Source organism: Electrophorus electricus, chromosome 3 (assembly GCF_041902795.1).
Source record: "Electrophorus electricus isolate QZ-2024a chromosome 3, ASM4190279v1, whole genome shotgun sequence".
In the NCBI taxonomy this organism is placed as follows: Eukaryota; Metazoa; Chordata; class Actinopteri; order Gymnotiformes; family Gymnotidae; genus Electrophorus; species Electrophorus electricus.
Window position 1 is genome coordinate 16,603,364 of NC_137499.1, and position 72,089 is coordinate 16,675,452.

Genomic DNA, 72,089 nt, shown 5'->3' on the forward strand with positions numbered 1-72,089 from the left:
ACAGAGTTTCAAAGTAAAGATTCTTCTTATAATGCATTCCCTTTTAGTCTAAAACACAATCTCTTGCCCTGAAACAGTGTTTAAGGTGAATACAAAGCTGTTTCATAGTGTGAAAAAGGTAAAGAACAGAGTTTCAAAGTAAAGATTCTTCTTATAATGCATTCCCTTTTAGTCTAAAACACAATCTCTTGCCCTGAAACAGTGTTTAAGGTGAATACAAAGCTGTTTCATAGTGTGAAAAAGGTAAAGAACAGAGTTTCAAAGTAAAGATTCTTCTTATAATGCATTCCCTTTTAGTCTAAAACACAATGTCTTGCCCTGAAACAGTGTTTAAGGTGAATACAAAGCTGTTTCATAGTGTGAAAAAGGTAAAGAACAGAGTTTCAAAGTAAAGATTCTTCTTATAATGCATTCCCTTTTAGTCTAAAACACAATCTCTTGCCCTGAAACAGTGTTTAAGGTGAATACAAAGCTGTTTCATAGTGTGAAAAAGGTAAAGAACAGAGTTTCAAAGTAAAGATTCTTCTTATAATGCATTCCCTTTTAGTCTAAAACACAATCTCTTGCCCTGAAACAGTGTTTAAGCTATTCAATTTGGTTAAAAACAAGATGTCTTGCTCTGAAACAGTGTATAAGCTGATTACAATGCATAGAAGCCCTGTTTCTTTGTGGTTAGAGGTGTAGAAACAGAGTTGCAATTGCTTTAAATTGTCATATAACAAACAACTTGTTTCACCCCTGTATAAACTCGTGTCACTTGAAATATGTGTTTTCTTAGGATATTGTAAGTTATTCAGTTTGGTTAAAACCAATATTTCTTGCTCTGAAACTATGTATGAGCCAATTATAATGCGTGGAAACGTTGCCTCCTTGTGGTTAGAGGTGTAAAAACAGAGTTGCAATTACTTTCAAGGGTCAAACTAGAACCATGTTGAAACAACTTGTTTCTCCCCTGTATAAACTCTTTTCACTTGAAATATGTGTTTTCTAAGGATATTGTAAGTTGTTCAGTTTGGTTAAAAACAATATTTCTTGCTCTGAAACAGTGTTTAAGGTGAATACAAAGCTGTTTCATAGTGTGAAAAAGGTAAAGAACAGAGTTTCAAAGTAAAGATTCTTCTTATAATGCATTCCCTTTTAGTCTAAAACACAATCCCTTGACCTGAAACAGTGTTTAAGGTGAATACAAAGCTGTTTCATAGTGTGAAAAAGGTAAAGAACAGAGTTTCAAAGTAAAGATTCTTCTTATAATGCATTCCCTTTTAGTCTAAAACACAATGTCTTGCCCTGAAACAGTGTTTAAGGTGAATACAAAGCTGTTTCATAGTGTGAAAACGGTAAAGAACAGAGTTTCAAAGTAAAGATTCTTCTTATAATGCATTCCCTTTTAGTCTAAAACACAATCTCTTGCCCTGAAACAGTGTTTAAGGTGAATACAAAGCTGTTTCATAGTGTGAAAAAGGTAAAGAACAGAGTTTCAAAGTAAAGATTCTTCTTATAATGCATTCCCTTTTAGTCTAAAACACAATCTCTTGCCCTGAAACAGTGTTTAAGGTGAATACAAAGCTGTTTCATAGTGTGAAAAAGGTAAAGAACAGAGTTTCAAAGTAAAGATTCTTCTTATAATGCATTCCCTTTTAGTCTAAAACACAATGTCTTGCCCTGAAACAGTGTTTAAGGTGAATACAAAGCTGTTTCATAGTGTGAAAAAGGTAAAGAACAGAGTTTCAAAGTAAAGATTCTTCTTATAATGCATTCCCTTTTAGTCTAAAACACAATCTCTTGCCCTGAAACAGTGTTTAAGGTGAATACAAAGCTGTTTCATAGTGTGAAAAAGGTAAAGAACAGAGTTTCAAAGTAAAGATTCTTCTTATAATGCATTCCCTTTTAGTCTAAAACACAATGTCTTGCCCTGAAACAGTGTTTAAGGTGAATACAAAGCTGTTTCATAGTGTGAAAAAGGTAAAGAACAGAGTTTCAAAGTAAAGATTCTTCTTATAATGCATTCCCTTTTAGTCTAAAACACAATCTCTTGCCCTGAAACAGTGTTTAAGGTGAATACAAAGCTGTTTCATAGTGTGAAAAAGGTAAAGAACAGAGTTTCAAAGTAAAGATTCTTCTTATAATGCATTCCCTTTTAGTCTAAAACACAATCTCTTGCCCTGAAACAGTGTTTAAGCTATTCAATTTGGTTAAAAACAAGATGTCTTGCTCTGAAACAGTGTATAAGCTGATTACAATGCATAGAAGCCCTGTTTCTTTGTGGTTAGAGGTGTAGAAACAGAGTTGCAATTGCTTTAAATTGTCATATAACAAACAACTTGTTTCACCCCTGTATAAACTCGTGTCACTTGAAATATGTGTTTTCTTAGGATATTGTAAGTTATTCAGTTTGGTTAAAACCAATATTTCTTGCTCTGAAACTATGTATGAGCCAATTATAATGCGTGGAAACGTTGCCTCCTTGTGGTTAGAGGTGTAAAAACAGAGTTGCAATTACTTTCAAGGGTCAAACTAGAACCATGTTGAAACAACTTGTTTCTCCCCTGTATAAACTCTTTTCACTTGAAATATGTGTTTTCTAAGGATATTGTAAGTTGTTCAGTTTGGTTAAAAACAATATTTCTTGCTCTGAAACAGTGTTTAAGGTGAATACAAAGCTGTTTCATAGTGTGAAAAAGGTAAAGAACAGAGTTTCAAAGTAAAGATTCTTCTTATAATGCATTCCCTTTTAGTCTAAAACACAATCTCTTGCCCTGAAACAGTGTTTAAGGTGAATACAAAGCTGTTTCATAGTGTGAAAAAGGTAAAGAACAGAGTTTCAAAGTAAAGATTCTTCTTATAATGCATTCCCTTTTAGTCTAAAACACAATCTCTTGCCCTGAAACAGTGTTTAAGGTGAATACAAAGCTGTTTCATAGTGTGAAAAAGGTAAAGAACAGAGTTTCAAAGTAAAGATTCTTCTTATAATGCATTCCCTTTTAGTCTAAAACACAATGTCTTGCCCTGAAACAGTGTTTAAGGTGAATACAAAGCTGTTTCATAGTGTGAAAAAGGTAAAGAACAGAGTTTCAAAGTAAAGATTCTTCTTATAATGCATTCCCTTTTAGTCTAAAACACAATGTCTTGCCCTGAAACAGTGTTTAAGGTGAATACAAAGCTGTTTCATAGTGTGAAAAAGGTAAAGAACAGAGTTTCAAAGTAAAGATTCTTCTTATAATGCATTCCCTTTTAGTCTAAAACACAATCTCTTGCCCTGAAACAGTGTTTAAGCTATTCAATTTGGTTAAAAACAAGATGTCTTGCTCTGAAACAGTGTATAAGCTGATTACAATGCATAGAAGCCCTGTTTCTTTGTGGTTAGAGGTGTAGAAACAGAGTTGCAATTGCTTTAAATTGTCATATAACAAACAACTTGTTTCACCCCTGTATAAACTCGTGTCACTTGAAATATGTGTTTTCTTAGGATATTGTAAGTTATTCAGTTTGGTTAAAACCAATATTTCTTGCTCTGAAACTATGTATGAGCCAATTATAATGCGTGGAAACGTTGCCTCCTTGTGGTTAGAGGTGTAAAAACAGAGTTGCAATTACTTTCAAGGGTCAAACTAGAACCATGTTGAAACAACTTGTTTCTCCCCTGTATAAACTCTTTTCACTTGAAATATGTGTTTTCTAAGGATATTGTAAGTTGTTCAGTTTGGTTAAAAACAATATTTCTTGCTCTGAAACAGTGTTTAAGGTGAATACAAAGCTGTTTCATAGTGTGAAAAAGGTAAAGAACAGAGTTTCAAAGTAAAGATTCTTCTTATAATGCATTCCCTTTTAGTCTAAAACACAATCTCTTGCCCTGAAACAGTGTTTAAGGTGAATACAAAGCTGTTTCATAGTGTGAAAAAGGTAAAGAACAGAGTTTCAAAGTAAAGATTCTTCTTATAATGCATTCCCTTTTAGTCTAAAACACAATCTCTTGCCCTGAAACAGTGTTTAAGGTGAATACAAAGCTGTTTCATAGTGTGAAAAAGGTAAAGAACAGAGTTTCAAAGTAAAGATTCTTCTTATAATGCATTCCCTTTTAGTCTAAAACACAATGTCTTGCCCTGAAACAGTGTTTAAGGTGAATACAAAGCTGTTTCATAGTGTGAAAAAGGTAAAGAACAGAGTTTCAAAGTAAAGATTCTTCTTATAATGCATTCCCTTTTAGTCTAAAACACAATCTCTTGCCCTGAAACAGTGTTTAAGGTGAATACAAAGCTGTTTCATAGTGTGAAAAAGGTAAAGAACAGAGTTTCAAAGTAAAGATTCTTCTTATAATGCATTCCCTTTTAGTCTAAAACACAATCTCTTGCCCTGAAACAGTGTTTAAGCTATTCAATTTGGTTAAAAACAAGATGTCTTGCTCTGAAACAGTGTATAAGCTGATTACAATGCATAGAAGCCCTGTTTCTTTGTGGTTAGAGGTGTAGAAACAGAGTTGCAATTGCTTTAAATTGTCATATAACAAACAACTTGTTTCACCCCTGTATAAACTCGTGTCACTTGAAATATGTGTTTTCTTAGGATATTGTAAGTTATTCAGTTTGGTTAAAACCAATATTTCTTGCTCTGAAACTATGTATGAGCCAATTATAATGCGTGGAAACGTTGCCTCCTTGTGGTTAGAGGTGTAAAAACAGAGTTGCAATTACTTTCAAGGGTCAAACTAGAACCATGTTGAAACAACTTGTTTCTCCCCTGTATAAACTCTTTTCACTTGAAATATGTGTTTTCTAAGGATATTGTAAGTTGTTCAGTTTGGTTAAAAACAATATTTCTTGCTCTGAAACAGTGTTTAAGGTGAATACAAAGCTGTTTCATAGTGTGAAAAAGGTAAAGAACAGAGTTTCAAAGTAAAGATTCTTCTTATAATGCATTCCCTTTTAGTCTAAAACACAATCCCTTGACCTGAAACAGTGTTTAAGGTGAATACAAAGCTGTTTCATAGTGTGAAAAAGGTAAAGAACAGAGTTTCAAAGTAAAGATTCTTCTTATAATGCATTCCCTTTTAGTCTAAAACACAATGTCTTGCCCTGAAACAGTGTTTAAGGTGAATACAAAGCTGTTTCATAGTGTGAAAACGGTAAAGAACAGAGTTTCAAAGTAAAGATTCTTCTTATAATGCATTCCCTTTTAGTCTAAAACACAATGTCTTGCCCTGAAACAGTGTTTAAGGTGAATACAAAGCTGTTTCATAGTGTGAAAAAGGTAAAGAACAGAGTTTCAAAGTAAAGATTCTTCTTATAATGCATTCCCTTTTAGTCTAAAACACAATCTCTTGCCCTGAAACAGTGTTTAAGGTGAATACAAAGCTGTTTCATAGTGTGAAAAAGGTAAAGAACAGAGTTTCAAAGTAAAGATTCTTCTTATAATGCATTCCCTTTTAGTCTAAAACACAATGTCTTGCCCTGAAACAGTGTTTAAGGTGAATACAAAGCTGTTTCATAGTGTGAAAAAGGTAAAGAACAGAGTTTCAAAGTAAAGATTCTTCTTATAATGCATTCCCTTTTAGTCTAAAACACAATCTCTTGCCCTGAAACAGTGTTTAAGGTGAATACAAAGCTGTTTCATAGTGTGAAAAAGGTAAAGAACAGAGTTTCAAAGTAAAGATTCTTCTTATAATGCATTCCCTTTTAGTCTAAAACACAATCTCTTGCCCTGAAACAGTGTTTAAGCTATTCAATTTGGTTAAAAACAAGATGTCTTGCTCTGAAACAGTGTATAAGCTGATTACAATGCATAGAAGCCCTGTTTCTTTGTGGTTAGAGGTGTAGAAACAGAGTTGCAATTGCTTTAAATTGTCATATAACAAACAACTTGTTTCACCCCTGTATAAACTCGTGTCACTTGAAATATGTGTTTTCTTAGGATATTGTAAGTTATTCAGTTTGGTTAAAACCAATATTTCTTGCTCTGAAACTATGTATGAGCCAATTATAATGCGTGGAAACGTTGCCTCCTTGTGGTTAGAGGTGTAAAAACAGAGTTGCAATTACTTTCAAGGGTCAAACTAGAACCATGTTGAAACAACTTGTTTCTCCCCTGTATAAACTCTTTTCACTTGAAATATGTGTTTTCTAAGGATATTGTAAGTTGTTCAGTTTGGTTAAAAACAATATTTCTTGCTCTGAAACAGTGTTTAAGGTGAATACAAAGCTGTTTCATAGTGTGAAAAAGGTAAAGAACAGAGTTTCAAAGTAAAGATTCTTCTTATAATGCATTCCCTTTTAGTCTAAAACACAATCCCTTGACCTGAAACAGTGTTTAAGGTGAATACAAAGCTGTTTCATAGTGTGAAAAAGGTAAAGAACAGAGTTTCAAAGTAAAGATTCTTCTTATAATGCATTCCCTTTTAGTCTAAAACACAATGTCTTGCCCTGAAACAGTGTTTAAGGTGAATACAAAGCTGTTTCATAGTGTGAAAACGGTAAAGAACAGAGTTTCAAAGTAAAGATTCTTCTTATAATGCATTCCCTTTTAGTCTAAAACACAATGTCTTGCCCTGAAACAGTGTTTAAGGTGAATACAAAGCTGTTTCATAGTGTGAAAAAGGTAAAGAACAGAGTTTCAAAGTAAAGATTCTTCTTATAATGCATTCCCTTTTAGTCTAAAACACAATCTCTTGCCCTGAAACAGTGTTTAAGGTGAATACAAAGCTGTTTCATAGTGTGAAAAAGGTAAAGAACAGTTTCAAAGTAAAGATTCTTCTTATAATGCATTCCCTTTTAGTCTAAAACACAATGTCTTGCCCTGAAACAGTGTTTAAGGTGAATACAAAGCTGTTTCATAGTGTGAAAAAGGTAAAGAACAGAGTTTCAAAGTAAAGATTCTTCTTATAATGCATTCCCTTTTAGTCTAAAACACAATCTCTTGCCCTGAAACAGTGTTTAAGGTGAATACAAAGCTGTTTCATAGTGTGAAAAAGGTAAAGAACAGAGTTTCAAAGTAAAGATTCTTCTTATAATGCATTCCCTTTTAGTCTAAAACACAATCTCTTGCCCTGAAACAGTGTTTAAGCTATTCAATTTGGTTAAAAACAAGATGTCTTGCTCTGAAACAGTGTATAAGCTGATTACAATGCATAGAAGCCCTGTTTCTTTGTGGTTAGAGGTGTAGAAACAGAGTTGCAATTGCTTTAAATTGTCATATAACAAACAACTTGTTTCACCCCTGTATAAACTCGTGTCACTTGAAATATGTGTTTTCTTAGGATATTGTAAGTTATTCAGTTTGGTTAAAACCAATATTTCTTGCTCTGAAACTATGTATGAGCCAATTATAATGCGTGGAAACGTTGCCTCCTTGTGGTTAGAGGTGTAAAAACAGAGTTGCAATTACTTTCAAGGGTCAAACTAGAACCATATTGAAACAACTTGTTTCTCCCCTGTATAAACTCTTTTCACTTGAAATATGTGTTTTCTAAGGATATTGTAAGTTGTTCAGTTTGGTTAAAAACAATATTTCTTGCTCTGAAACAGTGTTTAAGGTGAATACAAAGCTGTTTCATAGTGTGAAAAAGGTAAAGAACAGAGTTTCAAAGTAAAGATTCTTCTTATAATGCATTCCCTTTTAGTCTAAAACACAATCTCTTGCCCTGAAACAGTGTTTAAGGTGAATACAAAGCTGTTTCATAGTGTGAAAAAGGTAAAGAACAGAGTTTCAAAGTAAAGATTCTTCTTATAATGCATTCCCTTTTAGTCTAAAACACAATCTCTTGCCCTGAAACAGTGTTTAAGGTGAATACAAAGCTGTTTCATAGTGTGAAAAAGGTAAAGAACAGAGTTTCAAAGTAAAGATTCTTCTTATAATGCATTCCCTTTTAGTCTAAAACACAATGTCTTGCCTTGAAACAGTGTTTAAGGTGAATACAAAGCTGTTTCATAGTGTGAAAAAGGTAAAGAACAGAGTTTCAAAGTAAAGATTCTTCTTATAATGCATTCCCTTTTAGTCTAAAACACAATCTCTTGCCCTGAAACAGTGTTTAAGGTGAATACAAAGCTGTTTCATAGTGTGAAAAAGGTAAAGAACAGAGTTTCAAAGTAAAGATTCTTCTTATAATGCATTCCCTTTTAGTCTAAAACACAATCTCTTGCCCTGAAACAGTGTTTAAGCTATTCAATTTGGTTAAAAACAAGATGTCTTGCTCTGAAACAGTGTATAAGCTGATTACAATGCATAGAAGCCCTGTTTCTTTGTGGTTAGAGGTGTAGAAACAGAGTTGCAATTGCTTTAAATTGTCATATAACAAACAACTTGTTTCACCCCTGTATAAACTCGTGTCACTTGAAATATGTGTTTTCTTAGGATATTGTAAGTTATTCAGTTTGGTTAAAACCAATATTTCTTGCTCTGAAACTATGTATGAGCCAATTATAATGCGTGGAAACGTTGCCTCCTTGTGGTTAGAGGTGTAAAAACAGAGTTGCAATTACTTTCAAGGGTCAAACTAGAACCATGTTGAAACAACTTGTTTCTCCCCTGTATAAACTCTTTTCACTTGAAATATGTGTTTTCTAAGGATATTGTAAGTTGTTCAGTTTGGTTAAAAACAATATTTCTTGCTCTGAAACAGTGTTTAAGGTGAATACAAAGCTGTTTCATAGTGTGAAAAAGGTAAAGAACAGAGTTTCAAAGTAAAGATTCTTCTTATAATGCATTCCCTTTTAGTCTAAAACACAATCCCTTGACCTGAAACAGTGTTTAAGGTGAATACAAAGCTGTTTCATAGTGTGAAAAAGGTAAAGAACAGAGTTTCAAAGTAAAGATTCTTCTTATAATGCATTCCCTTTTAGTCTAAAACACAATGTCTTGCCCTGAAACAGTGTTTAAGGTGAATACAAAGCTGTTTCATAGTGTGAAAACGGTAAAGAACAGAGTTTCAAAGTAAAGATTCTTCTTATAATGCATTCCCTTTTAGTCTAAAACACAATGTCTTGCCCTGAAACAGTGTTTAAGGTGAATACAAAGCTGTTTCATAGTGTGAAAAAGGTAAAGAACAGAGTTTCAAAGTAAAGATTCTTCTTATAATGCATTCCCTTTTAGTCTAAAACACAATCTCTTGCCCTGAAACAGTGTTTAAGGTGAATACAAAGCTGTTTCATAGTGTGAAAAAGGTAAAGAACAGAGTTTCAAAGTAAAGATTCTTCTTATAATGCATTCCCTTTTAGTCTAAAACACAATCTCTTGCCCTGAAACAGTGTTTAAGGTGAATACAAAGCTGTTTCATAGTGTGAAAAAGGTAAAGAACAGAGTTTCAAAGTAAAGATTCTTCTTATAATGCATTCCCTTTTAGTCTAAAACACAATGTCTTGCCCTGAAACAGTGTTTAAGGTGAATACAAAGCTGTTTCATAGTGTGAAAAAGGTAAAGAACAGAGTTTCAAAGTAAAGATTCTTCTTATAATGCATTCCCTTTTAGTCTAAAACACAATCTCTTGCCCTGAAACAGTGTTTAAGGTGAATACAAAGCTGTTTCATAGTGTGAAAAAGGTAAAGAACAGAGTTTCAAAGTAAAGATTCTTCTTATAATGCATTCCCTTTTAGTCTAAAACACAATCTCTTGCCCTGAAACAGTGTTTAAGCTATTCAATTTGGTTAAAAACAAGATGTCTTGCTCTGAAACAGTGTATAAGCTGATTACAATGCATAGAAGCCCTGTTTCTTTGTGGTTAGAGGTGTAGAAACAGAGTTGCAATTGCTTTAAATTGTCATATAACAAACAACTTGTTTCACCCCTGTATAAACTCGTGTCACTTGAAATATGTGTTTTCTTAGGATATTGTAAGTTATTCAGTTTGGTTAAAACCAATATTTCTTGCTCTGAAACTATGTATGAGCCAATTATAATGCGTGGAAACGTTGCCTCCTTGTGGTTAGAGGTGTAAAAACAGAGTTGCAATTACTTTCAAGGGTCAAACTAGAACCATGTTGAAACAACTTGTTTCTCCCCTGTATAAACTCTTTTCACTTGAAATATGTGTTTTCTTAGGATATTGTAAGTTGTTCAGTTTGGTTAAAAACAATATTTCTTGCTCTGAAACAGTGTTTAAGGTGAATAGTGTGAATAGCTGTTTCATAGTGTGAAAAAGGTAAAGAACAGAGTTTCAAAGTAAAGATTCTTCTTATAATGCATTCCCTTTTAGTCTAAAACACAATGTCTTGCCCTGAAACAGTGTTTAAGGTGAATACAAAGCTGTTTCATAGTGTGAAAAAGGTAAAGAACAGAGTTTCAAAGTAAAGATTCTTCTTATAATGCATTCCCTTTTAGTCTAAAACACAATCTCTTGCCCTGAAACAGTGTTTAAGGTGAATACAAAGCTGTTTCATAGTGTGAAAAAGGTAAAGAACAGAGTTTCAAAGTAAAGATTCTTCTTATAATGCATTCCCTTTTAGTCTAAAACACAATCTCTTGCCCTGAAACAGTGTTTAAGGTGAATACAAAGCTGTTTCATAGTGTGAAAAAGGTAAAGAACAGAGTTTCAAAGTAAAGATTCTTCTTATAATGCATTCCCTTTTAGTCTAAAACACAATGTCTTGCCCTGAAACAGTGTTTAAGGTGAATACAAAGCTGTTTCATAGTGTGAAAAAGGTAAAGAACAGAGTTTCAAAGTAAAGATTCTTCTTATAATGCATTCCCTTTTAGTCTAAAACACAATCCCTTGACCTGAAACAGTGTTTAAGGTGAATACAAAGCTGTTTCATAGTGTGAAAAAGGTAAAGAACAGAGTTTCAAAGTAAAGATTCTTCTTATAATGCATTCCCTTTTAGTCTAAAACACAATCCCTTGACCTGAAACAGTGTTTAAGGTGAATACAAAGCTGTTTCATAGTGTGAAAAAGGTAAAGAACAGAGTTTCAAAGTAAAGATTCTTCTTATAATGCATTCCCTTTTAGTCTAAAACACAATGTCTTGCCCTGAAACAGTGTTTAAGGTGAATACAAAGCTGTTTCATAGTGTGAAAACGGTAAAGAACAGAGTTTCAAAGTAAAGATTCTTCTTATAATGCATTCCCTTTTAGTCTAAAACACAATGTCTTGCCCTGAAACAGTGTTTAAGGTGAATACAAAGCTGTTTCATAGTGTGAAAAAGGTAAAGAACAGAGTTTCAAAGTAAAGATTCTTCTTATAATGCATTCCCTTTTAGTCTAAAACACAATCTCTTGCCCTGAAACAGTGTTTAAGGTGAATACAAAGCTGTTTCATAGTGTGAAAAAGGTAAAGAACAGAGTTTCAAAGTAAAGATTCTTCTTATAATGCATTCCCTTTTAGTCTAAAACACAATGTCTTGCCCTGAAACAGTGTTTAAGGTGAATACAAAGCTGTTTCATAGTGTGAAAAAGGTAAAGAACAGAGTTTCAAAGTAAAGATTCTTCTTATAATGCATTCCCTTTTAGTCTAAAACACAATCTCTTGCCCTGAAACAGTGTTTAAGGTGAATACAAAGCTGTTTCATAGTGTGAAAAAGGTAAAGAACAGAGTTTCAAAGTAAAGATTCTTCTTATAATGCATTCCCTTTTAGTCTAAAACACAATCTCTTGCCCTGAAACAGTGTTTAAGCTATTCAATTTGGTTAAAAACAAGATGTCTTGCTCTGAAACAGTGTATAAGCTGATTACAATGCATAGAAGCCCTGTTTCTTTGTGGTTAGAGGTGTAGAAACAGAGTTGCAATTGCTTTAAATTGTCATATAACAAACAACTTGTTTCACCCCTGTATAAACTCGTGTCACTTGAAATATGTGTTTTCTTAGGATATTGTAAGTTATTCAGTTTGGTTAAAACCAATATTTCTTGCTCTGAAACTATGTATGAGCCAATTATAATGCGTGGAAACGTTGCCTCCTTGTGGTTAGAGGTGTAAAAACAGAGTTGCAATTACTTTCAAGGGTCAAACTAGAACCATGTTGAAACAACTTGTTTCTCCCCTGTATAAACTCTTTTCACTTGAAATATGTGTTTTCTAAGGATATTGTAAGTTGTTCAGTTTGGTTAAAAACAATATTTCTTGCTCTGAAACAGTGTTTAAGGTGAATACAAAGCTGTTTCATAGTGTGAAAAAGGTAAAGAACAGAGTTTCAAAGTAAAGATTCTTCTTATAATGCATTCCCTTTTAGTCTAAAACACAATCCCTTGACCTGAAACAGTGTTTAAGGTGAATACAAAGCTGTTTCATAGTGTGAAAAAGGTAAAGAACAGAGTTTCAAAGTAAAGATTCTTCTTATAATGCATTCCCTTTTAGTCTAAAACACAATGTCTTGCCCTGAAACAGTGTTTAAGGTGAATACAAAGCTGTTTCATAGTGTGAAAACGGTAAAGAACAGAGTTTCAAAGTAAAGATTCTTCTTATAATGCATTCCCTTTTAGTCTAAAACACAATGTCTTGCCCTGAAACAGTGTTTAAGGTGAATACAAAGCTGTTTCATAGTGTGAAAAAGGTAAAGAACAGAGTTTCAAAGTAAAGATTCTTCTTATAATGCATTCCCTTTTAGTCTAAAACACAATCTCTTGCCCTGAAACAGTGTTTAAGGTGAATACAAAGCTGTTTCATAGTGTGAAAAAGGTAAAGAACAGAGTTTCAAAGTAAAGATTCTTCTTATAATGCATTCCCTTTTAGTCTAAAACACAATGTCTTGCCCTGAAACAGTGTTTAAGGTGAATACAAAGCTGTTTCATAGTGTGAAAAAGGTAAAGAACAGAGTTTCAAAGTAAAGATTCTTCTTATAATGCATTCCCTTTTAGTCTAAAACACAATCTCTTGCCCTGAAACAGTGTTTAAGGTGAATACAAAGCTGTTTCATAGTGTGAAAAAGGTAAAGAACAGAGTTTCAAAGTAAAGATTCTTCTTATAATGCATTCCCTTTTAGTCTAAAACACAATCTCTTGCCCTGAAACAGTGTTTAAGCTATTCAATTTGGTTAAAAACAAGATGTCTTGCTCTGAAACAGTGTATAAGCTGATTACAATGCATAGAAGCCCTGTTTCTTTGTGGTTAGAGGTGTAGAAACAGAGTTGCAATTGCTTTAAATTGTCATATAACAAACAACTTGTTTCACCCCTGTATAAACTCGTGTCACTTGAAATATGTGTTTTCTTAGGATATTGTAAGTTATTCAGTTTGGTTAAAACCAATATTTCTTGCTCTGAAACTATGTATGAGCCAATTATAATGCGTGGAAACGTTGCCTCCTTGTGGTTAGAGGTGTAAAAACAGAGTTGCAATTACTTTCAAGGGTCAAACTAGAACCATATTGAAACAACTTGTTTCTCCCCTGTATAAACTCTTTTCACTTGAAATATGTGTTTTCTAAGGATATTGTAAGTTGTTCAGTTTGGTTAAAAACAATATTTCTTGCTCTGAAACAGTGTTTAAGGTGAATACAAAGCTGTTTCATAGTGTGAAAAAGGTAAAGAACAGAGTTTCAAAGTAAAGATTCTTCTTATAATGCATTCCCTTTTAGTCTAAAACACAATCTCTTGCCCTGAAACAGTGTTTAAGGTGAATACAAAGCTGTTTCATAGTGTGAAAAAGGTAAAGAACAGAGTTTCAAAGTAAAGATTCTTCTTATAATGCATTCCCTTTTAGTCTAAAACACAATCTCTTGCCCTGAAACAGTGTTTAAGGTGAATACAAAGCTGTTTCATAGTGTGAAAAAGGTAAAGAACAGAGTTTCAAAGTAAAGATTCTTCTTATAATGCATTCCCTTTTAGTCTAAAACACAATGTCTTGCCCTGAAACAGTGTTTAAGGTGAATACAAAGCTGTTTCATAGTGTGAAAAAGGTAAAGAACAGAGTTTCAAAGTAAAGATTCTTCTTATAATGCATTCCCTTTTAGTCTAAAACACAATCTCTTGCCCTGAAACAGTGTTTAAGGTGAATACAAAGCTGTTTCATAGTGTGAAAAAGGTAAAGAACAGAGTTTCAAAGTAAAGATTCTTCTTATAATGCATTCCCTTTTAGTCTAAAACACAATCTCTTGCCCTGAAACAGTGTTTAAGCTATTCAATTTGGTTAAAAACAAGATGTCTTGCTCTGAAACAGTGTATAAGCTGATTACAATGCATAGAAGCCCTGTTTCTTTGTGGTTAGAGGTGTAGAAACAGAGTTGCAATTGCTTTAAATTGTCATATAACAAACAACTTGTTTCACCCCTGTATAAACTCGTGTCACTTGAAATATGTGTTTTCTTAGGATATTGTAAGTTATTCAGTTTGGTTAAAACCAATATTTCTTGCTCTGAAACTATGTATGAGCCAATTATAATGCGTGGAAACGTTGCCTCCTTGTGGTTAGAGGTGTAAAAACAGAGTTGCAATTACTTTCAAGGGTCAAACTAGAACCATGTTGAAACAACTTGTTTCTCCCCTGTATAAACTCTTTTCACTTGAAATATGTGTTTTCTAAGGATATTGTAAGTTGTTCAGTTTGGTTAAAAACAATATTTCTTGCTCTGAAACAGTGTTTAAGGTGAATACAAAGCTGTTTCATAGTGTGAAAAAGGTAAAGAACAGAGTTTCAAAGTAAAGATTCTTCTTATAATGCATTCCCTTTTAGTCTAAAACACAATCCCTTGACCTGAAACAGTGTTTAAGGTGAATACAAAGCTGTTTCATAGTGTGAAAAAGGTAAAGAACAGAGTTTCAAAGTAAAGATTCTTCTTATAATGCATTCCCTTTTAGTCTAAAACACAATGTCTTGCCCTGAAACAGTGTTTAAGGTGAATACAAAGCTGTTTCATAGTGTGAAAACGGTAAAGAACAGAGTTTCAAAGTAAAGATTCTTCTTATAATGCATTCCCTTTTAGTCTAAAACACAATGTCTTGCCCTGAAACAGTGTTTAAGGTGAATACAAAGCTGTTTCATAGTGTGAAAAAGGTAAAGAACAGAGTTTCAAAGTAAAGATTCTTCTTATAATGCATTCCCTTTTAGTCTAAAACACAATCTCTTGCCCTGAAACAGTGTTTAAGGTGAATACAAAGCTGTTTCATAGTGTGAAAAAGGTAAAGAACAGAGTTTCAAAGTAAAGATTCTTCTTATAATGCATTCCCTTTTAGTCTAAAACACAATGTCTTGCCCTGAAACAGTGTTTAAGGTGAATACAAAGCTGTTTCATAGTGTGAAAAAGGTAAAGAACAGAGTTTCAAAGTAAAGATTCTTCTTATAATGCATTCCCTTTTAGTCTAAAACACAATCTCTTGCCCTGAAACAGTGTTTAAGGTGAATACAAAGCTGTTTCATAGTGTGAAAAAGGTAAAGAACAGAGTTTCAAAGTAAAGATTCTTCTTATAATGCATTCCCTTTTAGTCTAAAACACAATCTCTTGCCCTGAAACAGTGTTTAAGCTATTCAATTTGGTTAAAAACAAGATGTCTTGCTCTGAAACAGTGTATAAGCTGATTACAATGCATAGAAGCCCTGTTTCTTTGTGGTTAGAGGTGTAGAAACAGAGTTGCAATTGCTTTAAATTGTCATATAACAAACAACTTGTTTCACCCCTGTATAAACTCGTGTCACTTGAAATATGTGTTTTCTTAGGATATTGTAAGTTATTCAGTTTGGTTAAAACCAATATTTCTTGCTCTGAAACTATGTATGAGCCAATTATAATGCGTGGAAACGTTGCCTCCTTGTGGTTAGAGGTGTAAAAACAGAGTTGCAATTACTTTCAAGGGTCAAACTAGAACCATATTGAAACAACTTGTTTCTCCCCTGTATAAACTCTTTTCACTTGAAATATGTGTTTTCTAAGGATATTGTAAGTTGTTCAGTTTGGTTAAAAACAATATTTCTTGCTCTGAAACAGTGTTTAAGGTGAATACAAAGCTGTTTCATAGTGTGAAAAAGGTAAAGAACAGAGTTTCAAAGTAAAGATTCTTCTTATAATGCATTCCCTTTTAGTCTAAAACACAATCTCTTGCCCTGAAACAGTGTTTAAGGTGAATACAAAGCTGTTTCATAGTGTGAAAAAGGTAAAGAACAGAGTTTCAAAGTAAAGATTCTTCTTATAATGCATTCCCTTTTAGTCTAAAACACAATCTCTTGCCCTGAAACAGTGTTTAAGGTGAATACAAAGCTGTTTCATAGTGTGAAAAAGGTAAAGAACAGAGTTTCAAAGTAAAGATTCTTCTTATAATGCATTCCCTTTTAGTCTAAAACACAATGTCTTGCCCTGAAACAGTGTTTAAGGTGAATACAAAGCTGTTTCATAGTGTGAAAAAGGTAAAGAACAGAGTTTCAAAGTAAAGATTCTTCTTATAATGCATTCCCTTTTAGTCTAAAACACAATCTCTTGCCCTGAAACAGTGTTTAAGGTGAATACAAAGCTGTTTCATAGTGTGAAAAAGGTAAAGAACAGAGTTTCAAAGTAAAGATTCTTCTTATAATGCATTCCCTTTTAGTCTAAAACACAATCTCTTGCCCTGAAACAGTGTTTAAGCTATTCAATTTGGTTAAAAACAAGATGTCTTGCTCTGAAACAGTGTATAAGCTGATTACAATGCATAGAAGCCCTGTTTCTTTGTGGTTAGAGGTGTAGAAACAGAGTTGCAATTGCTTTAAATTGTCATATAACAAACAACTTGTTTCACCCCTGTATAAACTCGTGTCACTTGAAATATGTGTTTTCTTAGGATATTGTAAGTTATTCAGTTTGGTTAAAACCAATATTTCTTGCTCTGAAACTATGTATGAGCCAATTATAATGCGTGGAAACGTTGCCTCCTTGTGGTTAGAGGTGTAAAAACAGAGTTGCAATTACTTTCAAGGGTCAAACTAGAACCATGTTGAAACAACTTGTTTCTCCCCTGTATAAACTCTTTTCACTTGAAATATGTGTTTTCTAAGGATATTGTAAGTTGTTCAGTTTGGTTAAAAACAATATTTCTTGCTCTGAAACAGTGTTTAAGGTGAATACAAAGCTGTTTCATAGTGTGAAAAAGGTAAAGAACAGAGTTTCAAAGTAAAGATTCTTCTTATAATGCATTCCCTTTTAGTCTAAAACACAATCCCTTGACCTGAAACAGTGTTTAAGGTGAATACAAAGCTGTTTCATAGTGTGAAAAAGGTAAAGAACAGAGTTTCAAAGTAAAGATTCTTCTTATAATGCATTCCCTTTTAGTCTAAAACACAATGTCTTGCCCTGAAACAGTGTTTAAGGTGAATACAAAGCTGTTTCATAGTGTGAAAACGGTAAAGAACAGAGTTTCAAAGTAAAGATTCTTCTTATAATGCATTCCCTTTTAGTCTAAAACACAATGTCTTGCCCTGAAACAGTGTTTAAGGTGAATACAAAGCTGTTTCATAGTGTGAAAAAGGTAAAGAACAGAGTTTCAAAGTAAAGATTCTTCTTATAATGCATTCCCTTTTAGTCTAAAACACAATCTCTTGCCCTGAAACAGTGTTTAAGGTGAATACAAAGCTGTTTCATAGTGTGAAAAAGGTAAAGAACAGAGTTTCAAAGTAAAGATTCTTCTTATAATGCATTCCCTTTTAGTCTAAAACACAATCTCTTGCCCTGAAACAGTGTTTAAGGTGAATACAAAGCTGTTTCATAGTGTGAAAAAGGTAAAGAACAGAGTTTCAAAGTAAAGATTCTTCTTATAATGCATTCCCTTTTAGTCTAAAACACAATCTCTTGCCCTGAAACAGTGTTTAAGGTGAATACAAAGCTGTTTCATAGTGTGAAAAAGGTAAAGAACAGAGTTTCAAAGTAAAGATTCTTCTTATAATGCATTCCCTTTTAGTCTAAAACACAATCTCTTGCCCTGAAACAGTGTTTAAGGTGAATACAAAGCTGTTTCATAGTGTGAAAAAGGTAAAGAACAGAGTTTCAAAGTAAAGATTCTTCTTATAATGCATTCCCTTTTAGTCTAAAACACAATCTCTTGCCCTGAAACAGTGTTTAAGCTATTCAATTTGGTTAAAAACAAGATGTCTTGCTCTGAAACAGTGTATAAGCTGATTACAATGCATAGAAGCCCTGTTTCTTTGTGGTTAGAGGTGTAGAAACAGAGTTGCAATTGCTTTAAATTGTCATATAACAAACAACTTGTTTCACCCCTGTATAAACTCGTGTCACTTGAAATATGTGTTTTCTTAGGATATTGTAAGTTATTCAGTTTGGTTAAAACCAATATTTCTTGCTCTGAAACTATGTATGAGCCAATTATAATGCGTGGAAACGTTGCCTCCTTGTGGTTAGAGGTGTAAAAACAGAGTTGCAATTACTTTCAAGGGTCAAACTAGAACCATGTTGAAACAACTTGTTTCTCCCCTGTATAAACTCTTTTCACTTGAAATATGTGTTTTCTAAGGATATTGTAAGTTGTTCAGTTTGGTTAAAAACAATATTTCTTGCTCTGAAACAGTGTTTAAGGTGAATACAAAGCTGTTTCATAGTGTGAAAAAGGTAAAGAACAGAGTTTCAAAGTAAAGATTCTTCTTATAATGCATTCCCTTTTAGTCTAAAACACAATCCCTTGACCTGAAACAGTGTTTAAGGTGAATACAAAGCTGTTTCATAGTGTGAAAAAGGTAAAGAACAGAGTTTCAAAGTAAAGATTCTTCTTATAATGCATTCCCTTTTAGTCTAAAACACAATCCCTTGACCTGAAACAGTGTTTAAGGTGAATACAAAGCTGTTTCATAGTGTGAAAAAGGTAAAGAACAGAGTTTCAAAGTAAAGATTCTTCTTATAATGCATTCCCTTTTAGTCTAAAACACAATGTCTTGCCCTGAAACAGTGTTTAAGGTGAATACAAAGCTGTTTCATAGTGTGAAAACGGTAAAGAACAGAGTTTCAAAGTAAAGATTCTTCTTATAATGCATTCCCTTTTAGTCTAAAACACAATGTCTTGCCCTGAAACAGTGTTTAAGGTGAATACAAAGCTGTTTCATAGTGTGAAAAAGGTAAAGAACAGAGTTTCAAAGTAAAGATTCTTCTTATAATGCATTCCCTTTTAGTCTAAAACACAATCTCTTGCCCTGAAACAGTGTTTAAGGTGAATACAAAGCTGTTTCATAGTGTGAAAAAGGTAAAGAACAGAGTTTCAAAGTAAAGATTCTTCTTATAATGCATTCCCTTTTAGTCTAAAACACAATCTCTTGCCCTGAAACAGTGTTTAAGGTGAATACAAAGCTGTTTCATAGTGTGAAAAAGGTAAAGAACAGAGTTTCAAAGTAAAGATTCTTCTTATAATGCATTCCCTTTTAGTCTAAAACACAATCTCTTGCCCTGAAACAGTGTTTAAGGTGAATACAAAGCTGTTTCATAGTGTGAAAAAGGTAAAGAACAGAGTTTCAAAGTAAAGATTCTTCTTATAATGCATTCCCTTTTAGTCTAAAACACAATCTCTTGCCCTGAAACAGTGTTTAAGGTGAATACAAAGCTGTTTCATAGTGTGAAAAAGGTAAAGAACAGAGTTTCAAAGTAAAGATTCTTCTTATAATGCATTCCCTTTTAGTCTAAAACACAATCTCTTGCCCTGAAACAGTGTTTAAGCTATTCAATTTGGTTAAAAACAAGATGTCTTGCTCTGAAACAGTGTATAAGCTGATTACAATGCATAGAAGCCCTGTTTCTTTGTGGTTAGAGGTGTAGAAACAGAGTTGCAATTGCTTTAAATTGTCATATAACAAACAACTTGTTTCACCCCTGTATAAACTCGTGTCACTTGAAATATGTGTTTTCTTAGGATATTGTAAGTTATTCAGTTTGGTTAAAACCAATATTTCTTGCTCTGAAACTATGTATGAGCCAATTATAATGCGTGGAAACGTTGCCTCCTTGTGGTTAGAGGTGTAAAAACAGAGTTGCAATTACTTTCAAGGGTCAAACTAGAACCATGTTGAAACAACTTGTTTCTCCCCTGTATAAACTCTTTTCACTTGAAATATGTGTTTTCTTAGGATGTTGTAAGTTGTTCAGTTTGGTTAAAAACAATATTTCTTGCTCTGAAACAGTGTTTAAGGTGAATAGTGTGAATAGCTGTTTCATAGTGTGAAAAAGGTAAAGAACAGAGTTTCAAAGTAAAGATTCTTCTTATAATGCATTCCCTTTTAGTCTAAAACACAATGTCTTGCCCTGAAACAGTGTTTAAGGTGAATACAAAGCTGTTTCATAGTGTGAAAAAGGTAAAGAACAGAGTTTCAAAGTAAAGATTCTTCTTATAATGCATTCCCTTTTAGTCTAAAACACAATCTCTTGCCCTGAAACAGTGTTTAAGGTGAATACAAAGCTGTTTCATAGTGTGAAAAAGGTAAAGAACAGAGTTTCAAAGTAAAGATTCTTCTTATAATGCATTCCCTTTTAGTCTAAAACACAATCTCTTGCCCTGAAACAGTGTTTAAGGTGAATACAAAGCTGTTTCATAGTGTGAAAAAGGTAAAGAACAGAGTTTCAAAGTAAAGATTCTTCTTATAATGCATTCCCTTTTAGTCTAAAACACAATGTCTTGCCCTGAAACAGTGTTTAAGGTGAATACAAAGCTGTTTCATAGTGTGAAAAAGGTAAAGAACAGAGTTTCAAAGTAAAGATTCTTCTTATAATGCATTCCCTTTTAGTCTAAAACACAATCCCTTGACCTGAAACAGTGTTTAAGGTGAATACAAAGCTGTTTCATAGTGTGAAAAAGGTAAAGAACAGAGTTTCAAAGTAAAGATTCTTCTTATAATGCATTCCCTTTTAGTCTAAAACACAATGTCTTGCCCTGAAACAGTGTTTAAGGTGAATACAAAGCTGTTTCATAGTGTGAAAAAGGTAAAGAACAGAGTTTCAAAGTAAAGATTCTTCTTATAATGCATTCCCTTTTAGTCTAAAACACAATGTCTTGCCCTGAAACAGTGTTTAAGGTGAATACAAAGCTGTTTCATAGTGTGAAAAAGGTAAAGAACAGAGTTTCAAAGTAAAGATTCTTCTTATAATGCATTCCCTTTTAGTCTAAAACACAATCTCTTGCCCTGAAACAGTGTTTAAGGTGAATACAAAGCTGTTTCATAGTGTGAAAAAGGTAAAGAACAGAGTTTCAAAGTAAAGATTCTTCTTATAATGCATTCCCTTTTAGTCTAAAACACAATCTCTTACCCTGAAACAGTGTTTAAGGTGAATACAAAGCTGTTTCATAGTGTGAAAAAGGTAAAGAACAGAGTTTCAAAGTAAAGATTCTTCTTATAATGCATTCCCTTTTAGTCTAAAACACAATGTCTTGCCCTGAAACAGTGTTTAAGGTGAATACAAAGCTGTTTCATAGTGTGAAAAAGGTAAAGAACAGAGTTTCAAAGTAAAGATTCTTCTTATAATGCATTCCCTTTTAGTCTAAAACACAATCTCTTGCCCTGAAAAAGTGTTTAAGCTATTCAATTTGGTTAAAAACAAGATGTCTTGCTCTGAAACAGTGTATAAGCTGATTACAATGCATAGAAGCCCTGTTTCTTTGTGGTTAGAGGTGTAGAAACAGAGTTGCAATTGCTTTAAATTGTCATATAACAAACAACTTGTTTCACCCCTGTATAAACTCGTGTCACTTGAAATATGTGTTTTCTTAGGATATTGTAAGTTATTCAGTTTGGTTAAAACCAATATTTCTTGCTCTGAAACTATGTATGAGCCAATTATAATGCGTGGAAACGTTGCCTCCTTGTGGTTAGAGGTGTAAAAACAGAGTTGCAATTACTTTCAAGGGTCAAACTAGAACCATGTTAAAACAACTTGTTTCTCCCCTGTATAAACTCTTTTCACTTGAAATATGTGTTTTCTTAGGATATTGTAAGTTGTTCAGTTTGGTTAAAAACAATATTTCTTGCTCTGAAACAGTGTTTAAGGTGAATACAAAGCTGTTTCATAGTGTTAAAAAGGTAAAGAACAGAGTTTCAAAGTAAAGATTCTTCTTATAATGCATTCCCTTTTAGTCTAAAACACAATCTCTTGCCCTGAAACAGTGTTTAAGCTATTCAATTTGGTTAAAAACAGGATGTCTTGCTCTGAAACAGTGTATAAGCTGATTACAATGCATAGAAGCCCTGTTTCTTTGTGGTTAGAGGTGTAGAAACAGAGTTGCAATTGCTTTAAATTGTCATATAACAAACAACTTGTTTCACCCCTGTATAAACTCGTGTCACTTGAAATATGTGTTTTCTTAGGATATTGTAAGTTATTCAGTTTGGTTAAAACCAATATTTCTTGCTCTGAAACTATGTATGAGCCAATTATAATGCGTGGAAACGTTTCCTCCTTGTGGTTAGAGGTGTAAAAACAGAGTTGCAATTACTTTCAAGGGTCAAACTAGAACCATGTTAAAACAACTTGTTTCTCCCCTGTATAAACTCTTTTCACTTGAAATATGTGTTTTCTTAGGATATTGTAAGTTGTTCAGTTTGGTTAAAAACAATATTTCTTGCTCTGAAACAGTGTTTAAGGTGAATACAAAGCTGTTTCATAGTGTTAAAAAGGTAAAGAACAGAGTTTCAAAGTAAAGATTCTTCTTATAATGCATTCCCTTTTAGTCTAAAACACAATCTCTTGCCCTGAAACAGTGTTTAAGCTATTCAATTTGGTTAAAAACAAGATGTCTTGCTCTGAAACAGTGTATAAGCTGATTACAATGCATAGAAGCCCTGTTTCTTTGTGGTTAGAGGTGTAGAAACAGAGTTGCAATTGCTTTAAATTGTCATATAACAAACAACTTGTTTCACCCCTGTATAAACTCGTGTCACTTGAAATATGTGTTTTCTTAGGATATTGTAAGTTATTCAGTTTGGTTAAAACCAATATTTCTTGCTCTGAAACTATGTATGAGCCAATTATAATGCGTGGAAACGTTGCCTCCTTGTGGTTAGAGGTGTAAAAACAGAGTTGCAATTACTTTCAAGGGTCAAACTAGAACCATGTTGAAACAACTTGTTTCTCCCCTGTATAAACTCTTTTCACTTGAAATATGTGTTTTCTTAGGATGTTGTAAGTTGTTCAGTTTGGTTAAAAACAATATTTCTTGCTCTGAAACAGTGTTTAAGGTGAATAGTGTGAATAGCTGTTTCATAGTGTGAAAAAGGTAAAGAACAGAGTTTCAAAGTAAAGATTCTTCTTATAATGCATTCCCTTTTAGTCTAAAACACAATCTCTTGCCCTGAAACAGTGTTTAAGGTGAATACAAAGCTGTTTCATAGTGTGAAAAAGGTAAAGAACAGAGTTTCAAAGTAAAGATTCTTCTTATAATGCATTCCCTTTTAGTCTAAAACACAATGTCTTGCCCTGAAACAGTGTTTAAGGTGAATACAAAGCTGTTTCATAGTGTGAAAAAGGTAAAGAACAGAGTTTCAAAGTAAAGATTCTTCTTATAATGCATTCCCTTTTAGTCTAAAACACAATCTCTTGCCCTGAAACAGTGTTTAAGGTGAATACAAAGCTGTTTCATAGTGTGAAAAAGGTAAAGAACAGAGTTTCAAAGTAAAGATTCTTCTTATAATGCATTCCCTTTTAGTCTAAAACACAATCTCTTGCCCTGAAACAGTGTTTAAGCTATTCAATTTGGTTAAAAACAAGATGTCTTGCTCTGAAACAGTGTATAAGCTGATTACAATGCATAGAAGCCCTGTTTCTTTGTGGTTAGAGGTGTAGAAACAGAGTTGCAATTGCTTTAAATTGTCATATAACAAACAACTTGTTTCACCCCTGTATAAACTCGTGTCACTTGAAATATGTGTTTTCTTAGGATATTGTAAGTTATTCAGTTTGGTTAAAACCAATATTTCTTGCTCTGAAACTATGTATGAGCCAATTATAATGCGTGGAAACGTTGCCTCCTTGTGGTTAGAGGTGTAAAAACAGAGTTGCAATTACTTTCAAGGGTCAAACTAGAACCATGTTGAAACAACTTGTTTCTCCCCTGTATAAACTCTTTTCACTTGAAATATGTGTTTTCTAAGGATATTGTAAGTTGTTCAGTTTGGTTAAAAACAATATTTCTTGCTCTGAAACAGTGTTTAAGGTGAATACAAAGCTGTTTCATAGTGTGAAAAAGGTAAAGAACAGAGTTTCAAAGTAAAGATTCTTCTTATAATGCATTCCCTTTTAGTCTAAAACACAATCCCTTGACCTGAAACAGTGTTTAAGGTGAATACAAAGCTGTTTCATAGTGTGAAAAAGGTAAAGAACAGAGTTTCAAAGTAAAGATTCTTCTTATAATGCATTCCCTTTTAGTCTAAAACACAATGTCTTGCCCTGAAACAGTGTTTAAGGTGAATACAAAGCTGTTTCATAGTGTGAAAACGGTAAAGAACAGAGTTTCAAAGTAAAGATTCTTCTTATAATGCATTCCCTTTTAGTCTAAAACACAATGTCTTGCCCTGAAACAGTGTTTAAGGTGAATACAAAGCTGTTTCATAGTGTGAAAAAGGTAAAGAACAGAGTTTCAAAGTAAAGATTCTTCTTATAATGCATTCCCTTTTAGTCTAAAACACAATCTCTTGCCCTGAAACAGTGTTTAAGGTGAATACAAAGCTGTTTCATAGTGTGAAAAAGGTAAAGAACAGAGTTTCAAAGTAAAGATTCTTCTTATAATGCATTCCCTTTTAGTCTAAAACACAATCTCTTGCCCTGAAACAGTGTTTAAGGTGAATACAAAGCTGTTTCATAGTGTGAAAAAGGTAAAGAACAGAGTTTCAAAGTAAAGATTCTTCTTATAATGCATTCCCTTTTAGTCTAAAACACAATCTCTTGCCCTGAAACAGTGTTTAAGGTGAATACAAAGCTGTTTCATAGTGTGAAAAAGGTAAAGAACAGAGTTTCAAAGTAAAGATTCTTCTTATAATGCATTCCCTTTTAGTCTAAAACACAATCTCTTGCCCTGAAACAGTGTTTAAGGTGAATACAAAGCTGTTTCATAGTGTGAAAAAGGTAAAGAACAGAGTTTCAAAGTAAAGATTCTTCTTATAATGCATTCCCTTTTAGTCTAAAACACAATCTCTTGCCCTGAAACAGTGTTTAAGCTATTCAATTTGGTTAAAAACAAGATGTCTTGCTCTGAAACAGTGTATAAGCTGATTACAATGCATAGAAGCCCTGTTTCTTTGTGGTTAGAGGTGTAGAAACAGAGTTGCAATTGCTTTAAATTGTCATATAACAAACAACTTGTTTCACCCCTGTATAAACTCGTGTCACTTGAAATATGTGTTTTCTTAGGATATTGTAAGTTATTCAGTTTGGTTAAAACCAATATTTCTTGCTCTGAAACTATGTATGAGCCAATTATAATGCGTGGAAACGTTGCCTCCTTGTGGTTAGAGGTGTAAAAACAGAGTTGCAATTACTTTCAAGGGTCAAACTAGAACCATGTTGAAACAACTTGTTTCTCCCCTGTATAAACTCTTTTCACTTGAAATATGTGTTTTCTAAGGATATTGTAAGTTGTTCAGTTTGGTTAAAAACAATATTTCTTGCTCTGAAACAGTGTTTAAGGTGAATACAAAGCTGTTTCATAGTGTGAAAAAGGTAAAGAACAGAGTTTCAAAGTAAAGATTCTTCTTATAATGCATTCCCTTTTAGTCTAAAACACAATCCCTTGACCTGAAACAGTGTTTAAGGTGAATACAAAGCTGTTTCATAGTGTGAAAAAGGTAAAGAACAGAGTTTCAAAGTAAAGATTCTTCTTATAATGCATTCCCTTTTAGTCTAAAACACAATCCCTTGACCTGAAACAGTGTTTAAGGTGAATACAAAGCTGTTTCATAGTGTGAAAAAGGTAAAGAACAGAGTTTCAAAGTAAAGATTCTTCTTATAATGCATTCCCTTTTAGTCTAAAACACAATGTCTTGCCCTGAAACAGTGTTTAAGGTGAATACAAAGCTGTTTCATAGTGTGAAAACGGTAAAGAACAGAGTTTCAAAGTAAAGATTCTTCTTATAATGCATTCCCTTTTAGTCTAAAACACAATGTCTTGCCCTGAAACAGTGTTTAAGGTGAATACAAAGCTGTTTCATAGTGTGAAAAAGGTAAAGAACAGAGTTTCAAAGTAAAGATTCTTCTTATAATGCATTCCCTTTTAGTCTAAAACACAATCTCTTGCCCTGAAACAGTGTTTAAGGTGAATACAAAGCTGTTTCATAGTGTGAAAAAGGTAAAGAACAGAGTTTCAAAGTAAAGATTCTTCTTATAATGCATTCCCTTTTAGTCTAAAACACAATCTCTTGCCCTGAAACAGTGTTTAAGGTGAATACAAAGCTGTTTCATAGTGTGAAAAAGGTAAAGAACAGAGTTTCAAAGTAAAGATTCTTCTTATAATGCATTCCCTTTTAGTCTAAAACACAATCTCTTGCCCTGAAACAGTGTTTAAGGTGAATACAAAGCTGTTTCATAGTGTGAAAAAGGTAAAGAACAGAGTTTCAAAGTAAAGATTCTTCTTATAATGCATTCCCTTTTAGTCTAAAACACAATCTCTTGCCCTGAAACAGTGTTTAAGGTGAATACAAAGCTGTTTCATAGTGTGAAAAAGGTAAAGAACAGAGTTTCAAAGTAAAGATTCTTCTTATAATGCATTCCCTTTTAGTCTAAAACACAATCTCTTGCCCTGAAACAGTGTTTAAGCTATTCAATTTGGTTAAAAACAAGATGTCTTGCTCTGAAACAGTGTATAAGCTGATTACAATGCATAGAAGCCCTGTTTCTTTGTGGTTAGAGGTGTAGAAACAGAGTTGCAATTGCTTTAAATTGTCATATAACAAACAACTTGTTTCACCCCTGTATAAACTCGTGTCACTTGAAATATGTGTTTTCTTAGGATATTGTAAGTTATTCAGTTTGGTTAAAACCAATATTTCTTGCTCTGAAACTATGTATGAGCCAATTATAATGCGTGGAAACGTTGCCTCCTTGTGGTTAGAGGTGTAAAAACAGAGTTGCAATTACTTTCAAGGGTCAAACTAGAACCATGTTGAAACAACTTGTTTCTCCCCTGTATAAACTCTTTTCACTTGAAATATGTGTTTTCTTAGGATGTTGTAAGTTGTTCAGTTTGGTTAAAAACAATATTTCTTGCTCTGAAACAGTGTTTAAGGTGAATAGTGTGAATAGCTGTTTCATAGTGTGAAAAAGGTAAAGAACAGAGTTTCAAAGTAAAGATTCTTCTTATAATGCATTCCCTTTTAGTCTAAAACACAATGTCTTGCCCTGAAACAGTGTTTAAGGTGAATACAAAGCTGTTTCATAGTGTGAAAAAGGTAAAGAACAGAGTTTCAAAGTAAAGATTCTTCTTATAATGCATTCCCTTTTAGTCTAAAACACAATCTCTTGCCCTGAAACAGTGTTTAAGGTGAATACAAAGCTGTTTCATAGTGTGAAAAAGGTAAAGAACAGAGTTTCAAAGTAAAGATTCTTCTTATAATGCATTCCCTTTTAGTCTAAAACACAATCTCTTGCCCTGAAACAGTGTTTAAGGTGAATACAAAGCTGTTTCATAGTGTGAAAAAGGTAAAGAACAGAGTTTCAAAGTAAAGATTCTTCTTATAATGCATTCCCTTTTAGTCTAAAACACAATGTCTTGCCCTGAAACAGTGTTTAAGGTGAATACAAAGCTGTTTCATAGTGTGAAAAAGGTAAAGAACAGAGTTTCAAAGTAAAGATTCTTCTTATAATGCATTCCCTTTTAGTCTAAAACACAATCCCTTGACCTGAAACAGTGTTTAAGGTGAATACAAAGCTGTTTCATAGTGTGAAAAAGGTAAAGAACAGAGTTTCAAAGTAAAGATTCTTCTTATAATGCATTCCCTTTTAGTCTAAAACACAATGTCTTGCCCTGAAACAGTGTTTAAGGTGAATACAAAGCTGTTTCATAGTGTGAAAAAGGTAAAGAACAGAGTTTCAAAGTAAAGATTCTTCTTATAATGCATTCCCTTTTAGTCTAAAACACAATGTCTTGCCCTGAAACAGTGTTTAAGGTGAATACAAAGCTGTTTCATAGTGTGAAAAAGGTAAAGAACAGAGTTTCAAAGTAAAGATTCTTCTTATAATGCATTCCCTTTTAGTCTAAAACACAATCTCTTGCCCTGAAACAGTGTTTAAGGTGAATACAAAGCTGTTTCATAGTGTGAAAAAGGTAAAGAACAGAGTTTCAAAGTAAAGATTCTTCTTATAATGCATTCCCTTTTAGTCTAAAACACAATCTCTTACCCTGAAACAGTGTTTAAGGTGAATACAAAGCTGTTTCATAGTGTGAAAAAGGTAAAGAACAGAGTTTCAAAGTAAAGATTCTTCTTATAATGCATTCCCTTTTAGTCTAAAACACAATGTCTTGCCCTGAAACAGTGTTTAAGGTGAATACAAAGCTGTTTCATAGTGTGAAAAAGGTAAAGAACAGAGTTTCAAAGTAAAGATTCTTCTTATAATGCATTCCCTTTTAGTCTAAAACACAATCTCTTGCCCTGAAAAAGTGTTTAAGCTATTCAATTTGGTTAAAAACAAGATGTCTTGCTCTGAAACAGTGTATAAGCTGATTACAATGCATAGAAGCCCTGTTTCTTTGTGGTTAGAGGTGTAGAAACAGAGTTGCAATTGCTTTAAATTGTCATATAACAAACAACTTGTTTCACCCCTGTATAAACTCGTGTCACTTGAAATATGTGTTTTCTTAGGATATTGTAAGTTATTCAGTTTGGTTAAAACCAATATTTCTTGCTCTGAAACTATGTATGAGCCAATTATAATGCGTGGAAACGTTGCCTCCTTGTGGTTAGAGGTGTAAAAACAGAGTTGCAATTACTTTCAAGGGTCAAACTAGAACCATGTTAAAACAACTTGTTTCTCCCCTGTATAAACTCTTTTCACTTGAAATATGTGTTTTCTTAGGATATTGTAAGTTGTTCAGTTTGGTTAAAAACAATATTTCTTGCTCTGAAACAGTGTTTAAGGTGAATACAAAGCTGTTTCATAGTGTTAAAAAGGTAAAGAACAGAGTTTCAAAGTAAAGATTCTTCTTATAATGCATTCCCTTTTAGTCTAAAACACAATCTCTTGCCCTGAAACAGTGTTTAAGCTATTCAATTTGGTTAAAAACAGGATGTCTTGCTCTGAAACAGTGTATAAGCTGATTACAATGCATAGAAGCCCTGTTTCTTTGTGGTTAGAGGTGTAGAAACAGAGTTGCAATTGCTTTAAATTGTCATATAACAAACAACTTGTTTCACCCCTGTATAAACTCGTGTCACTTGAAATATGTGTTTTCTTAGGATATTGTAAGTTATTCAGTTTGGTTAAAACCAATATTTCTTGCTCTGAAACTATGTATGAGCCAATTATAATGCGTGGAAACGTTGCCTCCTTGTGGTTAGAGGTGTAAAAACAGAGTTGCAATTACTTTCAAGGGTCAAACTAGAACCATGTTGAAACAACTTGTTTCTCCCCTGTATAAACTCTTTTCACTTGAAATATGTGTTTTCTAAGGATATTGTAAGTTGTTCAGTTTGGTTAAAAACAATATTTCTTGCTCTGAAACAGTGTTTAAGGTGAATACAAAGCTGTTTCATAGTGTGAAAAAGGTAAAGAACAGAGTTTCAAAGTAAAGATTCTTCTTATAATGCATTCCCTTTTAGTCTAAAACACAATCCCTTGACCTGAAACAGTGTTTAAGGTGAATACAAAGCTGTTTCATAGTGTGAAAAAGGTAAAGAACAGAGTTTCAAAGTAAAGATTCTTCTTATAATGCATTCCCTTTTAGTCTAAAACACAATCCCTTGACCTGAAACAGTGTTTAAGGTGAATACAAAGCTGTTTCATAGTGTGAAAAAGGTAAAGAACAGAGTTTCAAAGTAAAGATTCTTCTTATAATGCATTCCCTTTTAGTCTAAAACACAATGTCTTGCCCTGAAACAGTGTTTAAGGTGAATACAAAGCTGTTTCATAGTGTGAAAACGGTAAAGAACAGAGTTTCAAAGTAAAGATTCTTCTTATAATGCATTCCCTTTTAGTCTAAAACACAATGTCTTGCCCTGAAACAGTGTTTAAGGTGAATACAAAGCTGTTTCATAGTGTGAAAAAGGTAAAGAACAGAGTTTCAAAGTAAAGATTCTTCTTATAATGCATTCCCTTTTAGTCTAAAACACAATCTCTTGCCCTGAAACAGTGTTTAAGGTGAATACAAAGCTGTTTCATAGTGTGAAAAAGGTAAAGAACAGAGTTTCAAAGTAAAGATTCTTCTTATAATGCATTCCCTTTTAGTCTAAAACACAATCTCTTGCCCTGAAACAGTGTTTAAGGTGAATACAAAGCTGTTTCATAGTGTGAAAAAGGTAAAGAACAGAGTTTCAAAGTAAAGATTCTTCTTATAATGCATTCCCTTTTAGTCTAAAACACAATCTCTTGCCCTGAAACAGTGTTTAAGGTGAATACAAAGCTGTTTCATAGTGTGAAAAAGGTAAAGAACAGAGTTTCAAAGTAAAGATTCTTCTTATAATGCATTCCCTTTTAGTCTAAAACACAATCTCTTGCCCTGAAACAGTGTTTAAGGTGAATACAAAGCTGTTTCATAGTGTGAAAAAGGTAAAGAACAGAGTTTCAAAGTAAAGATTCTTCTTATAATGCATTCCCTTTTAGTCTAAAACACAATCTCTTGCCCTGAAACAGTGTTTAAGCTATTCAATTTGGTTAAAAACAAGATGTCTTGCTCTGAAACAGTGTATAAGCTGATTACAATGCATAGAAGCCCTGTTTCTTTGTGGTTAGAGGTGTAGAAACAGAGTTGCAATTGCTTTAAATTGTCATATAACAAACAACTTGTTTCACCCCTGTATAAACTCGTGTCACTTGAAATATGTGTTTTCTTAGGATATTGTAAGTTATTCAGTTTGGTTAAAACCAATATTTCTTGCTCTGAAACTATGTATGAGCCAATTATAATGCGTGGAAACGTTGCCTCCTTGTGGTTAGAGGTGTAAAAACAGAGTTGCAATTACTTTCAAGGGTCAAACTAGAACCATGTTGAAACAACTTGTTTCTCCCCTGTATAAACTCTTTTCACTTGAAATATGTGTTTTCTTAGGATGTTGTAAGTTGTTCAGTTTGGTTAAAAACAATATTTCTTGCTCTGAAACAGTGTTTAAGGTGAATAGTGTGAATAGCTGTTTCATAGTGTGAAAAAGGTAAAGAACAGAGTTTCAAAGTAAAGATTCTTCTTATAATGCATTCCCTTTTAGTCTAAAACACAATGTCTTGCCCTGAAACAGTGTTTAAGGTGAATACAAAGCTGTTTCATAGTGTGAAAAAGGTAAAGAACAGAGTTTCAAAGTAAAGATTCTTCTTATAATGCATTCCCTTTTAGTCTAAAACACAATCTCTTGCCCTGAAACAGTGTTTAAGGTGAATACAAAGCTGTTTCATAGTGTGAAAAAGGTAAAGAACAGAGTTTCAAAGTAAAGATTCTTCTTATAATGCATTCCCTTTTAGTCTAAAACACAATCTCTTGCCCTGAAACAGTGTTTAAGGTGAATACAAAGCTGTTTCATAGTGTGAAAAAGGTAAAGAACAGAGTTTCAAAGTAAAGATTCTTCTTATAATGCATTCCCTTTTAGTCTAAAACACAATGTCTTGCCCTGAAACAGTGTTTAAGGTGAATACAAAGCTGTTTCATAGTGTGAAAAAGGTAAAGAACAGAGTTTCAAAGTAAAGATTCTTCTTATAATGCATTCCCTTTTAGTCTAAAACACAATCCCTTGACCTGAAACAGTGTTTAAGGTGAATACAAAGCTGTTTCATAGTGTGAAAAAGGTAAAGAACAGAGTTTCAAAGTAAAGATTCTTCTTATAATGCATTCCCTTTTAGTCTAAAACACAATGTCTTGCCCTGAAACAGTGTTTAAGGTGAATACAAAGCTGTTTCATAGTGTGAAAAAGGTAAAGAACAGAGTTTCAAAGTAAAGATTCTTCTTATAATGCATTCCCTTTTAGTCTAAAACACAATGTCTTGCCCTGAAACAGTGTTTAAGGTGAATACAAAGCTGTTTCATAGTGTGAAAAAGGTAAAGAACAGAGTTTCAAAGTAAAGATTCTTCTTATAATGCATTCCCTTTTAGTCTAAAACACAATGTCTTGCCCTGAAACAGTGTTTAAGGTGAATACAAAGCTGTTTCATAGTGTGAAAACGGTAAAGAACAGAGTTTCAAAGTAAAGATTCTTCTTATAATGCATTCCCTTTTAGTCTAAAACACAATGTCTTGCCCTGAAACAGTGTTTAAGGTGAATACAAAGCTGTTTCATAGTGTGAAAAAGGTAAAGAACAGAGTTTCAAAGTAAAGATTCTTCTTATAATGCATTCCCTTTTAGTCTAAAACACAATCTCTTGCCCTGAAACAGTGTTTAAGGTGAATACAAAGCTGTTTCATAGTGTGAAAAAGGTAAAGAACAGAGTTTCAAAGTAAAGATTCTTCTTATAATGCATTCCCTTTTAGTCTAAAACACAATCTCTTGCCCTGAAACAGTGTTTAAGGTGAATACAAAGCTGTTTCATAGTGTGAAAAAGGTAAAGAACAGAGTTTCAAAGTAAAGATTCTTCTTATAATGCATTCCCTTTTAGTCTAAAACACAATCTCTTGCCCTGAAACAGTGTTTAAGGTGAATACAAAGCTGTTTCATAGTGTGAAAAAGGTAAAGAACAGAGTTTCAAAGTAAAGATTCTTCTTATAATGCATTCCCTTTTAGTCTAAAACACAATCTCTTGCCCTGAAACAGTGTTTAAGGTGAATACAAAGCTGTTTCATAGTGTGAAAAAGGTAAAGAACAGAGTTTCAAAGTAAAGATTCTTCTTATAATGCATTCCCTTTTAGTCTAAAACACAATCTCTTGCCCTGAAACAGTGTTTAAGCTATTCAATTTGGTTAAAAACAAGATGTCTTGCTCTGAAACAGTGTATAAGCTGATTACAATGCATAGAAGCCCTGTTTCTTTGTGGTTAGAGGTGTAGAAACAGAGTTGCAATTGCTTTAAATTGTCATATAACAAACAACTTGTTTCACCCCTGTATAAACTCGTGTCACTTGAAATATGTGTTTTCTTAGGATATTGTAAGTTATTCAGTTTGGTTAAAACCAATATTTCTTGCTCTGAAACTATGTATGAGCCAATTATAATGCGTGGAAACGTTGCCTCCTTGTGGTTAGAGGTGTAAAAACAGAGTTGCAATTACTTTCAAGGGTCAAACTAGAACCATGTTGAAACAACTTGTTTCTCCCCTGTATAAACTCTTTTCACTTGAAATATGTGTTTTCTTAGGATGTTGTAAGTTGTTCAGTTTGGTTAAAAACAATATTTCTTGCTCTGAAACAGTGTTTAAGGTGAATAGTGTGAATAGCTGTTTCATAGTGTGAAAAAGGTAAAGAACAGAGTTTCAAAGTAAAGATTCTTCTTATAATGCATTCCCTTTTAGTCTAAAACACAATGTCTTGCCCTGAAACAGTGTTTAAGGTGAATACAAAGCTGTTTCATAGTGTGAAAAAGGTAAAGAACAGAGTTTCAAAGTAAAGATTCTTCTTATAATGCATTCCCTTTTAGTCTAAAACACAATCTCTTGCCCTGAAACAGTGTTTAAGGTGAATACAAAGCTGTTTCATAGTGTGAAAAAGGTAAAGAACAGAGTTTCAAAGTAAAGATTCTTCTTATAATGCATTCCCTTTTAGTCTAAAACACAATCTCTTGCCCTGAAACAGTGTTTAAGGTGAATACAAAGCTGTTTCATAGTGTGAAAAAGGTAAAGAACAGAGTTTCAAAGTAAAGATTCTTCTTATAATGCATTCCCTTTTAGTCTAAAACACAATGTCTTGCCCTGAAACAGTGTTTAAGGTGAATACAAAGCTGTTTCATAGTGTGAAAAAGGTAAAGAACAGAGTTTCAAAGTAAAGATTCTTCTTATAATGCATTCCCTTTTAGTCTAAAACACAATCCCTTGACCTGAAACAGTGTTTAAGGTGAATACAAAGCTGTTTCATAGTGTGAAAAAGGTAAAGAACAGAGTTTCAAAGTAAAGATTCTTCTTATAATGCATTCCCTTTTAGTCTAAAACACAATGTCTTGCCCTGAAACAGTGTTTAAGGTGAATACAAAGCTGTTTCATAGTGTGAAAAAGGTAAAGAACAGAGTTTCAAAGTAAAGATTCTTCTTATAATGCATTCCCTTTTAGTCTAAAACACAATGTCTTGCCCTGAAACAGTGTTTAAGGTGAATACAAAGCTGTTTCATAGTGTGAAAAAGGTAAAGAACAGAGTTTCAAAGTAAAGATTCTTCTTATAATGCATTCCCTTTTAGTCTAAAACACAATCTCTTGCCCTGAAACAGTGTTTAAGGTGAATACAAAGCTGTTTCATAGTGTGAAAAAGGTAAAGAACAGAGTTTCAAAGTAAAGATTCTTCTTATAATGCATTCCCTTTTAGTCTAAAACACAATCTCTTACCCTGAAACAGTGTTTAAGGTGAATACAAAGCTGTTTCATAGTGTGAAAAAGGTAAAGAACAGAGTTTCAAAGTAAAGATTCTTCTTATAATGCATTCCCTTTTAGTCTAAAACACAATGTCTTGCCCTGAAACAGTGTTTAAGGTGAATACAAAGCTGTTTCATAGTGTGAAAAAGGTAAAGAACAGAGTTTCAAAGTAAAGATTCTTCTTATAATGCATTCCCTTTTAGTCTAAAACACAATCTCTTGCCCTGAAAAAGTGTTTAAGCTATTCAATTTGGTTAAAAACAAGATGTCTTGCTCTGAAACAGTGTATAAGCTGATTACAATGCATAGAAGCCCTGTTTCTTTGTGGTTAGAGGTGTAGAAACAGAGTTGCAATTGCTTTAAATTGTCATATAACAAACAACTTGTTTCACCCCTGTATAAACTCGTGTCACTTGAAATATGTGTTTTCTTAGGATATTGTAAGTTATTCAGTTTGGTTAAAACCAATATTTCTTGCTCTGAAACTATGTATGAGCCAATTATAATGCGTGGAAACGTTGCCTCCTTGTGGTTAGAGGTGTAAAAACAGAGTTGCAATTACTTTCAAGGGTCAAACTAGAACCATGTTAAAACAACTTGTTTCTCCCCTGTATAAACTCTTTTCACTTGAAATATGTGTTTTCTTAGGATATTGTAAGTTGTTCAGTTTGGTTAAAAACAATATTTCTTGCTCTGAAACAGTGTTTAAGGTGAATACAAAGCTGTTTCATAGTGTTAAAAAGGTAAAGAACAGAGTTTCAAAGTAAAGATTCTTCTTATAATGCATTCCCTTTTAGTCTAAAACACAATCTCTTGCCCTGAAACAGTGTTTAAGCTATTCAATTTGGTTAAAAACAGGATGTCTTGCTCTGAAACAGTGTATAAGCTGATTACAATGCATAGAAGCCCTGTTTCTTTGTGGTTAGAGGTGTAGAAACAGAGTTGCAATTGCTTTAAATTGTCATATAACAAACAACTTGTTTCACCCCTGTATAAACTCGTGTCACTTGAAATATGTGTTTTCTTAGGATATTGTAAGTTATTCAGTTTGGTTAAAACCAATATTTCTTGCTCTGAAACTATGTATGAGCCAATTATAATGCGTGGAAACGTTTCCTCCTTGTGGTTAGAGGTGTAAAAACAGAGTTGCAATTACTTTCAAGGGTCAAACTAGAACCATGTTAAAACAACTTGTTTCTCCCCTGTATAAACTCTTTTCACTTGAAATATGTGTTTTCTTAGGATATTGTAAGTTGTTCAGTTTGGTTAAAAACAATATTTCTTGCTCTGAAACAGTGTTTAAGGTGAATACAAAGCTGTTTCATAGTGTTAAAAAGGTAAAGAACAGAGTTTCAAAGTAAAGATTCTTCTTATAATGCATTCCCTTTTAGTCTAAAACACAATCTCTTGCCCTGAAACAGTGTTTAAGCTATTCAATTTGGTTAAAAACAAGATGTCTTGCTCTGAAACAGTGTATAAGCTGATTACAATGCATAGAAGCCCTGTTTCTTTGTGGTTAGAGGTGTAGAAACAGAGTTGCAATTGCTTTAAATTGTCATATAACAAACAACTTGTTTCACCCCTGTATAAACTCGTGTCACTTGAAATATGTGTTTTCTTAGGATATTGTAAGTTATTCAGTTTGGTTAAAACCAATATTTCTTGCTCTGAAACTATGTATGAGCCAATTATAATGCGTGGAAACGTTGCCTCCTTGTGGTTAGAGGTGTAAAAACAGAGTTGCAATTACTTTCAAGGGTCAAACTAGAACCATGTTGAAACAACTTGTTTCTCCCCTGTATAAACTCTTTTCACTTGAAATATGTGTTTTCTTAGGATGTTGTAAGTTGTTCAGTTTGGTTAAAAACAATATTTCTTGCTCTGAAACAGTGTTTAAGGTGAATAGTGTGAATAGCTGTTTCATAGTGTGAAAAAGGTAAAGAACAGAGTTTCAAAGTAAAGATTCTTCTTATAATGCATTCCCTTTTAGTCTAAAACACAATGTCTTGCCCTGAAACAGTGTTTAAGGTGAATACAAAGCTGTTTCATAGTGTGAAAAAGGTAAAGAACAGAGTTTCAAAGTAAAGATTCTTCTTATAATGCATTCCCTTTTAGTCTAAAACACAATCTCTTGCCCTGAAACAGTGTTTAAGGTGAATACAAAGCTGTTTCATAGTGTGAAAAAGGTAAAGAACAGAGTTTCAAAGTAAAGATTCTTCTTATAATGCATTCCCTTTTAGTCTAAAACACAATCTCTTGCCCTGAAACAGTGTTTAAGGTGAATACAAAGCTGTTTCATAGTGTGAAAAAGGTAAAGAACAGAGTTTCAAAGTAAAGATTCTTCTTATAATGCATTCCCTTTTAGTCTAAAACACAATGTCTTGCCCTGAAACAGTGTTTAAGGTGAATACAAAGCTGTTTCATAGTGTGAAAAAGGTAAAGAACAGAGTTTCAAAGTAAAGATTCTTCTTATAATGCATTCCCTTTTAGTCTAAAACACAATCCCTTGACCTGAAACAGTGTTTAAGGTGAATACAAAGCTGTTTCATAGTGTGAAAAAGGTAAAGAACAGAGTTTCAAAGTAAAGATTCTTCTTATAATGCATTCCCTTTTAGTCTAAAACACAATGTCTTGCCCTGAAACAGTGTTTAAGGTGAATACAAAGCTGTTTCATAGTGTGAAAAAGGTAAAGAACAGAGTTTCAAAGTAAAGATTCTTCTTATAATGCATTCCCTTTTAGTCTAAAACACAATGTCTTGCCCTGAAACAGTGTTTAAGGTGAATACAAAGCTGTTTCATAGTGTGAAAAAGGTAAAGAACAGAGTTTCAAAGTAAAGATTCTTCTTATAATGCATTCCCTTTTAGTCTAAAACACAATCTCTTGCCCTGAAACAGTGTTTAAGGTGAATACAAAGCTGTTTCATAGTGTGAAAAAGGTAAAGAACAGAGTTTCAAAGTAAAGATTCTTCTTATAATGCATTCCCTTTTAGTCTAAAACACAATCTCTTACCCTGAAACAGTGTTTAAGGTGAATACAAAGCTGTTTCATAGTGTGAAAAAGGTAAAGAACAGAGTTTCAAAGTAAAGATTCTTCTTATAATGCATTCCCTTTTAGTCTAAAACACAATGTCTTGCCCTGAAACAGTGTTTAAGGTGAATACAAAGCTGTTTCATAGTGTGAAAAAGGTAAAGAACAGAGTTTCAAAGTAAAGATTCTTCTTATAATGCATTCCCTTTTAGTCTAAAACACAATCTCTTGCCCTGAAAAAGTGTTTAAGCTATTCAATTTGGTTAAAAACAAGATGTCTTGCTCTGAAACAGTGTATAAGCTGATTACAATGCATAGAAGCCCTGTTTCTTTGTGGTTAGAGGTGTAGAAACAGAGTTGCAATTGCTTTAAATTGTCATATAACAAACAACTTGTTTCACCCCTGTATAAACTCGTGTCACTTGAAATATGTGTTTTCTTAGGATATTGTAAGTTATTCAGTTTGGTTAAAACCAATATTTCTTGCTCTGAAACTATGTATGAGCCAATTATAATGCGTGGAAACGTTGCCTCCTTGTGGTTAGAGGTGTAAAAACAGAGTTGCAATTACTTTCAAGGGTCAAACTAGAACCATGTTAAAACAACTTGTTTCTCCCCTGTATAAACTCTTTTCACTTGAAATATGTGTTTTCTTAGGATATTGTAAGTTGTTCAGTTTGGTTAAAAACAATATTTCTTGCTCTGAAACAGTGTTTAAGGTGAATACAAAGCTGTTTCATAGTGTTAAAAAGGTAAAGAACAGAGTTTCAAAGTAAAGATTCTTCTTATAATGCATTCCCTTTTAGTCTAAAACACAATCTCTTGCCCTGAAACAGTGTTTAAGCTATTCAATTTGGTTAAAAACAGGATGTCTTGCTCTGAAACAGTGTATAAGCTGATTACAATGCATAGAAGCCCTGTTTCTTTGTGGTTAGAGGTGTAGAAACAGAGTTGCAATTGCTTTAAATTGTCATATAACAAACAACTTGTTTCACCCCTGTATAAACTCGTGTCACTTGAAATATGTGTTTTCTTAGGATATTGTAAGTTATTCAGTTTGGTTAAAACCAATATTTCTTGCTCTGAAACTATGTATGAGCCAATTATAATGCGTGGAAACGTTTCCTCCTTGTGGTTAGAGGTGTAAAAACAGAGTTGCAATTACTTTCAAGGGTCAAACTAGAACCATGTTAAAACAACTTGTTTCTCCCCTGTATAAACTCTTTTCACTTGAAATATGTGTTTTCTTAGGATATTGTAAGTTGTTCAGTTTGGTTAAAAACAATATTTCTTGCTCTGAAACAGTGTTTAAGGTGAATACAAAGCTGTTTCATAGTGTTAAAAAGGTAAAGAACAGAGTTTCAAAGTAAAGATTCTTCTTATAATGCATTCCCTTTTAGTCTAAAACACAATCTCTTGCCCTGAAACAGTGTTTAAGCTATTCAATTTGGTTAAAAACAAGATGTCTTGCTCTGAAACAGTGTATAAGCTGATTACAATGCATAGAAGCCCTGTTTCTTTGTGGTTAGAGGTGTAGAAACAGAGTTGCAATTGCTTTAAATTGTCATATAACAAACAACTTGTTTCACCCCTGTATAAACTCGTGTCACTTGAAATATGTGTTTTCTTAGGATATTGTAAGTTATTCAGTTTGGTTAAAACCAATATTTCTTGCTCTGAAACTATGTATGAGCCAATTATAATGCGTGGAAACGTTGCCTCCTTGTGGTTAGAGGTGTAAAAACAGAGTTGCAATTACTTTCAAGGGTCAAACTAGAACCATGTTGAAACAACTTGTTTCTCCCCTGTATAAACTCTTTTCACTTGAAATATGTGTTTTCTTAGGATGTTGTAAGTTGTTCAGTTTGGTTAAAAACAATATTTCTTGCTCTGAAACAGTGTTTAAGGTGAATAGTGTGAATAGCTGTTTCATAGTGTGAAAAAGGTAAAGAACAGAGTTTCAAAGTAAAGATTCTTCTTATAATGCATTCCCTTTTAGTCTAAAACACAATGTCTTGCCCTGAAACAGTGTTTAAGGTGAATACAAAGCTGTTTCATAGTGTGAAAAAGGTAAAGAACAGAGTTTCAAAGTAAAGATTCTTCTTATAATGCATTCCCTTTTAGTCTAAAACACAATCTCTTGCCCTGAAACAGTTTAAGGTGAATACAAAGCTGTTTCATAGTGTGAAAAAGGTAAAGAACAGAGTTTCAAAGTAAAGATTCTTCTTATAATGCATTCCCTTTTAGTCTAAAACACAATCTCTTGCCCTGAAACAGTGTTTAAGGTGAATACAAAGCTGTTTCATAGTGTGAAAAAGGTAAAGAACAGAGTTTCAAAGTAAAGATTCTTCTTATAATGCATTCCCTTTTAGTCTAAAACACAATGTCTTGCCCTGAAACAGTGTTTAAGGTGAATACAAAGCTGTTTCATAGTGTGAAAACGGTAAAGAACAGAGTTTCAAAGTAAAGATTCTTCTTATAATGCATTCCCTTTTAGTCTAAAACACAATCTCTTGCCCTGAAACAGTGTTTAAGGTGAATACAAAGCTGTTTCATAGTGTGAAAAAGGTAAAGAACAGAGTTTCAAAGTAAAGATTCTTCTTATAATGCATTCCCTTTTAGTCTAAAACACAATCCCTTGACCTGAAACAGTGTTTAAGGTGAATACAAAGCTGTTTCATAGTGTGAAAAAGGTAAAGAACAGAGTTTCAAAGTAAAGATTCTTCTTATAATGCATTCCCTTTTAGTCTAAAACACAATCTCTTGCCCTGAAACAGTGTTTAAGGTGAATACAAAGCTGTTTCATAGTGTGAAAAAGGTAAAGAACAGAGTTTCAAAGTAAAGATTCTTCTTATAATGCATTCCCTTTTAGTCTAAAACACAATCTCTTGCCCTGAAACAGTGTTTAAGGTGAATACAAAGCTGTTTCATAGTGTGAAAAAGGTAAAGAACAGAGTTTCAAAGTAAAGATTCTTCTTATAATGCATTCCCTTTTAGTCTAAAACACAATCTCTTGCCCTGAAACAGTGTTTAAGCTATTCAATTTGGACAAAAACAAGATGTCTTGCTCTGAAACAGTGTATAAGCTGATTACAATGCATAGAAGCCCTGTTTCTTTGTGGTTAGAGGTGTAGAAACAGAGTTGCAATTGCTTTAAATTGTCATATAACAAACAACTTGTTTCACCCCTGTATAAACTCGTGTCACTTGAAATATGTGTTTTCTTAGGATATTGTAAGTTATTCAGTTTGGTTAAAACCAATATTTCTTGCTCTGAAACTATGTATGAGCCAATTATAATGCGTGGAAACGTTGCCTCCTTGTGGTTAGAGGTGTAAAAACAGAGTTGCAATTACTTTCAAGGGTCAAACTAGAACCATGTTAAAACAACTTGTTTCTCCCCTGTATAAACTCTTTTCACTTGAAATATGTGTTTTCTTAGGATATTGTAAGTTGTTCAGTTTGGTTAAAAACAATATTTCTTGCTCTGAAACAGTGTTTAAGGTGAATACAAAGCTGTTTCATAGTGTGAAAAAGGTAAAGAACAGAGTTTCAAAGTAAAGATTCTTCTTATAATGCATTCCCTTTTAGTCTAAAACACAAACCCTTGCCCTGAAACAGTGTTTAAGGTGAATACAAAGACGTTTCATAGTGTGAAAAAGGTAAAGAACAGAGTTTCAAAGTAAAGATTCTTCTTATAATGCATTCCCTTTTAGTCTAAAACACAATGTCTTGCCCTGAAACAGTGTTTAAGGTGAATACAAAGCTGTTTCATAGTGTGAAAACGGTAAAGAACAGAGTTTCAAAGTAAAGATTCTTCTTATAATGCATTCCCTTTTAGTCTAAAACACAATGTCTTGCCCTGAAACAGTGTTTAAGGTGAATACAAAGCTGTTTCATAGTGTGAAAAAGGTAAAGAACAGAGTTTCAAAGTAAAGATTCTTCTTATAATGCATTCCCTTTTAGTCTAAAACACAATCTCTTGCCCTGAAACAGTGTTTAAGGTGAATTCAAAGCTGTTTCATAGTGTGAAAACGGTAAAGAACAGTTTCAAAGTAAAGATTCTTCTTATAATGCATTCCCTTTTAGTCTAAAACACAATCTCTTGCCCTGAAACAGTGTTTAAGGTGAATACAAAGCTGTTTCATAGTGTGAAAAAGGTAAAGAACAGAGTTTCAAAGTAAAGATTCTTCTTATAATGCATTCCCTTTTAGTCTAAAACACAAACCCTTGCCCTGAAACAGTGTTTAAGGTGAATACAAAGACGTTTCATAGTGTGAAAAAGGTAAAGAACAGAGTTTCAAAGTAAAGATTCTTCTTATAATGCATTCCCTTTTAGTCTAAAACACAATGTCTTGCCCTGAAACAGTGTTTAAGGTGAATACAAAGCTGTTTCATAGTGTGAAAACGGTAAAGAACAGAGTTTCAAAGTAAAGATTCTTCTTATAATGCATTCCCTTTTAGTCTAAAACACAATGTCTTGCCCTGAAACAGTGTTTAAGGTGAATACAAAGCTGTTTCATAGTGTGAAAACAGTAAAGAACAGAGTTTCAAAGTAAAGATTCTTCTTATAATGCATTCCCTTTTAGTCTAAAACACAATGTCTTGCCCTGAAACAGTGTTTAAGGTGAATACAAAGCTGTTTCATAGTGTGAAAAAGGTAAAGAACAGAGTTTCAAAGTAAAGATTCTTCTTATAATGCATTCCCTTTTAGTCTAAAACACAATGTCTTGCCCTGAAACAGTGTTTAAGGGGAATACAAAGCTGTTTCATAGTGTGAAAAAGGTAAAGAACAGAGTTTCAAAGTAAAGATTCTTCTTATAATGCATTCCCTTTTAGTCTAAAACACAATCTCTTGCCCTGAAACAGTGTTTAAGGTGAATACAAAGCTGTTTCATAGTGTGAAAAAGGTAAAGAACAGAGTTTCAAAGTAAAGATTCTTCTTATAATGCATTCCCTTTTAGTCTAAAACGCAATCTCTTGCCCTGAAACAGTGTTTAAGGTGAATACAAAGCTGTTTCATAGTGTGAAAAAGGTAAAGAACAGAGTTTCAAAGTAAAGATTCTTCTTATAATGCATTCCCTTTTAGTCTAAAACACAATCTCTTGCCCTGAAACAGTGTTTAAGGTGAATACAAAGCTGTTTCATAGTGTGAAAAAGGTAAAGAACAGAGTTTCAAAGTAAAGATTCTTCTTATAATGCATTCCCTTTTAGTCTAAAACACAAACCCTTGCCCTGAAACAGTGTTTAAGGTGAATACAAAGACGTTTCATAGTGTGAAAAAGGTAAAGAACAGAGTTTCAAAGTAAAGATTCTTCTTATAATGCATTCCCTTTTAGTCTAAAACACAATGTCTTGCCCTGAAACAGTGTTTAAGGTGAATACAAAGCTGTTTCATAGTGTGAAAACGGTAAAGAACAGAGTTTCAAAGTAAAGATTCTTCTTATAATGCATTCCCTTTTAGTCTAAAACACAATGTCTTGCCCTGAAACAGTGTTTAAGGTGAATACAAAGCTGTTTCATAGTGTGAAAAAGGTAAAGAACAGAGTTTCAAAGTAAAGATTCTTCTTATAATGCATTCCCTTTTAGTCTAAAACACAATCTCTTGCCCTGAAACAGTGTTTAAGGTGAATACAAAGCTGTTTCATAGTGTGAAAAAGGTAAAGAACAGAGTTTCAAAGTAAAGATTCTTCTTATAATGCATTCCCTTTTAGTCTAAAACACAATGTCTTGCCCTGAAACAGTGTTTAAGGTGAATACAAAGCTGTTTCATAGTGTGAAAAAGGTAAAGAACAGAGTTTCAAAGTAAAGATTCTTCTTATAATGCATTCCCTTTTAGTCTAAAACACAATCTCTTGCCCTGAAACAGTGTTTAAGGTGAATGCAAAGCTGTTTCATAGTGTGAAAACGGTAAAGAACAGAGTTTCAAAGTAAAGATTCTTCTTATAATTCATTCCCTTTTAGTCTAAAACACAATCCCTTGACCTGAAACAGTGTTTAAGGTGAATACAAAGCTGTTTCATAGTGTGAAAAAGGTAAAGAACAGAGTTTCAAAGTAAAGATTCCTCTTATAATGCATTCCCTTTTAGTCTAAAACACAATCTCTTGCCCTGAAACAGTGTTTAAGCTATTCAATTTGGTTAAAAACAAGATGTCTTGCTCTGAAACAGTGTATAAGCTGATTACAATGCATAGAAGCCCTGTTTCTTTGTGGTTAGAGGTGTAGAAACAGAGTTGCAATTGCTTTAAATTGTCATATAACAAACAACTTGTTTCACCCCTGTATAAACTCGTGTCACTTGAAATATGTGTTTTCTTAGGATATTGTAAGTTATTCAGTTTGGTTAAAACCAATATTTCTTGCTCTGAAACTATGTATGAGCCAATTATAATGCGTGGAAACGTTGCCTCCTTGTGGTTAGAGGTGTAAAAACAGAGTTGCAATTACTATCAAGGGTCAAACTAGAACCATGTTGAAACAACTTGTTTCTCCCCTGTATAATCTCTTTTCACTTGAAATATGTGTTTTCTAAGGATATTGTAAGATGTTCAGTTTGGTTAAAAACAATATTTCTTGCTCTGAAACAGTGTTTAAGGTGAATACAAAGCTGTTTCATAGTGTGAAAAAGGTAAAGAACAGACTTTCAAAGTAAAGATTCTTCTTATAATGCATTCCCTTTTAGTCTAAAACACAATCCCTTGACCTGAAACAGTGTTTAAGGTGAATACAAAGCTGTTTCATAGTGTGAAAAAGGTAAAGAACAGAGTTTCAAAGTAAAGATTCTTCTTATAATGCATTCCCTTTTAGTCTAAAACACAATGTCTTGCCCTGAAACAGTGTTTAAGGTGAATACAAAGCTGTTTCATAGTGTGAAAAAGGTAAAGAACAGAGTTTCAAAGTAAAGATTCTTCTTATAATGCATTCCCTTTTAGTCTAAAACACAAACCCTTGCCCTGAAACAGTGTTTAAGGTGAATACAAAGACGTTTCATAGTGTGAAAAAGGTAAAGAACAGAGTTTCAAAGTAAAGATTCTTCTTATAATGCATTCCCTTTTAGTCTAAAACACAATGTCTTGCCCTGAAACAGTGTTTAAGGTGAATACAAAGCTGTTTCATAGTGTGAAAACGGTAAAGAACAGAGTTTCAAAGTAAAGATTCTTCTTATAATGCATTCCCTTTTAGTCTAAAACACAATGTCTTGCCATGAAACAGTGTTTAAGGTGAATACAAAGCTGTTTCATAGTGTGAAAAAGGTAAAGAACAGAGTTTCAAAGTAAAGATTCTTCTTATAATGCATTCCCTTTTAGTCTAAAACACAATCTCTTGCCCTGAAACAGTGTTTAAGGTGAATACAAAGCTGTTTCATAGTGTGAAAAAGGTAAAGAACAGTGTTTCAAAGTAAAGATTCTTCTTATAATGCATTCCCTTTTAGTCTAAAACACAATGTCTTGCCCTGAAACAGTGTTTAAGGTGAATACAAAGCTGTTTCATAGTGTGAAAACGGTAAAGAACAGAGTTTCAAAGTAAAGATTCTTCTTATAATGCATTCCCTTTTAGTCTAAAACACAATGTCTTGCCCTGAAACAGTGTTTAAGGTGAATACAAAGCTGTTTCATAGTGTGAAAACAGTAAAGAACAGAGTTTCAAAGTAAAGATTCTTCTTATAATGCATTCCCTTTTAGTCTAAAACACAATGTCTTGCCCTGAAACAGTGTTTAAGGTGAATACAAAGCTGTTTCATAGTGTGAAAAAGGTAAAGAACAGAGTTTCAAAGTAAAGATTCTTCTTATAATGCATTCCCTTTTAGTCTAAAACACAATGTCTTGCCCTGAAACAGTGTTTAAGGGGAATACAAAGCTGTTTCATAGTGTGAAAAAGGTAAAGAACAGAGTTTCAAAGTAAAGATTCTTCTTATAATGCATTCCCTTTTAGTCTAAAACACAATCTCTTGCCCTGAAACAGTGTTTAAGGTGAATACAAAGCTGTTTCATAGTGTGAAAAAGGTAAAGAACAGAGTTTCAAAGTAAAGATTCTTCTTATAATGCATTCCCTTTTAGTCTAAAACGCAATCTCTTGCCCTGAAACAGTGTTTAAGGTGAATACAAAGCTGTTTCATAGTGTGAAAAAGGTAAAGAACAGAGTTTCAAAGTAAAGATTCTTCTTATAATGCATTCCCTTTTAGTCTAAAACACAATCTCTTGCCCTGAAACAGTGTTTAAGGTGAATACAAAGCTGTTTCATAGTGTGAAAAAGGTAAAGAACAGAGTTTCAAAGTAAAGATTCTTCTTATAATGCATTCCCTTTTAGTCTAAAACACAAACCCTTGCCCTGAAACAGTGTTTAAGGTGAATACAAAGACGTTTCATAGTGTGAAAAAGGTAAAGAACAGAGTTTCAAAGTAAAGATTCTTCTTATAATGCATTCCCTTTTAGTCTAAAACACAATGTCTTGCCCTGAAACAGTGTTTAAGGTGAATACAAAGCTGTTTCATAGTGTGAAAACGGTAAAGAACAGAGTTTCAAAGTAAAGATTCTTCTTATAATGCATTCCCTTTTAGTCTAAAACACAATGTCTTGCCCTGAAACAGTGTTTAAGGTGAATACAAAGCTGTTTCATAGTGTGAAAAAGGTAAAGAACAGAGTTTCAAAGTAAAGATTCTTCTTATAATGCATTCCCTTTTAGTCTAAAACACAATCTCTTGCCCTGAAACAGTGTTTAAGGTGAATACAAAGCTGTTTCATAGTGTGAAAAAGGTAAAGAACAGAGTTTCAAAGTAAAGATTCTTCTTATAATGCATTCCCTTTTAGTCTAAAACACAATGTCTTGCCCTGAAACAGTGTTTAAGGTGAATACAAAGCTGTTTCATAGTGTGAAAAAGGTAAAGAACAGAGTTTCAAAGTAAAGATTCTTCTTATAATGCATTCCCTTTTAGTCTAAAACACAATCTCTTGCCCTGAAACAGTGTTTAAGGTGAATGCAAAGCTGTTTCATAGTGTGAAAACGGTAAAGAACAGAGTTTCAAAGTAAAGATTCTTCTTATAATTCATTCCCTTTTAGTCTAAAACACAATCCCTTGACCTGAAACAGTGTTTAAGGTGAATACAAAGCTGTTTCATAGTGTGAAAAAGGTAAAGAACAGAGTTTCAAAGTAAAGATTCCTCTTATAATGCATTCCCTTTTAGTCTAAAACACAATCTCTTGCCCTGAAACAGTGTTTAAGCTATTCAATTTGGTTAAAAACAAGATGTCTTGCTCTGAAACAGTGTATAAGCTGATTACAATGCATAGAAGCCCTGTTTCTTTGTGGTTAGAGGTGTAGAAACAGAGTTGCAATTGCTTTAAATTGTCATATAACAAACAACTTGTTTCACCCCTGTATAAACTCGTGTCACTTGAAATATGTGTTTTCTTAGGATATTGTAAGTTATTCAGTTTGGTTAAAACCAATATTTCTTGCTCTGAAACTATGTATGAGCCAATTATAATGCGTGGAAACGTTGCCTCCTTGTGGTTAGAGGTGTAAAAACAGAGTTGCAATTACTATCAAGGGTCAAACTAGAACCATGTTGAAACAACTTGTTTCTCCCCTGTATAATCTCTTTTCACTTGAAATATGTGTTTTCTAAGGATATTGTAAGATGTTCAGTTTGGTTAAAAACAATATTTCTTGCTCTGAAACAGTGTTTAAGGTGAATACAAAGCTGTTTCATAGTGTGAAAAAGGTAAAGAACAGACTTTCAAAGTAAAGATTCTTCTTATAATGCATTCCCTTTTAGTCTAAAACACAATCCCTTGACCTGAAACAGTGTTTAAGGTGAATACAAAGCTGTTTCATAGTGTGAAAAAGGTAAAGAACAGAGTTTCAAAGTAAAGATTCTTCTTATAATGCATTCCCTTTTAGTCTAAAACACAATGTCTTGCCCTGAAACAGTGTTTAAGGTGAATACAAAGCTGTTTCATAGTGTGAAAAAGGTAAAGAACAGAGTTTCAAAGTAAAGATTCTTCTTATAATGCATTCCCTTTTAGTCTAAAACACAAACCCTTGCCCTGAAACAGTGTTTAAGGTGAATACAAAGACGTTTCATAGTGTGAAAAAGGTAAAGAACAGAGTTTCAAAGTAAAGATTCTTCTTATAATGCATTCCCTTTTAGTCTAAAACACAATGTCTTGCCCTGAAACAGTGTTTAAGGTGAATACAAAGCTGTTTCATAGTGTGAAAACGGTAAAGAACAGAGTTTCAAAGTAAAGATTCTTCTTATAATGCATTCCCTTTTAGTCTAAAACACAATGTCTTGCCATGAAACAGTGTTTAAGGTGAATACAAAGCTGTTTCATAGTGTGAAAAAGGTAAAGAACAGAGTTTCAAAGTAAAGATTCTTCTTATAATGCATTCCCTTTTAGTCTAAAACACAATCTCTTGCCCTGAAACAGTGTTTAAGGTGAATACAAAGCTGTTTCATAGTGTGAAAAAGGTAAAGAACAGTGTTTCAAAGTAAAGATTCTTCTTATAATGCATTCCCTTTTAGTCTAAAACACAATGTCTTGCCCTGAAACAGTGTTTAAGGTGAATACAAAGCTGTTTCATAGTGTGAAAAAGGTAAAGAACAGAGTTTCAAAGTAAAGATTCTTCTTATAATGCATTCCCTTTTAGTCTAAAACACAATCTCTTGCCCTGAAACAGTGTTTAAGGTGAATGCAAAGCTGTTTCATAGTGTGAAAACGGTAAAGAACAGAGTTTCAAAGTAAAGATTCTTCTTATAATTCATTCCCTTTTAGTCTAAAACACAATCCCTTGACCTGAAACAGTGTTTAAGGTGAATACAAAGCTGTTTCATAGTGTGAAAAAGGTAAAGAACAGAGTTTCAAAGTAAAGATTCCTCTTATAATGCATTCCCTTTTAGTCTAAAACACAATCTCTTGCCCTGAAACAGTGTTTAAGCTATTCAATTTGGTTAAAAACAAGATGTCTTGCTCTGAAACAGTGTATAAGCTGATTACAATGCATAGAAGCCCTGTTTCTTTGTGGTTAGAGGTGTAGAAACAGAGTTGCAATTGCTTTAAATTGTCATATAACAAACAACTTGTTTCACCCCTGTATAAACTCGTGTCACTTGAAATATGTGTTTTCTTAGGATATTGTAAGTTATTCAGTTTGGTTAAAACCAATATTTCTTGCTCTGAAACTATGTATGAGCCAATTATAATGCGTGGAAACGTTGCCTCCTTGTGGTTAGAGGTGTAAAAACAGAGTTGCAATTACTATCAAGGGTCAAACTAGAACCATGTTGAAACAACTTGTTTCTCCCCTGTATAATCTCTTTTCACTTGAAATATGTGTTTTCTAAGGATATTGTAAGATGTTCAGTTTGGTTAAAAACAATATTTCTTGCTCTGAAACAGTGTTTAAGGTGAATACAAAGCTGTTTCATAGTGTGAAAAAGGTAAAGAACAGACTTTCAAAGTAAAGATTCTTCTTATAATGCATTCCCTTTTAGTCTAAAACACAATCCCTTGCCCTGAAACAGTGTTTAAGGTGAATACAAAGCTGTTTCATAGTGTGAAAAAGGTAAAGAACAGAGTTTCAAAGTAAAGATTCTTCTTATAATGCATTCCCTTTTAGTCTAAAACACAATCTCTTGCCCTGAAACAGTGTTTAAGGTGAATACAAAGCTGTTTCATAGTGTGAAAAAGGTAAAGAACAGAGTTTCAAAGTAAAGATTCTTCTTATAATGCATTCCCTTTTAGTCTAAAACACAATCTCTTGCCCTGAAACAGTGTTTAAGGTGAATACAAAGCTGTTTCATAGTGTGAAAAAGGTAAAGAACAGAGTTTCAAAGTAAAGATTCTTCTTATAATGCATTCCCTTTTAGTCTAAAACACAATGTCTTGCCCTGAAACAGTGTTTAAGGTGAATACAAAGCTGTTTCATAGTGTGAAAAAGGTAAAGAACAGAGTTTCAAAGTAAAGATTCTTCTTATAATGCATTCCCTTTTAGTCTAAAACACAATCCCTTGACCTGAAACAGTGTTTAAGGTGAATACAAAGCTGTTTCATAGTGTGAAAAAGGTAAAGAACAGAGTTTCAAAGTAAAGATTCTTCTTATAATGCATTCCCTTTTAGTCTAAAACACAATCCCTTGACCTGAAACAGTGTTTAAGGTGAATACAAAGCTGTTTCATAGTGTGAAAAAGGTAAAGAACAGAGTTTCAAAGTAAAGATTCTTCTTATAATGCATTCCCTTTTAGTCTAAAACACAATGTCTTGCCCTGAAACAGTGTTTAAGGTGAATACAAAGCTGTTTCATAGTGTGAAAACGGTAAAGAACAGAGTTTCAAAGTAAAGATTCTTCTTATAATGCATTCCCTTTTAGTCTAAAACACAATGTCTTGCCCTGAAACAGTGTTTAAGGTGAATACAAAGCTGTTTCATAGTGTGAAAAAGGTAAAGAACAGAGTTTCAAAGTAAAGATTCTTCTTATAATGCATTCCCTTTTAGTCTAAAACACAATCTCTTGCCCTGAAACAGTGTTTAAGGTGAATACAAAGCTGTTTCATAGTGTGAAAAAGGTAAAGAACAGAGTTTCAAAGTAAAGATTCTTCTTATAATGCATTCCCTTTTAGTCTAAAACACAATGTCTTGCCCTGAAACAGTGTTTAAGGTGAATACAAAGCTGTTTCATAGTGTGAAAAAGGTAAAGAACAGAGTTTCAAAGTAAAGATTCTTCTTATAATGCATTCCCTTTTAGTCTAAAACACAATCTCTTGCCCTGAAACAGTGTTTAAGGTGAATACAAAGCTGTTTCATAGTGTGAAAAAGGTAAAGAACAGAGTTTCAAAGTAAAGATTCTTCTTATAATGCATTCCCTTTTAGTCTAAAACACAATCTCTTGCCCTGAAACAGTGTTTAAGGTGAATACAAAGCTGTTTCATAGTGTGAAAAAGGTAAAGAACAGAGTTTCAAAGTAAAGATTCTTCTTATAATGCATTCCCTTTTAGTCTAAAACACAATCTCTTGCCCTGAAACAGTGTTTAAGGTGAATACAAAGCTGTTTCATAGTGTGAAAAAGGTAAAGAACAGAGTTTCAAAGTAAAGATTCTTCTTATAATGCATTCCCTTTTAGTCTAAAACACAATCTCTTGCCCTGAAACAGTGTTTAAGCTATTCAATTTGGACAAAAACAAGATGTCTTGCTCTGAAACAGTGTATAAGCTGATTACAATGCATAGAAGCCCTGTTTCTTTGTGGTTAGAGGTGTAGAAACAGAGTTGCAATTGCTTTAAATTGTCATATAACAAACAACTTGTTTCACCCCTGTATAAACTCGTGTCACTTGAAATATGTGTTTTCTTAGGATATTGTAAGTTATTCAGTTTGGTTAAAACCAATATTTCTTGCTCTGAAACTATGTATGAGCCAATTATAATGCGTGGAAACGTTGCCTCCTTGTGGTTAGAGGTGTAAAAACAGAGTTGCAATTACTTTCAAGGGTCAAACTAGAACCATGTTAAAACAACTTGTTTCTCCCCTGTATAAACTCTTTTCACTTGAAATATGTGTTTTCTTAGGATATTGTAAGTTGTTCAGTTTGGTTAAAAACAATATTTCTTGCTCTGAAACAGTGTTTAAGGTGAATACAAAGCTGTTTCATAGTGTGAAAAAGGTAAAGAACAGAGTTTCAAAGTAAAGATTCTTCTTATAATGCATTCCCTTTTAGTCTAAAACACAAACCCTTGCCCTGAAACAGTGTTTAAGGTGAATACAAAGACGTTTCATAGTGTGAAAAAGGTAAAGAACAGAGTTTCAAAGTAAAGATTCTTCTTATAATGCATTCCCTTTTAGTCTAAAACACAATGTCTTGCCCTGAAACAGTGTTTAAGGTGAATACAAAGCTGTTTCATAGTGTGAAAACGGTAAAGAACAGAGTTTCAAAGTAAAGATTCTTCTTATAATGCATTCCCTTTTAGTCTAAAACACAATGTCTTGCCCTGAAACAGTGTTTAAGGTGAATACAAAGCTGTTTCATAGTGTGAAAAAGGTAAAGAACAGAGTTTCAAAGTAAAGATTCTTCTTATAATGCATTCCCTTTTAGTCTAAAACACAATCTCTTGCCCTGAAACAGTGTTTAAGGTGAATTCAAAGCTGTTTCATAGTGTGAAAACGGTAAAGAACAGTTTCAAAGTAAAGATTCTTCTTATAATGCATTCCCTTTTAGTCTAAAACACAATCTCTTGCCCTGAAACAGTGTTTAAGGTGAATACAAAGCTGTTTCATAGTGTGAAAAAGGTAAAGAACAGAGTTTCAAAGTAAAGATTCTTCTTATAATGCATTCCCTTTTAGTCTAAAACACAAACCCTTGCCCTGAAACAGTGTTTAAGGTGAATACAAAGACGTTTCATAGTGTGAAAAAGGTAAAGAACAGAGTTTCAAAGTAAAGATTCTTCTTATAATGCATTCCCTTTTAGTCTAAAACACAATGTCTTGCCCTGAAACAGTGTTTAAGGTGAATACAAAGCTGTTTCATAGTGTGAAAACGGTAAAGAACAGAGTTTCAAAGTAAAGATTCTTCTTATAATGCATTCCCTTTTAGTCTAAAACACAATGTCTTGCCCTGAAACAGTGTTTAAGGTGAATACAAAGCTGTTTCATAGTGTGAAAACAGTAAAGAACAGAGTTTCAAAGTAAAGATTCTTCTTATAATGCATTCCCTTTTAGTCTAAAACACAATGTCTTGCCCTGAAACAGTGTTTAAGGTGAATACAAAGCTGTTTCATAGTGTGAAAAAGGTAAAGAACAGAGTTTCAAAGTAAAGATTCTTCTTATAATGCATTCCCTTTTAGTCTAAAACACAATGTCTTGCCCTGAAACAGTGTTTAAGGGGAATACAAAGCTGTTTCATAGTGTGAAAAAGGTAAAGAACAGAGTTTCAAAGTAAAGATTCTTCTTATAATGCATTCCCTTTTAGTCTAAAACACAATCTCTTGCCCTGAAACAGTGTTTAAGGTGAATACAAAGCTGTTTCATAGTGTGAAAAAGGTAAAGAACAGAGTTTCAAAGTAAAGATTCTTCTTATAATGCATTCCCTTTTAGTCTAAAACGCAATCTCTTGCCCTGAAACAGTGTTTAAGGTGAATACAAAGCTGTTTCATAGTGTGAAAAAGGTAAAGAACAGAGTTTCAAAGTAAAGATTCTTCTTATAATGCATTCCCTTTTAGTCTAAAACACAATCTCTTGCCCTGAAACAGTGTTTAAGGTGAATACAAAGCTGTTTCATAGTGTGAAAAAGGTAAAGAACAGAGTTTCAAAGTAAAGATTCTTCTTATAATGCATTCCCTTTTAGTCTAAAACACAAACCCTTGCCCTGAAACAGTGTTTAAGGTGAATACAAAGACGTTTCATAGTGTGAAAAAGGTAAAGAACAGAGTTTCAAAGTAAAGATTCTTCTTATAATGCATTCCCTTTTAGTCTAAAACACAATGTCTTGCCCTGAAACAGTGTTTAAGGTGAATACAAAGCTGTTTCATAGTGTGAAAACGGTAAAGAACAGAGTTTCAAAGTAAAGATTCTTCTTATAATGCATTCCCTTTTAGTCTAAAACACAATGTCTTGCCCTGAAACAGTGTTTAAGGTGAATACAAAGCTGTTTCATAGTGTGAAAAAGGTAAAGAACAGAGTTTCAAAGTAAAGATTCTTCTTATAATGCATTCCCTTTTAGTCTAAAACACAATCTCTTGCCCTGAAACAGTGTTTAAGGTGAATACAAAGCTGTTTCATAGTGTGAAAAAGGTAAAGAACAGAGTTTCAAAGTAAAGATTCTTCTTATAATGCATTCCCTTTTAGTCTAAAACACAATGTCTTGCCCTGAAACAGTGTTTAAGGTGAATACAAAGCTGTTTCATAGTGTGAAAAAGGTAAAGAACAGAGTTTCAAAGTAAAGATTCTTCTTATAATGCATTCCCTTTTAGTCTAAAACACAATCTCTTGCCCTGAAACAGTGTTTAAGGTGAATGCAAAGCTGTTTCATAGTGTGAAAACGGTAAAGAACAGAGTTTCAAAGTAAAGATTCTTCTTATAATTCATTCCCTTTTAGTCTAAAACACAATCCCTTGACCTGAAACAGTGTTTAAGGTGAATACAAAGCTGTTTCATAGTGTGAAAAAGGTAAAGAACAGAGTTTCAAAGTAAAGATTCCTCTTATAATGCATTCCCTTTTAGTCTAAAACACAATCTCTTGCCCTGAAACAGTGTTTAAGCTATTCAATTTGGTTAAAAACAAGATGTCTTGCTCTGAAACAGTGTATAAGCTGATTACAATGCATAGAAGCCCTGTTTCTTTGTGGTTAGAGGTGTAGAAACAGAGTTGCAATTGCTTTAAATTGTCATATAACAAACAACTTGTTTCACCCCTGTATAAACTCGTGTCACTTGAAATATGTGTTTTCTTAGGATATTGTAAGTTATTCAGTTTGGTTAAAACCAATATTTCTTGCTCTGAAACTATGTATGAGCCAATTATAATGCGTGGAAACGTTGCCTCCTTGTGGTTAGAGGTGTAAAAACAGAGTTGCAATTACTATCAAGGGTCAAACTAGAACCATGTTGAAACAACTTGTTTCTCCCCTGTATAATCTCTTTTCACTTGAAATATGTGTTTTCTAAGGATATTGTAAGATGTTCAGTTTGGTTAAAAACAATATTTCTTGCTCTGAAACAGTGTTTAAGGTGAATACAAAGCTGTTTCATAGTGTGAAAAAGGTAAAGAACAGACTTTCAAAGTAAAGATTCTTCTTATAATGCATTCCCTTTTAGTCTAAAACACAATCCCTTGACCTGAAACAGTGTTTAAGGTGAATACAAAGCTGTTTCATAGTGTGAAAAAGGTAAAGAACAGAGTTTCAAAGTAAAGATTCTTCTTATAATGCATTCCCTTTTAGTCTAAAACACAATGTCTTGCCCTGAAACAGTGTTTAAGGTGAATACAAAGCTGTTTCATAGTGTGAAAAAGGTAAAGAACAGAGTTTCAAAGTAAAGATTCTTCTTATAATGCATTCCCTTTTAGTCTAAAACACAAACCCTTGCCCTGAAACAGTGTTTAAGGTGAATACAAAGACGTTTCATAGTGTGAAAAAGGTAAAGAACAGAGTTTCAAAGTAAAGATTCTTCTTATAATGCATTCCCTTTTAGTCTAAAACACAATGTCTTGCCCTGAAACAGTGTTTAAGGTGAATACAAAGCTGTTTCATAGTGTGAAAACGGTAAAGAACAGAGTTTCAAAGTAAAGATTCTTCTTATAATGCATTCCCTTTTAGTCTAAAACACAATGTCTTGCCATGAAACAGTGTTTAAGGTGAATACAAAGCTGTTTCATAGTGTGAAAAAGGTAAAGAACAGAGTTTCAAAGTAAAGATTCTTCTTATAATGCATTCCCTTTTAGTCTAAAACACAATCTCTTGCCCTGAAACAGTGTTTAAGGTGAATACAAAGCTGTTTCATAGTGTGAAAAAGGTAAAGAACAGTGTTTCAAAGTAAAGATTCTTCTTATAATGCATTCCCTTTTAGTCTAAAACACAATGTCTTGCCCTGAAACAGTGTTTAAGGTGAATACAAAGCTGTTTCATAGTGTGAAAAAGGTAAAGAACAGAGTTTCAAAGTAAAGATTCTTCTTATAATGCATTCCCTTTTAGTCTAAAACACAATCTCTTGCCCTGAAACAGTGTTTAAGGTGAATGCAAAGCTGTTTCATAGTGTGAAAACGGTAAAGAACAGAGTTTCAAAGTAAAGATTCTTCTTATAATTCATTCCCTTTTAGTCTAAAACACAATCCCTTGACCTGAAACAGTGTTTAAGGTGAATACAAAGCTGTTTCATAGTGTGAAAAAGGTAAAGAACAGAGTTTCAAAGTAAAGATTCCTCTTATAATGCATTCCCTTTTAGTCTAAAACACAATCTCTTGCCCTGAAACAGTGTTTAAGCTATTCAATTTGGTTAAAAACAAGATGTCTTGCTCTGAAACAGTGTATAAGCTGATTACAATGCATAGAAGCCCTGTTTCTTTGTGGTTAGAGGTGTAGAAACAGAGTTGCAATTGCTTTAAATTGTCATATAACAAACAACTTGTTTCACCCCTGTATAAACTCGTGTCACTTGAAATATGTGTTTTCTTAGGATATTGTAAGTTATTCAGTTTGGTTAAAACCAATATTTCTTGCTCTGAAACTATGTATGAGCCAATTATAATGCGTGGAAACGTTGCCTCCTTGTGGTTAGAGGTGTAAAAACAGAGTTGCAATTACTATCAAGGGTCAAACTAGAACCATGTTGAAACAACTTGTTTCTCCCCTGTATAATCTCTTTTCACTTGAAATATGTGTTTTCTAAGGATATTGTAAGATGTTCAGTTTGGTTAAAAACAATATTTCTTGCTCTGAAACAGTGTTTAAGGTGAATACAAAGCTGTTTCATAGTGTGAAAAAGGTAAAGAACAGACTTTCAAAGTAAAGATTCTTCTTATAATGCATTCCCTTTTAGTCTAAAACACAATCCCTTGCCCTGAAACAGTGTTTAAGGTGAATACAAAGCTGTTTCATAGTGTGAAAAAGGTAAAGAACAGAGTTTCAAAGTAAAGATTCTTCTTATAATGCATTCCCTTTTAGTCTAAAACACAATCTCTTGCCCTGAAACAGTGTTTAAGGTGAATACAAAGCTGTTTCATAGTGTGAAAAAGGTAAAGAACAGAGTTTCAAAGTAAAGATTCTTCTTATAATGCATTCCCTTTTAGTCTAAAACACAATCTCTTGCCCTGAAACAGTGTTTAAGGTGAATACAAAGCTGTTTCATAGTGTGAAAAAGGTAAAGAACAGAGTTTCAAAGTAAAGATTCTTCTTATAATGCATTCCCTTTTAGTCTAAAACACAATGTCTTGCCCTGAAACAGTGTTTAAGGTGAATACAAAGCTGTTTCATAGTGTGAAAAAGGTAAAGAACAGAGTTTCAAAGTAAAGATTCTTCTTATAATGCATTCCCTTTTAGTCTAAAACACAATCCCTTGACCTGAAACAGTGTTTAAGGTGAATACAAAGCTGTTTCATAGTGTGAAAAAGGTAAAGAACAGAGTTTCAAAGTAAAGATTCTTCTTATAATGCATTCCCTTTTAGTCTAAAACACAATCCCTTGACCTGAAACAGTGTTTAAGGTGAATACAAAGCTGTTTCATAGTGTGAAAAAGGTAAAGAACAGAGTTTCAAAGTAAAGATTCTTCTTATAATGCATTCCCTTTTAGTCTAAAACACAATGTCTTGCCCTGAAACAGTGTTTAAGGTGAATACAAAGCTGTTTCATAGTGTGAAAACGGTAAAGAACAGAGTTTCAAAGTAAAGATTCTTCTTATAATGCATTCCCTTTTAGTCTAAAACACAATGTCTTGCCATGAAACAGTGTTTAAGGTGAATACAAAGCTGTTTCATAGTGTGAAAAAGGTAAAGAACAGAGTTTCAAAGTAAAGATTCTTCTTATAATGCATTCCCTTTTAGTCTAAAACACAATCTCTTGCCCTGAAACAGTGTTTAAGGTGAATACAAAGCTGTTTCATAGTGTGAAAAAGGTAAAGAACAGTGTTTCAAAGTAAAGATTCTTCTTATAATGCATTCCCTTTTAGTCTAAAACACAATGTCTTGCCCTGAAACAGTGTTTAAGGTGAATACAAAGCTGTTTCATAGTGTGAAAAAGGTAAAGAACAGAGTTTCAAAGTAAAGATTCTTCTTATAATGCATTCCCTTTTAGTCTAAAACACAATCTCTTGCCCTGAAACAGTGTTTAAGGTGAATGCAAAGCTGTTTCATAGTGTGAAAACGGTAAAGAACAGAGTTTCAAAGTAAAGATTCTTCTTATAATTCATTCCCTTTTAGTCTAAAACACAATCCCTTGACCTGAAACAGTGTTTAAGGTGAATACAAAGCTGTTTCATAGTGTGAAAAAGGTAAAGAACAGAGTTTCAAAGTAAAGATTCCTCTTATAATGCATTCCCTTTTAGTCTAAAACACAATCTCTTGCCCTGAAACAGTGTTTAAGCTATTCAATTTGGTTAAAAACAAGATGTCTTGCTCTGAAACAGTGTATAAGCTGATTACAATGCATAGAAGCCCTGTTTCTTTGTGGTTAGAGGTGTAGAAACAGAGTTGCAATTGCTTTAAATTGTCATATAACAAACAACTTGTTTCACCCCTGTATAAACTCGTGTCACTTGAAATATGTGTTTTCTTAGGATATTGTAAGTTATTCAGTTTGGTTAAAACCAATATTTCTTGCTCTGAAACTATGTATGAGCCAATTATAATGCGTGGAAACGTTGCCTCCTTGTGGTTAGAGGTGTAAAAACAGAGTTGCAATTACTATCAAGGGTCAAACTAGAACCATGTTGAAACAACTTGTTTCTCCCCTGTATAATCTCTTTTCACTTGAAATATGTGTTTTCTAAGGATATTGTAAGATGTTCAGTTTGGTTAAAAACAATATTTCTTGCTCTGAAACAGTGTTTAAGGTGAATACAAAGCTGTTTCATAGTGTGAAAAAGGTAAAGAACAGACTTTCAAAGTAAAGATTCTTCTTATAATGCATTCCCTTTTAGTCTAAAACACAATCCCTTGCCCTGAAACAGTGTTTAAGGTGAATACAAAGCTGTTTCATAGTGTGAAAAAGGTAAAGAACAGAGTTTCAAAGTAAAGATTCTTCTTATAATGCATTCCCTTTTAGTCTAAAACACAATCTCTTGCCCTGAAACAGTGTTTAAGGTGAATACAAAGCTGTTTCATAGTGTGAAAAAGGTAAAGAACAGAGTTTCAAAGTAAAGATTCTTCTTATAATGCATTCCCTTTTAGTCTAAAACACAATCTCTTGCCCTGAAACAGTGTTTAAGGTGAATACAAAGCTGTTTCATAGTGTGAAAAAGGTAAAGAACAGAGTTTCAAAGTAAAGATTCTTCTTATAATGCATTCCCTTTTAGTCTAAAACACAATGTCTTGCCCTGAAACAGTGTTTAAGGTGAATACAAAGCTGTTTCATAGTGTGAAAAAGGTAAAGAACAGAGTTTCAAAGTAAAGATTCTTCTTATAATGCATTCCCTTTTAGTCTAAAACACAATCCCTTGACCTGAAACAGTGTTTAAGGTGAATACAAAGCTGTTTCATAGTGTGAAAAAGGTAAAGAACAGAGTTTCAAAGTAAAGATTCTTCTTATAATGCATTCCCTTTTAGTCTAAAACACAATCCCTTGACCTGAAACAGTGTTTAAGGTGAATACAAAGCTGTTTCATAGTGTGAAAAAGGTAAAGAACAGAGTTTCAAAGTAAAGATTCTTCTTATAATGCATTCCCTTTTAGTCTAAAACACAATGTCTTGCCCTGAAACAGTGTTTAAGGTGAATACAAAGCTGTTTCATAGTGTGAAAACGGTAAAGAACAGAGTTTCAAAGTAAAGATTCTTCTTATAATGCATTCCCTTTTAGTCTAAAACACAATGTCTTGCCCTGAAACAGTGTTTAAGGTGAATACAAAGCTGTTTCATAGTGTGAAAAAGGTAAAGAACAGAGTTTCAAAGTAAAGATTCTTCTTATAATGCATTCCCTTTTAGTCTAAAACACAATCTCTTGCCCTGAAACAGTGTTTAAGGTGAATACAAAGCTGTTTCATAGTGTGAAAAAGGTAAAGAACAGAGTTTCAAAGTAAAGATTCTTCTTATAATGCATTCCCTTTTAGTCTAAAACACAATGTCTTGCCCTGAAACAGTGTTTAAGGTGAATACAAAGCTGTTTCATAGTGTGAAAAAGGTAAAGAACAGAGTTTCAAAGTAAAGATTCTTCTTATAATGCATTCCCTTTTAGTCTAAAACACAATCTCTTGCCCTGAAACAGTGTTTAAGGTGAATACAAAGCTGTTTCATAGTGTGAAAAAGGTAAAGAACAGAGTTTCAAAGTAAAGATTCTTCTTATAATGCATTCCCTTTTAGTCTAAAACACAATCTCTTGCCCTGAAACAGTGTTTAAGGTGAATACAAAGCTGTTTCATAGTGTGAAAAAGGTAAAGAACAGAGTTTCAAAGTAAAGATTCTTCTTATAATGCATTCCCTTTTAGTCTAAAACACAATCTCTTGCCCTGAAACAGTGTTTAAGGTGAATACAAAGCTGTTTCATAGTGTGAAAAAGGTAAAGAACAGAGTTTCAAAGTAAAGATTCTTCTTATAATGCATTCCCTTTTAGTCTAAAACACAATCTCTTGCCCTGAAACAGTGTTTAAGGTGAATACAAAGCTGTTTCATAGTGTGAAAAAGGTAAAGAACAGAGTTTCAAAGTAAAGATTCTTCTTATAATGCATTCCCTTTTAGTCTAAAACACAATCTCTTGCCCTGAAACAGTGTCTAAGGTGAATACAAAGCTGTTTCATAGTGTCAAAAAGGTAAAGAACAGAGTTTCAAAGTAAAGATTCTTCTTATAATGCATTCCCTTTTAGTCTAAAACACAATCTCTTGCCCTGAAACAGTGTTTAAGCTATTCAATTTGGTTAAAAACAAGATGTCTTGCTCTGAAACAGTGTATAAGCTGATTACAATGCATAGAAGCCCTGTTTCTTTGTGGTTAGAGGTGTAGAAACAGAGTTGCAATTGCTTTAAATTGTCATATAACAAACAACTTGTTTCACCCCTGTATAAACTCGTGTCACTTGAAATATGTGTTTTCTTACGATATTGTAAGTTATTCAGTTTGGTTAAAACCAATATTTCTTGCTCTGAAACTATGTATGAGCCAATTATAATGCGTGGAAACGTTGCCTCCTTGTGGTTAGAGGTGTAAAAACAGAGTTGCAATTACTTTCAAGGGTCAAACTAGAACCATGTTGAAACAACTTGTTTCTCCCCTGTATAAACTCTTTTCACTTGAAATATGTGTTTTCTAAGGATATTGTAAGTTGTTCAGTTTGGTTAAAAACAATATTTCTTGCTCTGAAACAGTGTTTAAGGTGAATACAAAGCTGTTTCATAGTGTGAAAAAGGTAAAGAACAGAGTTTCAAAGTAAAGATTCTTCTTATAATGCATTCCCTTTTAGTCTAAAACACAATCCCTTGACCTGAAACACTGTTTAAGGTGAATACAAAGCTGTTTCATAGTGTGAAAAAGGTAAAGAACAGAGTTTCAAAGTAAAGATTCTTCTTATAATGCATTCCCTTTTAGTCTAAAACACAATCTCTTGCCCTGAAACAGTGTTTAAGGTGAATACAAAGCTGTTTCATAGTGTGAAAAAGGTAAAGAACAGAGTTTCAAAGTAAAGATTCTTCTTATAATGCATTCCCTTTTAGTCTAAGACACAATGTCTTGCCCTGAAACAGTGTTTAAGGTGAATACAAAGCTGTTTCATAGTGTCAAAAAGGTAAAGAACAGAGTTTCAAAGTAAAGATTCTTCTTATAATGCATTCCCTTTTAGTCTAAAACACAATCTCTTGCCCTGAAACAGTGTTTAAGCTATTCAATTTGGTTAAAAACAAGATGTCTTGCTCTGAAACAGTGTATAAGCTGATTACAATGCATAGAAGCCCTGTTTCTTTGTGGTTAGAGGTGTAGAAACAGAGTTGCAATTGCTTTAAATTGTCATATAACAAACAACTTGTTTCACCCCTGTATAAACTCGTGTCACTTGAAATATGTGTTTTCTTACGATATTGTAAGTTATTCAGTTTGGTTAAAACCAATATTTCTTGCTCTGAAACTATGTATGAGCCAATTATAATGCGTGGAAACGTTGCCTCCTTGTGGTTAGAGGTGTAAAAACAGAGTTGCAATTACTTTCAAGGGTCAAACTAGAACCATGTTGAAACAACTTGTTTCTCCCCTGTATAAACTCTTTTCACTTGAAATATGTGTTTTCTAAGGATATTGTAAGTTGTTCAGTTTGGTTAAAAACAATATTTCTTGCTCTGAAACAGTGTTTAAGGTGAATACAAAGCTGTTTCATAGTGTGAAAAAGGTAAAGAACAGAGTTTCAAAGTAAAGATTCTTCTTATAATGCATTCCCTTTTAGTCTAAAACACAATCCCTTGACCTGAAACAGTGTTTAAGGTGAATACAAAGCTGTTTCATAGTGTGAAAAAGGTAAAGAACAGAGTTTCAAAGTAAAGATTCTTCTTATAATGCATTCCCTTTTAGTCTAAAACACAATCTCTTGCCCTGAAACAGTGTTTAAGGTGAATACAAAGCTGTTTCATAGTGTGAAAAAGGTAAAGAACAGAGTTTCAAAGTAAAGATTCTTCTTATAATGCATTCCCTTTTAGTCTAAAACACAAACCCTTGCCCTGAAACAGTGTTTAAGGTGAATACAAAGACGTTTCATAGTGTGAAAAAGGTAAAGAACAGAGTTTCAAAGTAAAGATTCTTCTTATAATGCATTCCCTTTTAGTCTAAAACACAATGTCTTGCCCTGAAACAGTGTTTAAGGTGAATACAAAGCTGTTTCATAGTGTGAAAACGGTAAAGAACAGAGTTTCAAAGTAAAGATTCTTCTTATAATGCATTCCCTTTTAGTCTAAAACACAATGTCTTGCCCTGAAACAGTGTTTAAGGTGAATACAAAGCTGTTTCATAGTGTGAAAAAGGTAAAGAACAGAGTTTCAAAGTAAAGATTCTTCTTATAATGCATTCCCTTTTAGTCTAAAACACAATGTCTTGCCCTGAAACAGTGTTTAAGGTGAATACAAAGCTGTTTCATAGTGTGAAAACGGTAAAGAACAGAGTTTCAAAGTAAAGATTCTTCTTATAATGCATTCCCTTTTAGTCTAAAACACAATCTCTTGCCCTGAAACAGTGTTTAAGGTGAATACAAAGCTGTTTCATAGTGTGAAAAAGGTAAAGAACAGAGTTTCAAAGTAAAGATTCTTCTTATAATGCATTCCCTTTTAGTCTAAAACACAATGTCTTGCCCTGAAACAGTGTTTAAGGTGAATACAAAGCTGTTTCATAGTGTGAAAAAGGTAAAGAACAGAGTTTCAAAGTAAAGATTCTTCTTATAATGCATTCCCTTTTAGTCTAAAACACAGTGTCTTGCCCTGAAACAGTGTTTAAGGTGAATACAAAGCTGTTTCATAGTGTGAAAAAGGTAAAGAACAGAGTTTCAAAGTAAAGATTCTTCTTATAATGCATTCCCTTTTAGTCTAAAACACAATCTCTTGCCCTGAAACAGTGTTTAAGGTGAATACAAAGCTGTTTCATAGTGTGAAAACGGTAAAGAACAGAGTTTCAAAGTAAAGATTCTTCTTATAATTCATTCCCTTTTAGTCTAAAACACAATCCCTTGACCTGAAACAGTGTTTAAGGTGAATACAAAGCTGTTTCATAGTGTGAAAAAGGTAAAGAACAGAGTTTCAAAGTAAAGATTCCTCTTATAATGCATTCCCTTTTAGTCTAAAACACAATGTCTTGCCCTGAAAGAGTGTTTAAGGTGAATACAAAGCTGTTTCATAGTGTGAAAAAGGTAAAGAACAGAGTTTCAAAGTAAAGATTCTTCTTATAATGCATTCCCTTTTAGTCTAAAACACAATGTCTTGCCCTGAAACAGTGTTTAAGGTGAATACAAAGCTGTTTCATAGTGTGAAAACGGTAAAGAACAAAGTTTCAAAGTAAAGATTCTTCTTATAATGCATTCCCTTTTAGTCTAAAACACAATGTCTTGCCCTGAAACAGTGTTTAAGGTGAATACAAAGCTGTTTCATAGTGTGAAAAAGGTAAAGAACAGAGTTTCAAAGTAAAGATTCTTCTTATAATGCATTCCCTTTTAGTCTAAAACACAATCTCTTGCCCTGAAACAGTGTTTAAGGTGAATACAAAGCTGTTTCATAGTGTGAAAAAGGTAAAGAACAGAGTTTCAAAGTAAAGATTCTTCTTATAATGCATTCCCTTTTAGTCTAAAACACAATCTCTTGCCCTGAAACAGTGTTTAAGGTGAATACAAAGCTGTTTCATAGTGTGAAAAAGGTAAAGAACAGAGTTTCAAAGTAAAGATTCTTCTTATAATGCATTCCCTTTTAGTCTAAAACACAATCTCTTGCCCTGAAACAGTGTTTAAGGTGAATACAAAGCTGTTTCATAGTGTGAAAAAGGTAAAGAACAGAGTTTCAAAGTAAAGATTCTTCTTATAATGCATTCCCTTTTAGTCTAAAACACAATGTCTTGCCCTGAAACAGTGTTTAAGGTGAATACAAAGCTGTTTCATAGTGTGAAAACGGTAAAGAACAGAGTTTCAAAGTAAAGATTCTTCTTATAATGCATTCCCTTTTAGTCTAAAACACAATGTCTTGCCCTGAAACAGTGTTTAAGGTGAATACAAAGCTGTTTCATAGTGTGAAAAAGGTAAAGAACAGAGTTTCAAAGTAAAGATTCTTCTTATAATGCATTCCCTTTTAGTCTAAAACACAATGTCTTGCCCTGAAACAGTGTTTAAGGTGAATACAAAGCTGTTTCATAGTGTGAAAACGGTAAAGAACAGAGTTTCAAAGTAAAGATTCTTCTTATAATGCATTCCCTTTTAGTCTAAAACACAATCTCTTGCCCTGAAACAGTGTTTAAGGTGAATACAAAGCTGTTTCATAGTGTGAAAAAGGTAAAGAACAGAGTTTCAAAGTAAAGATTCTTCTTATAATGCATTCCCTTTTAGTCTAAAACACAATGTCTTGCCCTGAAACAGTGTTTAAGGTGAATACAAAGCTGTTTCATAGTGTGAAAAAGGTAAAGAACAGAGTTTCAAAGTAAAGATTCTTCTTATAATGCATTCCCTTTTAGTCTAAAACACAGTGTCTTGCCCTGAAACAGTGTTTAAGGTGAATACAAAGCTGTTTCATAGTGTGAAAAAGGTAAAGAACAGAGTTTCAAAGTAAAGATTCTTCTTATAATGCATTCCCTTTTAGTCTAAAACACAATCTCTTGCCCTGAAACAGTGTTTAAGGTGAATACAAAGCTGTTTCATAGTGTGAAAACGGTAAAGAACAGAGTTTCAAAGTAAAGATTCTTCTTATAATTCATTCCCTTTTAGTCTAAAACACAATCCCTTGACCTGAAACAGTGTTTAAGGTGAATACAAAGCTGTTTCATAGTGTGAAAAAGGTAAAGAACAGAGTTTCAAAGTAAAGATTCCTCTTATAATGCATTCCCTTTTAGTCTAAAACACAATGTCTTGCCCTGAAAGAGTGTTTAAGGTGAATACAAAGCTGTTTCATAGTGTGAAAAAGGTAAAGAACAGAGTTTCAAAGTAAAGATTCTTCTTATAATGCATTCCCTTTTAGTCTAAAACACAATCTCTTGCCCTGAAACAGTTTTTAAGGTGAATACAAAGCTGTTTCATAGTGTGAAAAAGGTAAAGAACAGAGTTTCAAAGTAAAGATTCTTCTTATAATGCATTCCCTTTTAATCTAAAACGCAATCTCTTGCCCTGAAACAGTGTTTAAGGTGAATACAAAGCTGTTTCATAGTGTGAAAAAGGTAAAGAACAGAGTTTCAAAGTAAAGATTCTTCTTTTAATGCATTCCCTTTTAATCTAAAACGCAATCTCTTGCCCTGAAACAGTGTTTAAGGTGAATACAAAGCTGTTTCATAGTGTGAAAAAGGTAAAGAACAGAGTTTCAAAGTAAAGATTCTTCTTATAATGCATTCCCTTTTAGTCTAAAACACAATCTCTTGCCCTGAAACAGTGTTTAAGGTGAATACAAAGCTGTTTCATAGTGTGAAAAAGGTAAAGAACAGAGTTTCAAAGTAAAGATTCTTCTTATAATGCATTCCCTTTTAGTCTAAAACACAATCTCTTGCCCTGAAACAGTGTTTAAGGTGAATATAAAGCTGTTTCATAGTGTTAAAAAGGTAAAGAACAGAGTTTCAAAGTAAAGATTCTTCTTATAATGCATTCCCTTTTAGTCTAAAACACAATCTCTTGCCCTGAAACAGTGTTTAAGGTGAATACAAAGCTGTTTCATAGTGTGAAAAAGGTAAAGAACAGAGTTTCAAAGTAAAGATTCTTCTTATAATGCAGTCTCTTTTTGTCTAAAACACAATCTCTTGCCCTGAAACAGTGTTTAAGTTGAATATAAAGCTGTTTCATAGTGTTAAAAAGGTAAAGAACAGAGTTTCAAAGTAAAGATTCTTCTTATAATGCATTCCCTTTTAGTCTAAAACACAATCTCTTGCCCTGAAACAGTGTTTAAGGTGAATACAAAGCTGTTTCATAGTGTGAAAAAGGTAAAGAACAGAGTTTCAAAGTAAAGATTCTTCTTATAATGCATTCCCTTTTAGTCTAAAACACAATCTCTTGCCCTGAAACAGTGTTTAAGGTGAATACAAAGCTGTTTCATAGTGTGAAAACGGTAAAGAACAGAGTTTCAAAGTAAAGATTCTTCTTATAATTCATTCCCTTTTAGTCTAAAACACAATCCCTTGACCTGAAACAGTGTTTAAGGTGAATACAAAGCTGTTTCATAGTGTGAAAAAGGTAAAGAACAGAGTTTCAAAGTAAAGATTCCTCTTATAATGCATTCCCTTTTAGGCTAAAACACAATGTCTTGCCCTGAAAGAGTGTTTAAGGTGAATACAAAGCTGTTTCATAGTGTGAAAAAGGTAAAGAACAGAGTTTCAAAGTAAAGATTCTTCTTATAATGCATTCCCTTTTAGTCTAAAACACAATGTCTTGCCCTGAAACAGTGTTTAAGGTGAATACAAAGCTGTTTCATAGTGTGAAAACGGTAAAGAACAGAGTTTCAAAGTAAAGATTCTTCTTATAATGCATTCCCTTTTAGTCTAAAACACAATGTCTTGCCCTGAAACAGTGTTTAAGGTGAATACAAAGCTGTTTCATAGTGTGAAAAAGGTAAAGAACAGAGTTTCAAAGTAAAGATTCTTCTTATAATGCATTCCCTTTTAGTCTAAAACACAATCTCTTGCCCTGAAACAGTGTTTAAGGTGAATACAAAGCTGTTTCATAGTGTGAAAAAGGTAAAGAACAGAGTTTCAAAGTAAAGATTCTTCTTATAATGCATTCCCTTTTAGTCTAAAACACAATCTCTTGCCCTGAAACAGTGTTTAAGGTGAATACAAAGCTGTTTCATAGTGTGAAAAAGGTAAAGAACAGAGTTTCAAAGTAAAGATTCTTCTTATAATGCATTCCCTTTTAGTCTAAAACACAATCTCTTGCCCTGAAACAGTGTTTAAGGTGAATACAAAGCTGTTTCATAGTGTGAAAAAGGTAAAGAACAGAGTTTCAAAGTAAAGATTCTTCTTATAATGCATTCCCTTTTAGTCTAAAACACAATCTCTTGCCCTGAAACAGTGTTTAAGGTGAATACAAAGCTGTTTCATAGTGTGAAAAAGGTAAAGAACAGAGTTTCAAAGTAAAGATTCTTCTTATAATGCATTCCCTTTTAGTCTAAAACACAATCTCTTGCCCTGAAACAGTGTCTAAGGTGAATACAAAGCTGTTTCATAGTGTCAAAAAGGTAAAGAACAGAGTTTCAAAGTAAAGATTCTTCTTATAATGCATTCCCTTTTAGTCTAAAACACAATCTCTTGCCCTGAAACAGTGTTTAAGCTATTCAATTTGGTTAAAAACAAGATGTCTTGCTCTGAAACAGTGTATAAGCTGATTACAATGCATAGAAGCCCTGTTTCTTTGTGGTTAGAGGTGTAGAAACAGAGTTGCAATTGCTTTAAATTGTCATATAACAAACAACTTGTTTCACCCCTGTATAAACTCGTGTCACTTGAAATATGTGTTTTCTTAGGATATTGTAAGTTATTCAGTTTGGTTAAAACCAATATTTCTTGCTCTGAAACTATGTATGAGCCAATTATAATGCGTGGAAACGTTGCCTCCTTGTGGTTAGAGGTGTAAAAACAGAGTTGCAATTACTTTCAAGGGTCAAACTAGAACCATGTTGAAACAACTTGTTTCTCCCCTGTATAAACTCTTTTCACTTGAAATATGTGTTTTCTAAGGATATTGTAAGTTGTTCAGTTTGGTTAAAAACAATATTTCTTGCTCTGAAACAGTGTTTAAGGTGAATACAAAGACGTTTCATAGTGTGAAAAAGGTAAAGAACAGAGTTTCAAAGTAAAGATTCTTCTTATAATGCATTCCCTTTTAGTCTAAAACACAATGTCTTGCCCTGAAACAGTGTTTAAGGTGAATACAAAGCTGTTTCATAGTGTGAAAACGGTAAAGAACAGAGTTTCAAAGTAAAGATTCTTCTTATAATGCATTCCCTTTTAGTCTAAAACACAATGTCTTGCCCTGAAACAGTGTTTAAGGTGAATACAAAGCTGTTTCATAGTGTGAAAAAGGTAAAGAACAGAGTTTCAAAGTAAAGATTCTTCTTATAATGCATTCCCTTTTAGTCTAAAACACAATGTCTTGCCCTGAAACAGTGTTTAAGGTGAATACAAAGCTGTTTCATAGTGTGAAAACGGTAAAGAACAGAGTTTCAAAGTAAAGATTCTTCTTATAATGCATTCCCTTTTAGTCTAAAACACAATCTCTTGCCCTGAAACAGTGTTTAAGGTGAATACAAAGCTGTTTCATAGTGTGAAAAAGGTAAAGAACAGAGTTTCAAAGTAAAGATTCTTCTTATAATGCATTCCCTTTTAGTCTAAAACACAATGTCTTGCCCTGAAACAGTGTTTAAGGTGAATACAAAGCTGTTTCATAGTGTGAAAAAGGTAAAGAACAGAGTTTCAAAGTAAAGATTCTTCTTATAATGCATTCCCTTTTAGTCTAAAACACAGTGTCTTGCCCTGAAACAGTGTTTAAGGTGAATACAAAGCTGTTTCATAGTGTGAAAAAGGTAAAGAACAGAGTTTCAAAGTAAAGATTCTTCTTATAATGCATTCCCTTTTAGTCTAAAACACAATCTCTTGCCCTGAAACAGTGTTTAAGGTGAATACAAAGCTGTTTCATAGTGTGAAAACGGTAAAGAACAGAGTTTCAAAGTAAAGATTCTTCTTATAATTCATTCCCTTTTAGTCTAAAACACAATCCCTTGACCTGAAACAGTGTTTAAGGTGAATACAAAGCTGTTTCATAGTGTGAAAAAGGTAAAGAACAGAGTTTCAAAGTAAAGATTCCTCTTATAATGCATTCCCTTTTAGTCTAAAACACAATGTCTTGCCCTGAAAGAGTGTTTAAGGTGAATACAAAGCTGTTTCATAGTGTGAAAAAGGTAAAGAACAGAGTTTCAAAGTAAAGATTCTTCTTATAATGCATTCCCTTTTAGTCTAAAACACAATGTCTTGCCCTGAAACAGTGTTTAAGGTGAATACAAAGCTGTTTCATAGTGTGAAAACGGTAAAGAACAGAGTTTCAAAGTAAAGATTCTTCTTATAATGCATTCCCTTTTAGTCTAAAACACAATGTCTTGCCCTGAAACAGTGTTTAAGGTGAATACAAAGCTGTTTCATAGTGTGAAAAAGGTAAAGAACAGAGTTTCAAAGTAAAGATTCTTCTTATAATGCATTCCCTTTTAGTCTAAAACACAATCTCTTGCCCTGAAACAGTGTTTAAGGTGAATACAAAGCTGTTTCATAGTGTGAAAAAGGTAAAGAACAGAGTTTCAAAGTAAAGATTCTTCTTATAATGCATTCCCTTTTAGTCTAAAACACAAACCCTTGCCCTGAAACAGTGTTTAAGGTGAATACAAAGACGTTTCATAGTGTGAAAAAGGTAAAGAACAGAGTTTCAAAGTAAAGATTCTTCTTATAATGCATTCCCTTTTAGTCTAAAACACAATGTCTTGCCCTGAAACAGTGTTTAAGGTGAATACAAAGCTGTTTCATAGTGTGAAAACGGTAAAGAACAGAGTTTCAAAGTAAAGATTCTTCTTATAATGCATTCCCTTTTAGTCTAAAACACAATGTCTTGCCCTGAAACAGTGTTTAAGGTGAATACAAAGCTGTTTCATAGTGTGAAAAAGGTAAAGAACAGAGTTTCAAAGTAAAGATTCTTCTTATAATGCATTCCCTTTTAGTCTAAAACACAATGTCTTGCCCTGAAACAGTGTTTAAGGTGAATACAAAGCTGTTTCATAGTGTGAAAACGGTAAAGAACAGAGTTTCAAAGTAAAGATTCTTCTTATAATGCATTCCCTTTTAGTCTAAAACACAATCTCTTGCCCTGAAACAGTGTTTAAGGTGAATACAAAGCTGTTTCATAGTGTGAAAAAGGTAAAGAACAGAGTTTCAAAGTAAAGATTCTTCTTATAATGCATTCCCTTTTAGTCTAAAACACAATGTCTTGCCCTGAAACAGTGTTTAAGGTGAATACAAAGCTGTTTCATAGTGTGAAAAAGGTAAAGAACAGAGTTTCAAAGTAAAGATTCTTCTTATAATGCATTCCCTTTTAGTCTAAAACACAGTGTCTTGCCCTGAAACAGTGTTTAAGGTGAATACAAAGCTGTTTCATAGTGTGAAAAAGGTAAAGAACAGAGTTTCAAAGTAAAGATTCTTCTTATAATGCATTCCCTTTTAGTCTAAAACACAATCTCTTGCCCTGAAACAGTGTTTAAGGTGAATACAAAGCTGTTTCATAGTGTGAAAACGGTTAAGAACAGAGTTTCAAAGTAAAGATTCTTCTTATAATTCATTCCCTTTTAGTCTAAAACACAATCCCTTGACCTGAAACAGTGTTTAAGGTGAATACAAAGCTGTTTCATAGTGTGAAAAAGGTAAAGAACAGAGTTTCAAAGTAAAGATTCCTCTTATAATGCATTCCCTTTTAGTCTAAAACACAATGTCTTGCCCTGAAAGAGTGTTTAAGGTGAATACAAAGCTGTTTCATAGTGTGAAAAAGGTAAAGAACAGAGTTTCAAAGTAAAGATTCTTCTTATAATGCATTCCCTTTTAGTCTAAAACACAATGTCTTGCCCTGAAACAGTGTTTAAGGTGAATACAAAGCTGTTTCATAGTGTGAAAACGGTAAAGAACAGAGTTTCAAAGTAAAGATTCTTCTTATAATGCATTCCCTTTTAGTCTAAAACACAATGTCTTGCCCTGAAACAGTGTTTAAGGTGAATACAAAGCTGTTTCATAGTGTGAAAAAGGTAAAGAACAGAGTTTCAAAGTAAAGATTCTTCTTATAATGCATTCCCTTTTAGTCTAAAACACAATCTCTTGCCCTGAAACAGTGTTTAAGGTGAATACAAAGCTGTTTCATAGTGTGAAAAAGGTAAAGAACAGAGTTTCAAAGTAAAGATTCTTCTTATAATGCATTCCCTTTTAGTCTAAAACACAATGTCTTGCCCTGAAACAGTGTTTAAGGTGAATACAAAGCTGTTTCATAGTGTGAAAACGGTAAAGAACAGAGTTTCAAAGTAAAGATTCTTCTTATAATGCATTCCCTTTTAGTCTAAAACACAATGTCTTGCCCTGAAACAGTGTTTAAGGTGAATACAAAGCTGTTTCATAGTGTGAAAAAGGTAAAGAACAGAGTTTCAAAGTAAAGATTCTTCTTATAATGCATTCCCTTTTAGTCTAAAACACAATGTCTTGCCCTGAAACAGTGTTTAAGGTGAATACAAAGCTGTTTCATAGTGTGAAAACGGTAAAGAACAGAGTTTCAAAGTAAAGATTCTTCTTATAATGCATTCCCTTTTAGTCTAAAACACAATCTCTTGCCCTGAAACAGTGTTTAAGGTGAATACAAAGCTGTTTCATAGTGTGAAAAAGGTAAAGAACAGAGTTTCAAAGTAAAGATTCTTCTTATAATGCATTCCCTTTTAGTCTAAAACACAATGTCTTGCCCTGAAACAGTGTTTAAGGTGAATACAAAGCTGTTTCATAGTGTGAAAAAGGTAAAGAACAGAGTTTCAAAGTAAAGATTCTTCTTATAATGCATTCCCTTTTAGTCTAAAACACAATCTCTTGCCCTGAAACAGTGTTTAAGGTGAATACAAAGCTGTTTCATAGTGTGAAAAAGGTAAAGAACAGAGTTTCAAAGTAAAGATTCTTCTTATAATGCATTCCCTTTTAGTCTAAAACACAAACCCTTGCCCTGAAACAGTGTTTAAGGTGAATACAAAGACGTTTCATAGTGTGAAAAAGGTAAAGAACAGAGTTTCAAAGTAAAGATTCTTCTTATAATGCATTCCCTTTTAGTCTAAAACACAATGTCTTGCCCTGAAACAGTGTTTAAGGTGAATACAAAGCTGTTTCATAGTGTGAAAACGGTAAAGAACAGAGTTTCAAAGTAAAGATTCTTCTTATAATGCATTCCCTTTTAGTCTAAAACACAATGTCTTGCCCTGAAACAGTGTTTAAGGTGAATACAAAGCTGTTTCATAGTGTGAAAAAGGTAAAGAACAGAGTTTCAAAGTAAAGATTCTTCTTATAATGCATTCCCTTTTAGTCTAAAACACAATGTCTTGCCCTGAAACAGTGTTTAAGGTGAATACAAAGCTGTTTCATAGTGTGAAAACGGTAAAGAACAGAGTTTCAAAGTAAAGATTCTTCTTATAATGCATTCCCTTTTAGTCTAAAACACAATCTCTTGCCCTGAAACAGTGTTTAAGGTGAATACAAAGCTGTTTCATAGT